Below are 72089 nucleotides of genomic sequence, written 5' to 3' on the forward strand. Positions count from 1 at the left end.
AAGATCCACAGCCCTCCAGGGCCGTATCCTGAGGTATCCGTCCAGGACAGGAAACCAAACTGAAGCGGCGAGAGGACCGCTCCTTTTTAACCTGAAGGTTTCCTGTCCTGGATGGGCGGATCCTCTCTCGTGGTGCAGTCATAGGGTGAGGGAAAAATAGTAATTTTCATTTACTCAGCTCAATGTTATACAATTCCGTGAATTTACTGAGGGTTAAAAATGCTCACTAATCTACTAGACAAATTGAGAGGTGTAGTTTCCAAAATGGTGGCAGTTGGAGAATTTCTGCTGTTTTGGCTTGCCAGGGGCTTTTCTAACCACTGCTGTGCGCCCGAACAGTAGTTTTTCACCATATATGGGGTATCTGTGCACTCAGGAGAAATTGCACAACAAATTGTATGGTTACCCTTGAGAAAATGCAAAATTTGTGAAAAACATTTTTATGGGAAAAATACGATTTTTTTTTACTTTCACGGCTTAATGATATTAAATTTTATGAAGCACCTGATGGATCAAGGTGCTCACCACACAACTAGATAAATTTGTTGAGGAGCCTAGTTTCCGATATGGGGTTACTTGTGGGGGGTTTCCACTGTTTGGGCACATCACTGCCTTTGAAAATGCAACATGGTGTCCGCTATCAATTCCTGCCAATTTTGCACTCCAAAAGTCAAACAGTGCTCCTTCCCTTCCAAGCCTTGTCATGCGTCCAAACAGTAGATTTCCACCACACAATGAGGTATTGGCGTACTCAGGAAAAATTATACAACAAATTGAATGCTGCATTTTTTCCTGTTACTGTTGTGGAAATGCAAAGTTTTGGAGTTAAAGTAACAGTGTTGTGGGGAAAAAGTAAACGTTTTCGGTTTTTAGAATGGTGTCACTTTGGGGTATTTTCTGTCACACAGGCCTCTCAATGTCGTTGCAAATGTGCTCCTTAAAATATGGTTTTGTAAATTTTGTTGGAAAAATGAGAAATTGCTGATAACATTTTTTAACCCTTCTAACTTACTAACAACAAAAAAATGATTAAAAAATGGTGGTGATATCAATGTTATTTATCAACTATTTTGTGTGACATAACTGGTTTAAAAGCATAAAAAATTAAAAGTATTGAAAATTGCAAAGTTTTTCCCAAATTTCGATATTTTCACAAGAATTAAGAATTTGATTACTAAATACACACACACTTTTATTTTAGTCCCCCAACTGTCCGCACCCCCCCCCCAATCAGAAATCAAGAGTCACATTCTCTTTCTGAAAGGTGGGATACTTTATTATGCAGTGTTCTTTTTATTAGTCAGCCGTATACATAGAGTAAAAAGGAAGGTTTCCACTTGGTGGCGAGTCAGTGCACTTAGCCTGGAGGATAATAATAATAATAATAATAGGAATGGAGGGGATATGGGGTGGGCTGTGTCGTAGACAGCGGGGTGGTTTTAGTCCCGGATGGTGGGAACACATCACAATGTATGACAAATAAAAACATTCTACAAATCATTAAAACCTCACGAACCGTCAGTAACAATAAATAGCGTTGTCTTATATATTATATATCATAAGATTTATTGAAATTTCTCATATGCTTAAAAGAGCCTAGAACGTGGGGGAATAGGGGCAACTCGGGCGAGCAAAAGGAAAGATGTGGCGCAAGGGGGGAGCCTGCTGTGAACGCCGGCGAACGTGCAGGGGTGTCGCAATGCAAATAAATTAAGTATGTCTATACCTGAGATCTAGGGAATGGAGTGACTGCTAAGAAGTATAGGTATGCAAAAAGATTTGCAGGGCCGGAGTATAGCGGCTACGTCAGTAGTGCGTGGTTGCTGGTCCAGAGCCCTGCGACCCTCCTCCTGCCGGCTGGCATCCCAAGTGCCTCTTCGATTAATTAGCCCGGAGTGGTGGCTTTCACGAGTCATATCGCATTGAGCTTACTAAGAAGAGTCACCGAGGCGGCCAGGTATTAGGAGGTCTGCAGTGAGCGTTGTGTGAATCTATTCACTTAACTAGTCAATGTCTTCTGGGATACAAATGGCTGTGGCTTTAGTAGGTAGAGGAGTGCCCCCCCCCCCGGTGGTGGTGATGGTACAGCTCATCTACACTAGGTCATCTGTACATGTAAACAGGACACTCGCGGAGTCCAGAAATAATATAAAATCAACTCAAACACATACAAACAAACACATTGGCTGCGGGAGGGCAGGGGGAGATTACAAATCTAGAAGCACCGCATAAAATTCACAAAGACGACAAAAAGTTCTTGTTCTGAAGTAAGGGTGAAAATAAACCCACGCATCTAAAAAAAATTAAATAAGACTTGTCCTTAAAGACACAGCGCTCGCTTTGGAATATGAGGTCAGCAGAGAAAGAGCTTGGTGCCAGGCGAATGCTTATGGAAAGTAACCTACAGTGACCTTGGAGTGCCCCCCTTACCCGCTAAGAACAACCTCCGGACATGTCAGGAAAGTGCACGTCACACATAACTATGGAGGTGATAGCTGGAATGATTACAGAAAAAAAAACAACAGAAATATAAAGGACTGAGAATGAGAGACGGCAACCGGAATGTTAAAGGGAGGAGCTGAAATGACACGGACCAGGATGGGGGAGCGGTGGCCCGGGGGTATGAGGTCAGTGGACGTCGGAAGTGCGGATTGAGCATTCTGACAGTTTTCTGCCTGAGTTTTGTGGATAAAAAGTAAAACGCAGATACTAAATTTGCTACGTTCTGTGCAAGACTTTGGAAAACCCATAGCAAAGCAGGAGAGGTCAGGTGGTCAGTAACCAGAAGGTGTGCCCTGGGGGAGGCCGAGTTACCTGAAATAAGGGTGAATCATAGCAGCAGGAAGCCAGAAGTAGTATAACAATGGATCAGCTCTCCCCCCTGGAGATGAAGGATGATACAGTGTAAAACTGCTGAGCGGTATGGTCCAAAGGAAATACAAATGTAAGTGCTGAATGGTATGGGCCAGTGCGTTTCTACTCAGTGTAGACCCGTATGGGTCCAGTGAAAGGACCAAGTAAGTGCAGAAGGGTATGGTCAAAAAACAAAATACAAAAATAGTGCAGTAAAGTATGGTCCAAAATAAACCCATTGGGTACAAAAGGTATGGTGCAAAGGAAAATCTTCGAGATACAGTATGGCATGTTCCAAGGGAAAACCAAGAGTGCAAAGTAGTGTAGACCAAAGACAAACCATGTAAGTGCAGAATATTATGGTCTATAAGTAAACCATGTGAGTGCATAAAGGTATGGTCCAAAGCAGTATCATGTTTCCAGTAAAAGACAACCAAAGAGGAGGTATAAAATGAAACACTAGCGTCGGGTGATCCTGTGGAGTGCATGTAATCTTTATAAACCTGGATGGGATTGTCTGTTTTTACTGGAAGCATGGAAATTGGAGATGTGATGCAGACGAAGGGTGCAAGGGGCAATGATCATGCACTCCAACATGACATGATGCAATGCTATAGTATGGTCCACTGCGACCATGTATGGTTTGGTCTACAATGACACTACCTGTCTGGAGAATGGTATGGTCCAAAGGATGACAAAACCATGGGAGCATTTGTCAGATGACCCATGCTGGAGTGTTTTTCTTCTGAGGTATGGTTCAGCGACCCGAAAAGAGAGAGAATGATTTTTCTTCCAGCCCCAGGCAGGAGATGGGACGAGCGTTCAGTGCTAAAGTTCATTAGAGGAGACCCGTCACCTGCACAGATAAGAAGCAGCCATATCGGATAAGCCAGTGTTCAGGACAAATAAGCCTAGCGGTTCCCCAGCACCTGGTGATGTCACTGAGGCATGAAGCACCTGATGCCTCATCCCTCAATGAGGTCACGTTCCAAGGGAATCGAGGCGGCTCAGTACTGGTTCGGCTCACTACACGGCTCGCCATAGTGAAACGACAACTAGTCCGTAAAAACAAAAAAAAAAAACATCTTCAGAAAAATAAATTACGAAAAAAGAAGAAATTCTGTTCTCAATAAATAGGTGCTTGCGGCCCCCTGAGGTGGACAGACAGGGGGGCAATGAACAGGAAATCTCGTAGTGCAGAGACAAGACTCCCCCTTCCCCCGATTTCCCAGCAAAACAAGGAATATGGCTCCTGCTCCGGGAACAGGTACAGTGTCTGCGACCGTCTGAGGGGCAACGAGACATCAGTGTATCTCAGTCCGTAGAGTTAAAGGTTGAGGTGCAGGACGGCTTCGGGGGCCCCTCAGTTCTGCTGCAATATCAAGTTTTCCAGTTCATCCGCAGATCGCAACAGGAAGGCAGCCGACTCCCGATACCCAGCAATCAGCTGCCGCACGGCCCCAATCTCGGTAGGGCTGAGCTGGGCGCATGGCATTGCCCGGTTGGTGGCATTTGTGTTGGTGCTACTTGAAGCCAAACCTTTCATGCTGAGGTCAGTGGGACCTGGTAAGAAAGAGCGGTAATTAGAAACAGCAGTTTTCAAGCCTCTTAAAGGGGATGCACTAGGACAACAGCCCCTTAACCCTTTAAAGATCCAGATAATGTTTCCTTCCCTTCATGCAAAAGCCATAACGGTTTTGTTTTTTTTTCTTTAAATTGTTTTTCCATCGCCGTATGAGGGCTGGCTATTTTTTGCGGTGTGAGTCTTAGTTTTGAATTATACCATTCATTTTCCCTTAAAATGTTGATACAAAAAAAGAGGAACAAAAAAAGCTAAGTGGGTAAAATAAAAAAAAACCTCTAATTCCGCCATCGAGTTTTGGGTTTTGCTTTTACAGCACTCATTCTGCCGTAAATATAATTTTCCGAATCATTATGATTACGTCAATACTAAACTTGAAAACTTGGTGTCTGTCACCATTTTCTGAGACCTGTAATGTTTATTTTTCTGACTATGGAGCCTTTTTTTGTGTGATGCTGAGCTGACGTTTTTTATTATATCATTTTTGGATACATATGACATTTTGATCATGTTTATTGATTTTTTTTGCAAAGCATAATTACCAAAAAATGGTACGGTAATTCTGGTATTTTTTATTTTTTTTATTTTTGGCATTTAAATAATTTTATAATTTGATAGATCAAACTTTTTTGTACAAGACATGCCAAATGTTTATTATTAACTTTATTTTTGAAGGGGGGGAAAAAGCTGGGTGGTTTTAAATTGATAAATATGTCAATTTTAACCATGTTTAACATTTCAAAAAAAAAAAAATAAATAAATTATTATTTTTTTAGTCTTCTTAAGGGACTTAAGCCTGCAAATGTTTGATCACAGTATACAGTGAAATTGTGCCTATTTTATGAAGCTTGGCCTATAGCTGAGCTTCACATATGGACTAGGCCCCATTATGCCACGATGACCCATCAGTTTTCCGCGATCACATGACAGGGCAACAAGTACGTAATTTAAATGCCTCAGTCAGTGATCGACAGCAGCACTTAAATGGTTAAAGGGAACCTGTCAGCAGAAATTTCGCCCAAAACCTAAAAGATTCGCCCTCTGCAGCTCCTGTGCTGCATTCTAGGAAGGTTCCTGTTGTTATTGTGCCCCATGTGAGACCAAAATAAAGACTTTATAAAGTCTTACCTTTTTGTATGTCAATCTTTTTTTATAGTCACGGGGGCGGGCTTTCTGGCGTCCGTTATTCTCCCTCCTGGTCCTTTATGCCGTCCCCCATCGCTCCTTTCCATACCCGATGACGCCGCCCAGTGCTCCAGAGGTCCCCGCGCATGCTCAGTGCCAGTCTCACGGGACTGAGCACAGTGTGACCGCTGGTGACGTGCTGCGCAGGCAAGAGATTATGGGCGGCGCTGAGATTGTCATCAGCAAGTACTCGCCCATAATCTCGTGCCTGCGCAACACGTCACCAGCGGTCACACTGTGCTCAGTGCTCAGTCCCGTGAGACTGGCACTGAGCATGTGCGGGGACCTCTGGAGCACTGGGCTGCGTTATCGGGTATGGAAAGGAGCGATGGGGGACGGCATAAAGGACCAGGAAAGAGAATAACGGACGCCAGAAAGCCCGCCCCTGTGACTATAAAAAAAGATTGCCATACAAAAAGGTAAGACTTTATAAAGTATTTATTTAGGTCTCACATGGGGCACAATAACAACAGGAACCTTTCTAGAATGCAGCCCAGGAGCTGCAGAACGGGAATCTTTAGGTTTTGGGCGAAATTTCGGCTGGCAGGTTCCCTTTTAGCAGCAGCACTTAAATGGTTAACAGCAGCGAATGGATTAGACAGCGGTCTGTTAGATGCCAGCTATGTGTAACAGTTGGCATTTGTGTGGAATTTGGTGGGTTCAGCTCCTCAGCCGGCTTCATACAGCCGTCAGCGATTTGTGATGAAAATGTCACAGGTCATTAAGGAGTTAAAGGGCTCCTTTTGTCTTAAGTAAGACAGAAGGCAATGCAATTTACAGACACCCTTTTTTCTTTGATTTCCCATCATTTGGAAGAGCTCTGCTTGCTGCCAGTGAATGAAAGCATTTACTTATACATCCAATAGCGGAAGACCTCTGCAGATCTACCGCGTCTTACTGCTCTTTTGTAATCCCTTCATCAGCAGCAGAAATCTCCCTCCTGTCCTGGCAGTTTGCTTTAATTTAACTTTGCCAATAACATGGATCAGTCTATAGGCCCACCTATTAAGCTCACAGCTGACAGTCCACACTGGATACAACTGCACCAAACCCTCAGCTGTGAGATTGTTAGATCGGTACAGGTTTTTAGCTTCTGGATGTAAACAATGAATATTTTAATTCACTGAGAGTAAGCAGAGGACTTGAGAATGGTAAAAAAGTAACATGGAGACACGTTCCATGAATTATGTCTTCGTCCCCACTCACCATTGGAGTGGTTTCCAGTTTGCAGAGAAGTCGTTGCTGGCAGGCTGCTTCCAATAGACCCGTATCCGCGGTAGGCGTAGTGGACGCTGCCATTCATGTAGACAGGATCCTGGTTGTAGGAGCCTGCTGGCAGTGAGAACGAGGACTGGGTGAGTCCTGAGGGCCTATCCACTGAGGTGTTCTCTTCCTGCCCCCCCCAAAAAAACAAAATAAGCAGTGAATACAGAAGGCCAAACTGGCAACATAAGCTAGCAGTAGTCATCTGCAATCTGACACAGACCTAGTGCAGCATTTATGGGGACCTCCGAGTAGTAGACACATGGTGGCCAAATACATTTCTATGTGGGGCTCATACATACATGTATGCTATATGGGTATGGGTATATGTAAGTGCGCATGTACTGTGTTGTGTACAAATATATGTTTGTATATGTGTGTGTACGCAGTGTGAGTATATCCTGTATAAGTGCATGCATATGTCTGAATATACAGCTCTGGCAAAAAATTAAGAGACCACTGCAAAATTGTCAGTTTTTCTGATTTTTCTCTTTATACGTATTTTTTGAGTGAAATGTAAATTGTTCTTTCATTCTATAAACTACTGACAACATGTCTGAATTTCCAAGCAAAACATTTTATATTTATTTTCAAAAAATGAGAAATGGTCAAAATAACATAAAAAAGAGAATTTTGTTACTTACCGTAAATTCTTTTTCTTATAGTTCCGTATTGGGAGACCCAGACCATGGGTGTTTAGCTTCTGCCTCCGGAGGACACACAAAGTACTACACTTAAAAGTGTAGCTCCTCCCTCTGAGCTTATACACCCCCTGGTAGCCAGTCCTAGCCAGTTTAGTGCAAAAGCTGAAGGAGAATAGCCACCCACAAGTAGAACCGAGTAAGAACCGGAACAACCGGAGACTCTGTCCACGACAACAGCCGGTGATAACACACGGAACAAGAAAATTGCCAACAGGCAACAGGGAGGGAGCTGGGTCTCCCAATACGGAACTATAAGAAAAAGAATTTACGGTAAGTAACAAAATTCTCTTTTTCTTTATCGTTCCTTTGGGAGACCCAGACCATGGGACGTTCCAAAGCTGTCCCCGGGTGGGAATAAACAGAAAAAACTAAGAAGTAGGCGGAGCCTAACTTCACAAGTGGGCAACAGCCGCCTGAAGGATGCGTCTGCCCAAGCTCGCATCTGCCGAAGCATGAGCATGCACTTGGTAGTGCTTCGAAAAGGTATGCAGGCTAGTCCAAGTGGAAGCCTGACAGACTTGTTGAGCCGTAGTCTGGTGCCTAAAAGCCCAAGAGGCACAGACAGCTCTGGTCGAGTGTGCTTTGATCCCCGGCAAGGGAGGCACCTGAGTACTCTGGTAGGCGTCCGAAATGGTCGATCTAATCCAACGGGCCAAGGTCGGCTTAGAAGCAGAGAGACCCTTGCGCCGCCCTGTGGTTAGCACAAAAAGAGAGGTGCACCGCCTAAGCGCAGCGGTGCGAGACACATAGATCCGGAGAGCACGCACCAGATCTAGAGTATGCAGTGCTTTCTCAAAGCGATGAACAAGGGCCGGACAGAAGGAAGGCAAGGAAATATCCTGGTTAAGGTGGAAGGGAGAGACCACCTTAGGAAGAAAGTCCGGGGTCGGACGGAGAACTACCTTGTCTTGGTGAAAAAACAAAAAAGGTGACTCCGAGGAGAGCGCAGCCAAATCAGAGACTCTCCTGAGAGAAGTTATGGCAACTAGAAAGGCCATCTTTTGAGAAAGATGATACAAAGAAACCTCCCTAAGGGGCGATCTTGACGGAGGAAGACTTACGGGCCCGAGTCATAGTGGAGATGACTTCAGGAGAAATACCAGAAGCCGTCAAAATCCAGGACTCAAGAGCCACGCCGTCAATTTGAGTGCTGCAGAATTCGGGCGGAAAAACGGACCTTGCGAGAGCAGGTCTGGACGGTCCGGAAGATGCCACGGCATCTCCACGGACAGTTGGAGCAGGTCCGGATACCAAGCTCGCCTGGGCCAGCCCGGTGCAATGAAGATGACTCGACGGCCCTCCATTCTGATCTTGCGCAGGACTCTGGGCAAGAGAGCTAGAGGGGGAAACACGTAGGACAGACGAAACTGGGACCAGTCTTGAACCAGAGCGTCCGCGGCGAAGGCCTGAGGATCGTGGGAGCGAGCCACGTAAACCGGAACCTTGTTGTTGTGACGGGATGCCATTAGGTCCATGTCCGGAGTGCCCCACTTGCGGCAGATTGACTGAAACACTGCTGGGTGCAGGGACCACTCGCCACCGTCCACGGATTGACGGCTGAGATAATCTGCCTCCCAGTTTTCTACGCCAGGGATGTGGACTGTGGATATGGTGGACTTGGAGTCCTCCGCCCATTGAAGAATGCGTTGGACCTCCAACATTGCCAGGCGGCTGCATGTCCCGCCTTGGTGACTGATGTAGGCAACCGCTGTCGCGTTGTCTGACTGGACTCGAATGTGCCTGCCCGCCAACAGGTGGTGAAAGGCTAGGAGAGCTAGAAGCACAGCTCTGGTTTCCAGCACATTGATTGAAAGGGCTGACTCGGACGGAGTCCAAGTGCCCTGTGCTCTGTGGTGGAGATGTACCGCTCCCCATCCAGATAGGCTGGCATCCGTGGTGAGAATCACCCAGGACGGAGTCAGGAAGGAGCGCCCTTGGGACAGGGAGAGGGGTCGAAGCCACCACTGAAGAGAGCTCCTGGTCCGTGGCGACAGAGCCACTAACCTCTGTAAGGAGGAAGGCCGCTTGTCCCAACAGCGGAGAATGTCCAGCTGCAGAGGACGCAGATGGAACTGGGCAAAGGGAACAGCCTCCATGGAGGCCACCATTTGACCCAGCACCTGCATCAGACGCCTGAGGGTATAACGGCGGGGCCTCAGGAGAGAGCGCACCGCCAACCGGAGTGACAGCTGTTTGTCTAAGGGCAACTTCACAAGTGCCGGCAAAGTCTCGAACTGCATCCCTAGGTACGTGAGACTCTGAGTCAGAGTGGATTTGGGAAGATTGACAATCCACCCGAATTGGGCTAGGGTGGCGAGAGTGAGTGAAACACTCCGCTGACAGTCTGCGCTGGATGTACCCTTGACCAGAAGGTCGTCCAGATAAGGAAGCACTGCTAACCCCTGGAGGTGCAGGACCGCAATCACTGCCGCCATGACCTTGGTGAATACCCGAGGGGCTGTGGCTAACCCGAAGGGGAGAGCCACGAATTGGAAATGATCCTCTCCTATCGCAAAACGTAACCAACGCTGATGTGACACTGCGATTGGCACATGTAGATAGGCATCTCTGATGTCGATGGACGCCAGGAACTTCCCTTGGGTCATAGAGGCAATGACTGATCGCAGAGACTCCATGCGAAAATGCCGCACCCGGACATGCTTGTTGAGAAGCTTGAGATCCAGGATGGGCTGGAAGGTACCGTCCTTTTTTGGAACTAGGAAGAGATTTGAGTAAAAACCTCTGAACCGTTCCTGAGCGGGAACTGGGACAATCACTCCGTTTGCCTGCAAGGACCTGCGAGAAGGCGGCGGCCTTGGAGCAGGGGGGAGTTGAGAGAAAAAAATCTGTTTGGAGGGCTGGAAGAGAATTCTATCCTGTAGCCGTGAGATATGATGTCTCTCACCCACTGATCGGAGACTTGCTTTAACGAAGCGTCGCCAAAGTGGGAGAGCCTGCCACCGACTAAGGACGTGGCTGGAGCGGGCCGAGAGTCATGAGGAAGCTGCCTTAGTGGCAGAACCTCCTGCGGTCTTCTGCGGACGTGCTTTTCGGCGCCAGTTGGATTTCTGATCCTTGGCTGAGTTAGCGGACGAGGCGGAAGGCTTAGAGGATGACCAGTTGGAGGAACGAAAGGAACGAAACCTCGATTGATTCCTACCCTGGGCGGGTTTCCTGGTCTTGGTTTGTGGCATGGAAGTACTCTTCCCGCCAGTAGCTTCTTTAATGATTTCATCCAGCTGTTCACCAAACAGCCGTGAACCAGCAAAAGGGAGCCCAGCAAGAAACTTCTTGGAAGAAGCATCTGCCTTCCACTCTCGAAGCCACAAAATCCTGCGGATAACAAGAGAATTAGCTGAAGCCACCGCAGTGCGGTGAGCAGCCTCTAGCATGGCAGACATGGCATAGGATGAAAAAGCTGAAGCCTGAGCAGTTAAGGTAACCATCTCAGGCATAGATTCCTTGGTGAGGGAATGCATCTCCTCTAGAGCAGCAGAGATGGCTTTGAGAGCCCACACTGCTGCAAAAGTCGGGGAAAACACGGCCCCCGCAGCTTCATACACAGATTTGGCCAGAAGGTCAATCTGACGGTCAGTGGAATCCTTAAGTGAGGTGCCGTCAGCCACCGACACAACGGTCCAGGCTGAGAGCCTAGACACCGGAGGGTCTACCTTTGGGGAGTGAGACCACTCCTTGACCACCTCAGGTGGAAATGGAAACCGGTCATCAGAACCACGCTTTGGAAAGCGTTTGTCAGGGCAGGCCCTGGGTTTGGTCACAGCGGTCTGAAAACTGGAGTGGTTAAAGAACACACTCTTCACTCTCTTAGGCGAGGTAAACTGATGTTTTTCTGCCAAAGAGAGTTGCTCCTCTGACACTGGCGGATTGAGATCCAGCACAGAATTAATAGAAGCAATCAAATCACTAAGATCTGAGTCACCCTCAGAAAAATCGATGGGATACATAGCCTCCGAGCCCCCAGTGAGGGCATCCTCCTCATCTTGAGAGTCAGCTCTTGAGACAGAGCCGTGGGATGGGGAGGGGGAGGAAACCCTGCGCCTTCTCTTAGAAGGACGGGGTCTGGGATCAGATGATGAATCCTCCGTGAGCTCCGATGGACGGAGGTCAGAGGATCGGAGTCCTCTGTCAAGAGTATTAGAGGCACCCTGTGAGGGGGGCTGATGCATATTCATCAAAGTCCTGGACAAAAGCCCCATGGACTCAGCAAATGACTGGGATATGGACCTAGAAAAGGACTCTACCCAGGCCGGGGGTTCAATCACAGGTGCAGCAGCAGCCTGAGAGACCACTGGGGGTGAGACTCCAGGCTGTGGCACCGCCAAGTTAGAGCAGACATCACAATGTGGATAGGTGCTCGGCTCAGGCAGCAGGAGCTTACATGCAGTGCATGCAGAATAAAGCTTTGGAGCCTTGCTCCTTGTGTGAGACATGCTGCTGGAGTGGGGGCTTTGCAGAGAATGAACCCCAGGGAGAATATACAGAGGTCCACAACCGGAGACCGGCTGTGGCTTACCAGACCGCTGAGCGCGGTGTTGTGTGCCCTCCAGATCCCGAAGCCTGGTCCCCCAGTCGCAGCACCTCAGCAGAGATGCAGAATGCAGGATGTCCCAGAGCAGAGTGAACTCTGCCTGAGAAGAGGGCGTTCCTATAAAAGAGCGGGAACTGGAGGGCTATAGAGACCTGCAGGGAAGGAGGGACGCCCCAGCAGTGGGGAGTGTCCCTCCCCTGTGTAGAACGGCCGCCGGGAGGAGCCGAACTTGTCCCTCTGCATGAGTGACATGCGAGGGCAGGAAAATGAAACTAGGCCTCCGGCGAAGCCGGGGCCTAAATTTCAGCGGCGAGGCCGACAAGCAGGCACCATCGGCGCGGTTCTCAGGCAAAAGCTAGAGAACCCGCCGGAAAAGATAAAACAATCACATACAGCATACTCTCCCCTTACAATAAAGAACCGGGAACCCCAACATAAACGTCTCAGGTACTTAGCTGCTGAGACGCAGGGCCATGTCCCTGGGGATGAGTGCTCCGGTCCAACAGAATCCTCAAGGGGCTGTGGATGGAGACCGGACTCCTGCCAGGCATGGAGACCGTGCTGGCTCCCACTTCAAGCCAGAGCCCAGAAGGGATGGTGAAGGAGCGCGGCATGTAAGGCTGCAGCCTTGTAAATCAACCTTAACAACACCGCCGACACAGTGGGGTGAGAAGGGACATGCCGGGAGTCCAGACATGGACCCGCTTTTCTTCAAACTCTTTCCAAAAGTCAAACAAATCAGATGAGAATGCATGTGTGGATGTATGGCCTCCTGACACAAAGCAATAAACTGGCTAGGACTGGCTACCAGGGGGTGTATAAGCTCAGAGGGAGGAGCTACACTTTTAAGTGTAGTACTTTGTGTGTCCTCCGGAGGCAGAAGCTAAACACCCCATGGTCTGGGTCTCCCAAAGGAACGATAAAGAAAAATGCATTGCTTTCAGACCTCAAATAATGCAAAGAAAACAAGTTAATAATCATTTAGAAACAACAATACTAATGTTTTACCTCAGGAAGAGTTCAGAAATCAATGTTTTGTGGTATAACCATGATTTTTAATCACAGCTTTCATGCGTCTTGGCATGCTTTCCACCAGTCTGTCACACTGCTTTTGGGTGACCTCATGCCACTCCTGGCGCACAAATTAAGCAGTTCTTCTTTGTTTGATGGCTTGTGACTATCCATCTTCCTCTTGATTACATTCCAAGCTTTTCAATGGGGTTCAGGTCTGGAGATTGGGCTAATAAAAACAATCCCTAGCATGATTTTACAGGATTTTTGGAGTATGCTTGAAATATAAGCCCTACTCCAAAAATAAGCCTTAATTACAGTCAGGGCTGGTGTTAGAGGGAGTCAAACTGCACAATTTCTCAGGGTCCCCAAAGTTTGTATTCTGAGGTTAATATTGTGTAAGGGACAATAGTCACTTCAGTCATGTGACCAGAGGTCTCTTAATTGCAGAAGTCTAAAAGAACTGAACAATAGACAGGCTGGTATGCAGGACTGGCATTAGGGGGAAGAGAGAGCAAAATGGGTATTCTCCTAGGGGCCTCAGCATTTATATCCTGATAAGACTGTTTAAGGACCTTTGTGACATCACGTCATGTGACTATTGTGTAACAGAGATCTCTTCACTGCAGGAGTCTAAAGATGAAGAAGTGACAGGCAGGTGTGCTTGTGCGCATGTGCAAGTGCGTGCGCATGTGCAAGTGCGTGCGCATGTGCATGTGCGTGCGCATGTGCATGTGCGTGCGCATGTGCATCTGCGGGTCTGTGTGTGTGTGTGTGTGTGTATATATGCTATAATTAAACCGATAGATATGAAATAAATAAGAGATAGATGATAGATAGAGAAGAGATAGATAAGAGATAAATAGATAAGAGAAAAAGGGATATTTGCCTGCTGTATTAGTGCACGATAATCCTCGTTATCTCTCCTCAGTTGAGAGTGACAGCTGCACAGATATACACATACACGCTATCACTCCCAGATCAGGAGTGTCGGTTAATTAAGTTATTGAATATTCATCTTCTTCCCCACCCAGAATCCCGCCCCGCTCGGAGTCCCCTGCGGTACAGCACCAAAACTCTATACCTGCTGTACTGTATCACTATACCAGGATCGCATCACAATCCTCAGTGACTCTCCTGAGCTGAGAGTGACACCTGCATAGACATTCAAGCTGTCACTCTCAGATCAGGAGTACTGCTGATTGCAGTGAGCAAGTGTATGGCTAATTAAGAGAATGAATATTCACCCTCCTCTCCCGTAATACTACCCACCGCTCTGAGTCCTGCACTGCACCCACACTCTGCTTATTGTATTACTGGTCCTGCCAACCCAAATACTGCCTTGCAATCATTGGCGCCTTTAAACAGCTGAGTGTAACAGCTACATAGACATACATGCTGTCAATCTCAGCTGAGGAGAGTCGCCGATTACTGCGATTTGATCCTCGGCCTGGCAGTATCGGTAATTATTATTTACCATTTACAGCCTTTCCCTCCTCTATGGGCCAGCACACTGCTGCGGATCACTGATCGAGATGTATAAGAGTTACCTGAGCTGTCTGGTAAATCTCTAGCCTCATCCTCTTGGCTGCTTTCCGGGTCTCACTTTCACAGGCGGCAGCCAGGATATTCTCTGCCATAGCGGAGGTCAGGTGAGGAGGAGTTGGCCGAGCCTGGAATAAGAGTAGGGGGCATATATAATTTCAGAACTATGATATCTAAACATAATTGTGATAATTCAATAGAGCCCGGGCTATCGGACTCCAGTATATGTATCATCCATAAATATGTATCACCCACGGTACATTATATACTCAGTATATTATTATCACAGACCGATTTAAGCGCTGCACACTGTCCAGTTTATAAGGGTATTCCAGAAACGTTCTGGTGATCAATGGGGGTCTCAGTGGTCTGACACCCGCTGATCCTAAAGTTATCACTGTCCTGTACATAGGTGATAACTTTCTGTTTCTCGAATACCCCTTTAATCCATGCAAGTTCTGCAACTTTCTAAAATACTTTGATACACACCCACTCTCAGTATCTTGGCTTGTTGGCAGTGAACGTAAAATACCTGTATAGATATAGTACAACTCACAGCTGAGGGTTTGCTACAATTTTACCGAAGAAATAGCCTGGACTCCAGAACGATACATGTTACCTGCACTGGTACACTGTAACAAACTATCCAAAAGGAAGAGAGAGAACTGTGCGGATGATGTGAGTAGCTTATCGGATGGGAAACGGAGGTCGTCTGTACAGACTTTCAGCCTCAGGGTGTACAAATTAATGTTTCTGTTCACTGACAACAAGCAGAGATATTGAAAATTAATAGGGAACTGAAATACAAAGTCATCCAATCATTGGGGACAGGTTATTACACGGCTGCGCCTGTCTACTATATTACTGGAATGATACAGTCTTAAGCCTGCTTTACACGTTGCAATTTAGCATACGATATCGTATGCAATCGTACCCGCCCCCATCGTATGTGCAGCACGTTCAGTTTGTTGAACATGCCGCACAAACGATTAACCCCCGTCACACGTACTTACCCGTCCATACGCCCTCGCTGTGGGCGGCGAACGTCCACTTCCTGGAGTGGGAGGGACGTTCGGCGTCACATTGACGTCACGCGGCAGCCGGCCAATAGAAGGGGAGGAGTGGGGCGGAGCTGAGCGGGACGTAAACATTCCGCCCACCTTCTTCCTTCCGCATTACCGGCCGGGAGCCGCAGGATTCAGGTAAGATCTGTTCATCGTTCCCAGGATGTCACACACCGCGATGTGCGCTGCCCCGCGTACGATGAACAATCTGACGTGCAATTCATGAGGAATGAACGATGTGCGTGCGATGAACGTTTTACCGTTCAATCGCAATCGCACGTAGCTGTTACACACTGCAATGTACCTTACAATGCCGGATGTGCGTCACTTACAACGTGACCCCGTCGACACATTGTAAGATACATTGCAGCGTGTAAAGCGGGTTTTAATAAGAAGGAATCTATTAAAGGAACCAAACACTATAATTAAATTGGTACTGCAGTAGAATGACTAGAGGAAGGTGCAAATTTCTCATATTCTCCACCATCCATGCTTGAGGAGCCCATGGTATAACAGACGCCGTCACTACTCCGCCTGCACCGATATATTATGTGTAGGTCCCCTTTAATCAATACTGCCATGTTACATGCCCACACTACACCACACACAGACAAGCTGGTAACTCACATAGCCCCTGCAAGTATCCGGGTCGGATCTCACCATCTCCATGCCGTTCTTCTTCATGCGCCGGCAGGATTTCAGGTAGGTGCGGATGCGCTTTCTCGCACGCTCTTGGAATTCTGGGAACTGACGGCTGCAGGACTCAATGATGGCCTGTATCTTCTCTTTGGGCTGCTTGGAGATGGGGACCATGCGATCGAGGTTTTCATCCACGAAGAGGCGGACGAACATCTGAAATGGTAAGGACATGTCAGACGCGTAGATTATGGGGTGCATATTTACAGCAAAAATATTTTGGATGAAGAACGTCACAGTATATATTGGGAATAATTAAAAGGGTATTCCCATCTCCAAGATCCTATCCCACTATGTAGTTGACGTAATAATAATAATATTAGCAAATACCTCCAATTAGAAATGTAGTATAATTCTCCTGCTTAGCCATGTCTCTTACCTCATGTGCAGGGCATTGCAGATTACATATCCATGATTACGACCACGAGCAACTAAAGCGGGCTTTACACGCTGCGATCTCGCTAGCGAGATCGCAAGCAATTGTACCCGCCCCCGTCGGTTGTGCGACACGGGCAAATCGCTGCCCGTGGAGCACAACCTTGCTTACCCCCGTCACACGGACTTACCTGCCCTGTGACGTCGCTCTGGCCAGCAATCCGCCTCCTTTCTAAGGGGACGGTTCATGCGGCGTCATAGCGACGTCACGGCAGGCGTCCAATAGAAGCGGAGGGGCGGAGATGAGCGGGACGTAACATCCCGCCCACCTCTTTCCTTCCTCATTGCTGGTGGAGGCAGGTAAGGAGATGTTCGTCACTCCTGCGGTGTCACACACAGCGATGTGTGGTGCCGAAGGAACAACATCGCTAATAAGCAGAGAACGATTTTTTGTTTCAGGACGACCTCTCTGTGGCAAACGATTTTGACCGCTTTTGCGATCGTTTAAAGTCGCTCATACTTATCACACGCTGCGATAACGTTAATGACGCCGGATGTGCGTCACAAACACCGGGACCCCGACGATAATTCATTAACGATATCGCAGTGTGTAAAGCCCCCTTTAGTGTCACTATATGAGTGGACATAACCATGGATGCCTAAGCTGCAATGCCCTGCACACGAGGTAAGAGATATGGCTAATCAGGAGAACTATACTACATTTAAAAATGGAGGTATCTACTAATATTATTATGATTTACGCTTACTTCATATTGAAATATGATATTAGAAAAGGGAATACCCCTTTAATTTGGTGCTATTTATAGTCATAGTGGTTGTTAACCCCCTCCCACCCACCACCTTAATTAACCCCGGGCTCACATTAAAAGCTTTCAGACGTTCAGGGTCCAGCCCTTCGGTGTCTGTGATGCGATCGTTGTCTTCATGGTCGTCTTCATCGTCGTCGTCCACTGCCGCGGTCCGGCTTACTGACAGGTCCTCCGCCCCTCCGCTGACTTCGGTCACTTCTGTCTTAATGGAGTCATAACTTCCTGAGCTGTAAGGAGGGGACTGGAAGCAAGTAATAGAAGTTAACAACAAACATTGGCACCTCTCACCCCCCACCTTCATTACCACTACAAAACATTGGCCCTGATCTAATACTTCTCATAGCTGAGGGTTTGTTACAATTGTAACCGGTCTGGAAAATCCACTGTGAGCTTAATATATGAGACATACACGTCTCTCCTGTTCACAGATTTTGTTACAATGTATTAGTGTAGGTAAAATGTATTGGTATGGACCATTTAACGTAAAGAGGATTGCCTAGACGGACACAACTGTACCAAACTCTCAGCTGTGAGAAATATGAGGTGAGGAGAGGTTTTTAACCCTTCTCGATGTGTAAATAGCATTTGCCTCTAAGGCCATGTTCATATGTTGAGTTTTTTACCTCAGTATTTGTAGCCAAAATCAGGAGTAGGACAAACAGAGGAAAATTATAATAGAAACACGGGCGCCACTTCTGTATTTATCACCCACTCCTGGTCTTCGGCTACAAAAACTGAGGTAAAAAAAACTGACTAAAACCACTCAACGTACGTACGTGGCCTTAGATGTGTTTCAAGGTTTTGCCTTTGTAGACCTCATGCACATGCTGAGTGTTTGCTGAGTTTTTTACCTCAGTTTTTGTAAATCGAAACCAGAAATGGAACAATCAGAGGAATAGAAACATGGGCACCACTTCTGCATTTTTCACCCACTCCTGGTCTTCGGTTACAAATACTAAGGTAAAAAAAATCACCAAATACTCAACGTGTGCAAGTTGCCTTTGGCCCTGTACGCACGCTGCGTTTTTTGCAGCGGATTTGCCGCGTTTTTGCCGCAGAAAAGGTGTGGTTTTTTGTTCATAACCTTGCTGCAGTCCTTCTCCAGCAAAATCTATGGGAAATCCAAAATGCTGTATGCACGCTGCGTTTTTTTTTCCTACAAGTTTTGCTGCACAATTTCTGCAGCTTTACTGTAGCAAAAAAGAAGTAGCATGCCACTTCCGCGGCAAAAACGCAACAAACTGCGGCAAAAATTTGGGTGTGGTTTTGGTGCGGTTTTTGCCGCAGGTGTGGAATTCTGCCAGAGGGTGCCGATTTTTCTTAAGAAAAAGTAATTTTCCAGTGCTCACAGGTCCTTAGCTGTGTTTCCAGGTTTTGCCTTTCTACGTCATGTGCACACATTGAGTATTTGGTGAGTTTTTTACCTCAGTATTTGTAACCGTAAACGAGGAGTGTGTAATAATACAGGAGTGGTGACGTGTTTCTATTATACTTCTCCTCTGACTGTTTAATTTCTGGTTTTCACTTACAAAGAAGGGAATTTTGTTTACTTACCGTAAATTCCTTTTCTTCTAGCTCCAATTGGGAGACCCAGACAGTGGGTGTATAGCTACTGCCCTCTGGAGGCCGCACAAAGAACTACACTTAAAAGTGTAAGGCCCCTCCCCTTCTGGCTATACACCCTCCCGTAGGAGTACAGATTCCTCAGTTTTAGTACCAAAGCAAGAAGGAGGAAAGCCAATAACAGTTTCAAAAACAAATTCAATCCGATAACACGATCGGAGAACTTAAGAAACAACATGAACAACATGTGCACCCGAAAAAACGAAACCCTAAGAACAAATAGGGCGGGTGCTGGGTCTCCCAATTGGAGCTAGAAGAAAAGGAATTTACGGTAAGTAAACAAAATTCCCTTCTTCTTTTTCGCTCCTAATTGGGAGACCCAGACAGTGGGACGTCCAAAAGCAGTCCCTGGGTGGGTAAAAAGATACCACATGAACGGGCTGTCAGACAGCCTCTTCCTACAGGTGGGCCACCGCCGCCTGAAGGACCTGTCTACCTAGGCTGGCATCTGCCGAAGCGTAGGTATGCACTTGATAGTGTTTGGTAAACGTGTGCAGACTCGACCAGGTAGCCGCCTGGCACACTTGCTGAGCCGTAGCCTGATGCCGTAATGCCCAGGACGCACCCACGGCTCTGGTAGAATGGGCCTTCAGTCCAGATGGAATCGGAAGCCCAGCAGAACGGTATGTGTGAAGAATTGGTTCCTTGATCCACCGCGCCAGGGTGGATTTGGAAGCTTGCGATCCCTTATGCTGACCAGCGACTAGGACAAAGAGCGCATCCGAACGGCGTAGAGCCGCCGTGCGAGAAATGTAAATCCTGAGTGCTCTCACCAGGTCCAACAGATGTAAACCCTTTTCAAATTGGTGAACTGGATGCGGACACAAAGATGGTAAGGTGATATCCTGATTGAGATGAAAGGAAGAAACCACCTTGGGAGAAAACTCTGGAATTGGACGCAGTACTACCTTGTCTTGGTGAAACACCAGGAAGGGAGATTTGCAAGATAACGCCGCTAGCTCGGACACTCTTCGAAGAGACGTGACCGCCACAAGAAAAACTACCTTTTGTGAAAGCCGAGAAAGGGGAACCTCTTTCAAAGGCTCGAAAGGCGGCTTCTGGAGAGCAATGAGAACCTTGTTCAGATCCCAGGGTTCCAATGGCCGTCTGTAAGGAGGAACGATATGACAAACTCCTTGGAGAAACGTGCGTACTTTAGAAAGCTGTGCCAAGCGCTTCTGAAAGAATACGGATAGCGCGGAGACTTGACCCTTAAGAGAGCTAAGCGACAAACCTTTTTCCAACCCAGACTGCAGGAAGGAAAGAAAAATTGGCAATGCAAATGGCCAGGGAGAAAACCCTTGAGCCAAGCACCACGCTAAGAATATCTTCCACGTTCTGTGATAGATCTTAGCTGAGGATGGTTTTCTAGCCTGTCTCATTGTGGCAACAACCTCCTGAGATAAACCTGAGGCCGCTAGGATCCAGGACTCAATGGCCACACAGTCAGGTTCAGGGCCGCAGAATTCAGATGGAAAAACGGCCCTTGAGACAGCAAATCTGGACGGTCTGGTAGTGTCCACGGTTGGCCTACCGTGAGATGCCACAGATCCGGGTACCACGACCTTCTTGGCCAATCTGGAGCGACGAGTATGGCTCGATGGCAGTCGGACCTGATTTTCCGGAGAACTCTGGGTAACAATGCTAGAGGTGGGAACACATAGGGGAGTCGGAATTGCGACCAATCCTGAACCAAGGCGTCTGCCGCCAGTGCTCGGTGATCGTGAGACCGTGCCATGAAAACTGGGACCTTGTTGTTGTGCCGTGACGCCATCAGATCGACGTCCGGCGTCCCCCAGCGGCAACAGATCTGCTGAAACACGTCCGGGTGAAGGGACCATTCTCCTGCGTCCATGCCCTGGCGACTGAGAAAGTCTGCTTCCCAGTTTTCCACGCCTGGGATGTGAACTGCGGATATGGTGGACGCTCTGCTTTCCACCCACGTCAAAATCCGTTGGACTTCTTGAAAAGCTTGGCGACTGCGTGTTCCCCCTTGGTGGTTGATGTAAGCCACCGCCGTAGAATTGTCCGACTGAATCCGAATCTGCTTGCCTTCCAGCCATTGTTGGAAGGCTCGCAGGGCAAGATAGATTGCTCTGATTTCCAGAACATTGATCTGCAGGGTGGACTCTTCCAGAGTCCACATCCCCTGAGCCCTGTGGTGGAGATACACCGCTCCCCACCCTGATAGGCTCGCATCCGTCGTGACCACTGCCCAGGACGGGGGAAGGAACGACTTTCCCTGTGACAATGAGGTGGGGAGAAGCCACCAACGGAGAGAGTCCTTGGCAGTCTGAGAGAGGGAGACAGTCCTGTCGAGGGACGTCGATTTCCCGTCCCATTGGCGTAGAATGTCCCATTGTAGAGGGCGCAGATGAAACTGCGCAAACGGGACTGCCTCCATTGCTGCTACCATCTTTCCTAGGAAATGCATGAGGCGCCTCAGTGAGTGCGACTGGCTCTGAAGGAGAGATTGCACTCCAGTCCGTAGCGAGCACTGCTTGTCCAGTGGAAGCTTCACTATCGCTGATAGAGTATGAAACTCCATGCCAAGATAAGTCAGAGATTGGGTCGGGGTTAGATGAGACTTTGGAAAGTTGATAATCCACCCGAAACTCTGGAGAGTGTCTAGTGCCACCTTCAGACTGTGTTGGCATGCCTCTTGAGAGGGTGCCTTTATAAGCAGGTCGTCTAGATACGGGATGACCGAGTGACCCTGCGAGTGCAGAACAGCTACTACTGCTGCCATGACCTTGGTGAAGACCCGGGGGGCTGTTGCCAGACCGAAAGGTAACGCTACGAACTGTAGGTGTTCGTCGTGTATGACGAAGCGTAGGAAACGCTGATGCTCTGGTGCGATCGGCACGTGGAGATACGCATCCTTGATATCTATTGATGCTAGAAAATCTCCTTGAGACATTGAGGCTATGACGGAGCGTAGGGATTCCATCCGGAACCTCCTGACTTTTACGTGTCTGTTGAGCAACTTTAGATCCAGGACGGGCCGATACGATCCGTCCTTTTTTGGGACCACAAACAGATTGGAGTAAAAACCGTGACCTTGTTCCTGAAGCGGGACGGAGGTCACCACTCCTTCCGCCTTTAGAGCGGCCACCGCCTGCAACAGAGCATCGGCTCGGTCTGGAGGTGGAGAAGTTCTGAAGAAACGAGTTGGCGGACGAGAACTGAACTCTATCCTGTACCCGTGAGACAGAATATCCCTCACCCAACGGTCTTTGACGTGTGACAGCCAGATGTCGCCAAAGTGGGAAAGCCTCCCACCGACCGCGGGTGTGGGAATCGGAGACCGCAAGTCAGGAGGACGCCGTCTTGGCAACGGTTCCTCCGGCTGTCCTTTTTGGGCGTGACTGAGACCTCCAAGAATCTGAGCGTCTCTGGTCCTTTTGAGTCTTTTTTGACGAGGCGAATTGGGACCTGCCCGGTCCTCGAAAGGACCGATAACCAGACTGACCCTTCCTTTGTTGGGGTTTGTTTTGTCTGTGTTGCGGTAAGGATGAGTCCTTACCCTTGGAGTGTTTGATGATTTCATCCAAACGCTCTCCAAACAATCGGTCACGAGAAAAAGGCAAATTGGTTAAGCACTTCTTGGAATGAGAATCTGCTTTCCAATGTCTCAACCACAGGGCCCTACGCAAAACAACGGAGTTGGCTGACGCCACTGCCGTGCGGCTTGTAGCGTCAAGAACAGCATTAATCGCGTACGACGCGAATGCCGCCATTTGCGAGGTCAATGGTGCTACCTGCGGGGCACATGCACGTGTGACGGAGTCAACTCGCGCAAGCCCGGCTGAGATAGCTTGGAGTGCCCATACGGCCGCAAAAGAAGGCGCTAATGACGCTCCAATCGCTTCATAGATGGATTTCAGCCAGAGCTCCATCTGCCTGTCAGTGGCATCTTTAAGTGCCGCTCCATCTTCAACTGCAACCAAGGATCTAGCTGCAAGCCTGGAAATTGGAGGATCCACTTTTGGACACTGGGTCCAACCCTTGACCACCTCAGGGGGAAAAGGATAGCGTGTATCTTTAAGCCGTTTAGGAAAACGCCTTTCAGGATAAGCGTGGGGTTTCTGGATTGCGTCTCTAAAGTCAGCGTGGTCCAGAAAAGTGCTTAAAGTACGCTTAGGGTATCTGAAATGGATTCTCTCGTGCTGCGAAGCTGACTCCTCCACAAGAGGAGCTGGTGGGGAAATATTTAACATCTTATTGATGTTAAATATAAGATCATTAACTATGGCGTCACCATCTGGTGTATCTAGATTGAGAGCGGTCCCAGGATCAGAATCCTGATCAGTTACGTCCGCCTCATCACCCATAGATTCATCTCGCTGGGATCCTGACCATTGAGATGAATGTGAAGGCCCGTCATAGCGAGCCCGCTTAGGCTGCCCGGGGCCATCGTCCGAGTCAGAGTCTTCACCCTGAGGTGTATATGCCCGTCCCGGAGCTTGGAGCTGAGGGGGACCAGGGGGCAATGATTGCACAGTGTCCGTGGCCTGAAGTACAGGCCTAGCTCGCAATGTGTCAAGAATTTGTGACATAGTGAGAGACATTCTGTCAGCAAAAGCTGCAAACTCAGTTCCTGTCACCTGGACAGCATTCACAGGTGGTACACCCTGGGTCACGTCCAGCAGAGGTCCCGACTGTGCAAGCGCCGCAGGGGCCGAGCACTGCACACAATGGGGGTCCGTGGAGCCTGCCGGTAGAAAAGTCCCACAAGCGGTGCAGGAAGCATATAATGTCTGTGCCTTGGCACCCTTGCGTTTTACGGACGACATGTTGCTGGCTCTCTGCAATGTGAGAGAGTCTATAGCCAAAGGGCGACCAGCGCTATGCAATACAAAGTATTTGTAGAAACAAAATACTAAGAATAATACTGGCACAAGAGGGGGCTTACCGCCCGCTGAATAGCGGGTAAGAGGCTGCAGATTCCCTGTCTGGGTCTCCCCGGCTCCCCTCTGCAGCTCAGCGTGTCAGCAGGAATGGCTGCCGGCGTCTGTGGAGAGGGGCGGTCCGTGGGAGTTCCCAAACAAAAGTGCGGGAACAGTGTCCCCTCTGTGCCGATTGTGAGGGCTGGAGTATGTAAAAACGACTCCAGCCCTCAGCGCTGATGCACTGGCCAGCGTCCCGCCCCTCTCCTGACTGGCAGGTCTGGGGGCGGGAACGAACGGAAGCAGGCCGCAAAAGCCGGGGACTCGAGTTATCAGCGCGGCCGCCGTAAAAGCGCGGGCCGCGCTGAAGTCCCCGGCGCACCACAAGTGTCAGCCGCGCCGCAGTCCCAGCGGCCGGCATGACCGTTCCTAGACGTGGCCAGCGTCCCGCCCCTCTCCTGACTGGCAGGTCCGGGGGCGGGAACGAACGGAAGCAGGCCGCAAAAGCCGGGGACTCGAGTTATCAGCGCGGCCGCCGTAAAAGCGCGGGCCGCGCTGAAGTCCCCGGCGCACCACAAGTGCCAGCCGCGCCGCAGTCCCAGCGGCCGGCGCGACCGTTTCCCACTAGTGTGCCTGCTTCAGCGAAGCTGAATGAGGCCTGGCACAAGCGCCGTAGCGCTGATGTCCCCCGGCGCACTACAACACCCAGCAAGCTGCGGTGTGAGCGCCAAATGCACGGGGACACAGAGTACCTTGAGGAAGCAGGGCCATGTCCCTGATGTACTCCGCTCCATCCAGCATCTTCTCCAGGGGCTGTAGATGGAGCACGGTCTCAGTGCCTGGAGACCGGTAAATCCCACTTCACCCAGAGCCCTGTAAAAAGGGATGGGGAAGGAATCAGCATGTGGGCTCCTGCCGCCGTACCCGCAATGGGTACCTCAACCTTACAAACACCTCCGACATACAGTGGGGTGAGAAGGGAGCATGCTGGGGACACTATATGTGTCCTCTTTTCTTCCATCCGATATAGTCAGCAGCTGCTGCTGACTAAAAACAATGGAGCTATGCGTGCGTGTCTGACCTCCTTGCGCACAAAGCTAAAACTGAGGAATCTGTACTCCTACGGGAGGGTGTATAGCCAGAAGGGGAGGGGCCTTACACTTTTAAGTGTAGTTCTTTGTGCGGCCTCCAGAGGGCAGTAGCTATACACCCACTGTCTGGGTCTCCCAATTAGGAGCGAAAAAGAAAACTGAGGTAAAAAAGAAGGGAATTTTGTTTACTTACCGTAAATTCCTTTTCTTCTAGCTCCAATTGGGAGACCCAGACAATTAGTTTTTTTGGGGTGTATAGCTTCTGCCTCCGGAGGCCACACAAAGTATTACACTTAAAAGTGTAAAGCCCCTCCCCTTCTGCCTATACACCCCCCCGTGCATCACAGGCTCCTCAGTTTTGGTGCAAAAGCAGGAAGGAGGAAACTTATAAATTGGTCTAAAGTAAATTCAATCCGAAGGAAGTTCGGAAAACTGAAAACCATTCAACATGAACAACATGTGTACACAAAGAACAACAGCCCGAAGGGAACAGGGGCGGGTGCTGGGTCTCCCAATTGGAGCTAGAAGAAAAGGAATTTACGGTAAGTAAACAAAATTCCCTTCTTCTTTGTCGCTTCATTGGGAGACCCAGACAATTGGGACGTCTAAAAGCAGTCCCTGGGTGGGTAAAATAATACCTCGTAATAGAGCCGTAAAACGGCCCCTTCCTACAGGTGGGCAACCGCCGCCTGAAGAACTCGCCTACCTAGGCTGGCATCTGCCGAGGCATAGGTATGCACCTGATAGTGTTTCCTGAAAGTGTGCAGGCTCGACCAGGTAGCCGCCTGACACACCTGCTGAGCCGTAGCCTGGTGCCGCAAAGCCCAGGACGCACCCACGGCTCTGGTAGAATGGGCCTTCAGCCCTGAGGGAACCGGAAGCCCAGAAGAACGGTAGGCTTCGAGAATTGGTTCCTTGATCCACCGAGCCAGGGTTGATTTGGAAGCCTGTGACCCTTTACACTGGCCAGCGACAAGGACAAAGAGTGCATCCGAGCGGCGCAGGGACGCCGTACGAGAAATGTAGAGTCTGAGTGCTCTCACCAGATCTAACAAGTGCAAATCCTTTTCACATTGGTGAACTGGATGTGGACAAAAAGAAGGTAAGGAGATATCCTGATTGAGATGAAAAGGGGATACCACCTTAGAGAGAAATTCCGGAACCGGACGCAGAACCACCTTGTCCTGGTGAAACACCAGGAAAGGAGCTTTGCATGACAGCGCTCCCAGCTCAGACACTCTCCGAAGTGATGTGACTGCTACTAGGAAGACCACTTTCTGCGAAAGGCGTGAAAGAGAAATATCCTTCATTGGCTCGAAGGGTGGTTTCTGAAGAGCCATCAGCACCCTGTTCAGATCCCAGGGTTCTAACGGACGCTTGTAAGGAGGGACTATGTGACAAACCCCCTGCAGGAACGTGCGTACCTTTGGAAGTCTGGCTAGGCGCTTCTGAAAAAACACAGAGAGCGCTGAGACTTGTCCCTTAAGGGAGCCGAGCGACAAACCCTTTTCCAATCCGGATTGAAGGAAGGAAAGAAAAGTGGGCAAGGCAAATGGCCAGGGAGTAAAACCCTGATCAGAGCACCAGGATAAGAATATCCTCCACGTCCTGTGGTAGATCTTGGCGGACGCTGGTTTCCTGGCCTGTCTCATAGTGGCAATGACCTCTTGAGATAACCCTGAAGACGCTAGGATCCAGGACTCAATGGCCACACAGTCAGGTTGAGGGCCGCAGAATTCAGATGGAAAAACGGCCCTTGAGACAGCAAGTCTGGTCGGTCTGGTAGTGCCCACGGTTGGCCCACCGTGAGATGCCACAGATCCGGGTACCACGACCTCCTCGGCCAGTCTGGAGCGACGAGGATGGCGCGGCGGCAGTCGGACCTGATCTTGCGTAACACTCTGGGCAACAGTGCCAGAGGAGGAAACACATAAGGCAGTTGAAACTGCGACCAATCCTGAACTAATGCGTCTGCCGCCAGAGCTCTGTGATCTTGAGACCGTGCCATGAATGCTGGGACCTTGTGGTTGTGCCGGGACGCCATTAGGTCGACATCCGGCATTCCCCAGCGGCAACAGATCTCTTGAAACACGTCCGGGTGAAGGGACCATTCCCCTGCGTCCATGCCCTGGCGACTGAGAAAGTCTGCTTCCCAGTTTTCTACGCCCAGGATGTGAACTGCGGATATGGTGGATGCTGTGGCTTCCACCCACAGCAGAATCCGCCGGACTTCCTGGAAGGCTTGCTGACTGCGTGTTCCTCCTTGGTGGTTGATGTATGCCACCGCTGTGGAGTTGTCCGACTGAATTCGGATCTGCTTGCCTTCCAGCCACGGCTGGAACGCCTTTAGGGCAAGATACACTGCCCTTATCTCCAGAACATTGATCTGAAGAGAGGACTCTGGCTGAGTCCAGGTACCCTGGGCCCTGTGGTGGAGAAAGACCGCTCCCCACCCTGACAGACTCGCGTCCGTCGTGACCACCGCCCAGGATGGGGGTAGGAAGGATTTCCCCTTCGACAATGAAGTGGGAAGAAGCCACCACCGAAGGGAGGCTTTGGCTGCCTGAGAAAGGGAGACGTTCCTGTCGAGGGACGTCGACTTCCTGTCCCACTTGCGGAGAATGTCCCATTGAAGTGGACGCAGATGAAACTGCGCAAACGGAACTGCCTCCATTGCTGCCACCATCTTCCCTAGGAAGTGCATGAGGCGCCTCAAGGGGTGTGACTGGCCTTGAAGGAGAGATTGCACCCCTGTCTGTAGTGAACGCTGTTTGTCCAGCGGAAGCTTCACTATCGCTGAGAGAGTATGAAACTCCATCCCGAGATATGTCAGTGATTGGGCCGGTGTCAGATTTGACTTTGGAAAATTGATGATCCACCCGAATCTCTGGAGAGTCTCCAGAGCAATGTCCAGGCTGTGTTGGCATGCCACTCGAGAGGGTGCCTTGACAAGCAGATCGTCTAAGTAAGGGATCACCGAGTGTCCCTGAGAGTGTACGACTGCTACCACTGTTGCCATGACCTTGGTGAAGACCCGTGGTGCTGTCGCCAGGCCGAAAGGCAGTGCCACGAACTGAAGGTGTTCGTCCCCTATGGCGAAACGCAGGAATAGCTGATGCTCTGGTGCAATCGGTACGTGGAGATAAGCATCTTTGATGTCGATTGATGCTAGGAAATCTCCTTGGGACATTGAGGCGATGACGGAGCGGAGCGATTCCATCCGGAACCGCCTGGTTTTTACGTGTTTGTTGAGCAGTTTTAGGTCCAGAACAGGACGGAAAGATCCGTCCTTTTTTGGCACCACAAACAAGTTGGAGTAAAAACCGTGACCTTGTTGCTGAAGAGGAACAGGGATCACCACTCCTTCTGCCTTCAGAGTGCACACCGCCTGAAGAAGAGCATCGGCTCGCTCGGGGGGCGGAGATGTTCTGAAGAATCGAGTCAGAGGACGAGAGCTGAACTCTATCCTGTAACCGTGAGACAGAATGTCTCTCACCCAACGGTCTTGTACCTGTGGCAGCCAGGCGTCGCAAAAGCGGGAGAGCCTGCCACCGACCGAGGATGCGGTGTGAAGAGGCCGAAAGTCATGAGGAGGCCGCTTTGGGAGCGGTTCCTCCGGCGGTCTTTTTAGGACGTGACTTAGACCGCCATGCATCGGAGTTCGTCTGACCCTTCTGTGGCCTGTTGGACGAGGAGAATTGAGACCTGCCCGCGGGCCGAAAGGACCGAAACCTCGATTGTACCTTCCGTTGTTGAGGTCTATTTGGTTTGGACTGGGGTAAGGATGAGTCCTTTCCCTTGGATTGTTTAATGATTTCATCCAATCGCTCACCAAACAGGCGGTCGCCAGAAAATGGCAAACCGGTTAAGAACTTTTTGGAAGCAGAGTCTGCCTTCCATTCACGTAGCCACATGGCCCTGCGGACTGCCACAGAATTGGCGGATGCTACCGCCGTACGGCTCGCAGAGTCCAGGACAGCATTAATGGCGTAGGACGCAAACGCCGACGCCTGAGAGGTTAAGGACACCACCTGCGGAGCAGAGGCACGTGTGACTGCATTAATCTGCGAGTGACAAGCTGAGATAGCTTGGAGTGCCCATACGGCTGCGAATGCCGGAGCAAAGGACGCGCCGATAGCCTCATATATGGATTTCAACCAGAGCTCCATCTGTCTGTCAGTGGCATCTTTGAGTGAAGCCCCATCTTCCACTGCAACTATGGATCTAGCCGCCAGTCTGGAGACTGGAGGATCCACCTTGGGACACTGAGCCCAACCCTTGACAACGTCAGGGGGGAAGGGATAACGTGTGTCCTTAAGGCGCTTAGAAAAGCGCTTATCTGGACAAGCTCGGTGTTTCTGGACTGCCTCTCTGAAGTCGGAGTGATCCAGAAACGTACTCATTGTACGCTTGGGAAACCTAAAACGGAATTTCTCCTGCTGAGAAGCTGACTCCTCAATTGGAGGAGCTGGGGGAGAAAGATCCAACACCTGATTGATGGACGCTATAAGGTCATTCACTATGGCGTCTCCTTCTGGTGTATCTAGGTTGAGAGCGGCTTCAGGATCAGAATCCTGATCTGCCACCTCCGCTTCATCCTCTAGAGAGTCCTCCTGCTGAGACCCTGAACAGTGTGATGAAGTCGAGGGAAGCTCCCAGCGAGCCCGCTTAGGCGGTCTGGGACTGCGGTCCGTGTCAGAGACCTCACCTTGGGACCTATGAGTCAACCCAGGAGCACTTTGCTGCTCCAACCGAGGGGGGCCTGGGGTCAATGATTCAACAGTGCCCGGGGCCTGTGTTACCGGCCTGGACTGCAAGGCTTCTAGTATCTTAGCAGACCATTTATCCATAGTCTCAGAAAGTTTGTCAGCGAATACTGCAAACTCCGTCCCTGTCACCTGGACAGTGGTAGCAGGTGGTTCCACTTGGGCCACCAGTGGCAGAGGCTCCGGCTGAGTAAGTGCCACAGGGGCCGAGCATTGCACACAATGAGGGTAGGTGGAACCTGCCGGTAGTATAGCCGCACATGAGGTACAGGTTGCAAAGTAAGCCTGTGCTTTGGCACCCTTGCTTTTTGCGGACGACATGCTGTTGTCTCCTCTGAGTACAATCCGGGAGGGTATATAGCCAATAACCAACAGTGCGACCGTACAGAGTAACTGTATAGCATATAAGCATATATATATATACACTTCGGCACCCAGGGGGGCCAGCACCTAGAAACAGGTGCGGCTTACCGACCGCCGAAAGCGGTTGTGTGACCACCAGATTCCCTGCCTGGGCCTCCCAGAGCCGTGTTGTCTCTCCTCTCCAGCTTCAGAAGTGCTGACAGGAATGGCTGCCAGCGTTCTGTGAGGAGGAGGGGGCCGTGGGCGTGCCCTAGAAAGTGCGGGAATCTGGTGCCCCACGGTGCTCAGTGAGGGGGGAGGAGGATACAAAGTATGCTCCAGCCCTCAGCTCTGACGTCCAGTGCAGCGTCCCTCCCTTCCCCTGACTGGCAGGCCCGGGGGCGGGAATATGCGGTACTAGGCCGCAGAAGCCTGGGACTAAAGTTATAAGCGCGGCCGGCAAACAAGCGCGGTCAGCGCGGTAGTCCCGGCGCACTAACACACCCAGCAGTGCTGCAGCGTGTATGACACAAGCGCTCCATGCGCCGTCCCCAAGGGGACACAGAGTACCTCACAGTAGCAGGGCCTTGTCCCTGACGATACCCAGCTCCTGTCCAGCAGATTCCCCAGGGGCTGCGGAGGGAGCACGGTCCCAGTGCCTGGAGACCGATTAGGATCCCACTTCACCCAGAGCCCTTAAGGGATGGGGAAGGAAAACGGCATGTGGCTCCTGCCTATGTACCCGCAATGGGTACCTCAACCTTAACAGCACCGCCGACCAGAGTGGGGTGAGAAGGGAGCATGCCGGGGGCCCTGTTATGGGCCCTCTTTTCTTCCATCCGATATAGTCAGCAGCTGCTGCTGACTAAATTGTGGAGCTATGCGTGCATGTGTGCCTCCTTCGCACAAAGCATAAAAACTGAGGAGCCCGTGATGCTAGGGGGCGTGTATAGGCAGAAGGGGAGGGGCTTTACACTTTTAAGTGTAATACTTTGTGTGGCCTCCGGAGGCAGAAGCTATACACCCCAAAAAAACTAATTGTCTGGGTCTCCCAATGGAGCGACAAAGAAATCACTAAATACTCAACATGTGCACGTGGCCTTACATGTGTTTCCAGGCTTTGCCTTTCTGGGCCACGTGCACACATTGAGTATTTGGTGCGATTTTTACCGCAAAACTTGTATCAAAACTAGAAGTGGAACAATCAGAGGAAAAGTATAATAGAAACATGTCACCACTTCTGTATTTATCACTTACTCCTGGTTTTGGCTACAAATACTGAGGTAAAAAACTCACCAAATGCTCAATGTGTGCACGTGGCCTAACAGCAGCGATCAGAGCTAGTTCTGATTAATGATGGTTGAACCCCCCAAAGTTCGGGAGCCTCGCACGAAAGTTTTGTAAAGATCGAGTTCGTGCTCTGAGAGAACGCGAACTTGCATCCGAACAACGAACTTGGACTTTACAGGTATGAGATGGGGCAGGGGCGGGGGGCTGTAAAATAAAGAATATAGTTAATAATAAACATTGTCATTATACTTACAGGTCCCGCAACGAGTCCTGCAGACTTTGTCTCCCAGCCGCTTCTGCTTCCGAGTCCGATCATTGCTGTGCCCCCGGGTTACAAGACCTTCCATGACGTCAAAGCCATGCGACCAGTCTGGTGTGAATGTTGTACAGTCATTGGATTACAACCTGGTCACATGGCTATACCGTCATGGAAGGTCCTGTAACCCACGAGGTAACAACAGTCAAACCAGACTGGTCACATGGCTATGACGTCATGGAAGGTCCTGTAAGTCAGATGTAGCAGTGCTGAAAATGCTTGCCCACCTTTGAACTACGTCATAGGGGTTCTTTTTTAGTAATAAAGATGGAGTCCTAAATGTCTTTTGTTTTATTTCTAATAAAATATTTTTTCTCTATGTTGTTGTTTTATGTTACTGCTAAAATAACAGACAATCACAGACGCTGTCACAGAGTGGGCGTCTGTGATTGGATGCTGTAGTAACCTGAAACCAGTCCATACATTCTAGCATCTAGAATGTATGGGCAGATTCCAGGTTACGGCAACAGCCAATTACAGACACCCATTCTGCGTGACAGCGTCTGTGATTGGCTGTTGGGTCCCTCACACATATAGTAGTGTAAAAATAAATAAATAATAAAAAAAAAATGACAGCGCTCCGCGGTATTTTTTATTCTCAGCGCAGATAAAGCGGACGGCTACAAGCTGTCACCCCAATCTGCCTGGCTTTTCCTTGGCTGGCAATCAAAATACAGGAAGCCCATTAATTTTTTTATAATTATTTAAAAAAATAATTAAAAACAAAATGCGTGCGCTCCCGCCGTATTTTGATCGCCAGTCAGGTAAAGCCAGGTAGCTGGAGGCTGGGATTCTCAGCGTGGTAAGGCGTTCTGAGGGCCCCACGCTAAAAACCGTAGCTTGCAGCCGCCCCTGGAAATGGAGTATTGTTTCTTAGCGCCATTTCCAGGCACTTTACTTGGCTCGTCCAGCGGCCCTGATGGCGGTGGCACGCTGGGTAATAAAGGGGATAATACCAGTTTTGCATTCTCAGCTGGTACTAAGCCCGAAATTCATGGTGTCATGCCAAATTATGGCCACCATGAATTTCTAGTAAACAGTAAAAATAAAACAGAACACATCGAATTTTTTTTTTATTAGAAATAAAACAAAAAAAACATTTAGAGACTCCATCTTTATTATAAAAAAAATCCTTAGTCCGACGTAGTCCACAGGTAGAGCAATGACAGCTCTGCTTCATCACTCTGTACAGACAAGTGTCTCTACAGAGCGAGAAACAGGGAGAGCCATGTCAGTTGTGCTTCATCACTCTGTACAGACAAGCGACTATACAAAGCGAGAAGCAGAGAGAGCCATGTCAGCTCTGCTTCATCACTCTGTAAAGACAAGCATCTCTACAGAGAGAGAAGCAGGAAGAACCATGTCAGCTTTGCTTCATCACTCTGTACAGACATATACAGAGTGAGAAGCAGGGACAGCCATGTGAGCTCTGCTTCATCGCTCTGTACAGAGCAAGAAGCAGGCTGACACTGAGGGTATGATTCCGCTTGCGTATGAATTGTGCATTCTCACATTGAATCACCCATCACGCCATGGACTCGGGTGAACCCTGACGTCACTGCGAACATGGCCAAAAACAGCCGAAGATTGCAGAGTGACGAGCAGTGCAATGAATACCCCCGGAAGTTAATATTACCTTCGATGACATCATAGCCATGTGACCAGTCTGTAAGTCAATGTCTGTACAACATTCACACCAGACTGAACACATGGCTATGACGTCAAGGAAGGTCCTTTAGTCAGTGGTGGTTACACAGGAGCACAGCAATGATCGGACATGGAAGCAGTCGGGAGACAGAGTCTGCAGGATGCGTCGCGGGACCTGTAAGTATAATCAGAATGTTTTTTTAAGTAGCGCGACGTTTCAGGTGCGGAGTGTCAATAGGTTGCAATGGCAGCTGATCTGCTGAAGGCCCCAATCGCTGCCATCTTGCTCTTCCTTTGAGCCTGTGCTTGGGCTCCATTCGGGATCATGATTTTTACTACATACTGTAGAATTGCAGTACTGTATATAGTACAAGCGATCAAACACAATAAAAAAAGTAAAAACAACAAAACATATTTTTTAAAAATAAAATATAGAAAAGTTTAAATCTCCCTCTCTTTTACCAATTTAACAAAAAAAAATACGTTAGGTATCGTTGTGTCTGTAAAAGTCCAATGTAATAAAATATAAAATCATTTTATGATAAATGCCGTAAAGGAGAGAAAAAAATCGGAATGTCAGAGTTGCCATTTTTCAGTTGCCGAATCTCCCTAAAAAAGATGCAAAAAAAAAATCAAAACCTTGCATGTTAACTAAAATGGAGCCAATTAAGACTACAGCTCGCCATGCAAAAAACAAGCCGTCACATAGACAAAACAAACAACAAAAAAATTAAAAAAACTTCAGATCTCAGAAAATGGCAAAGATTTTTTATTACTAGATTCAGAATTGTTTGAAACACTAAATAGATAAAAAAAAAAGTCAAATCTAGTGTCACTGTTATCGTACGGACCTGAACAATCACGCTTCCAGGTCAATTTTACTGCACTACAAAAAAAAAAAAAGAAAAAAAAAACAAACGATGGCGGAATTTCATTTCAAATAGGATTACCAAAATGATTTATATTTGCCAAATGCCAGAATGAGAGAGAGAATGTTTGACGGAATTTTTATTACTTTGTGCAAAGTCAAAAGTTTACAGACATTTCATTAGTATTTGGTACTATTGACCTTAAACTGTAGGACTTGGGTCAAACGTTTTGGATCTCGGTAACTGAGCCATGTTTGTAGGATGCCTTGCTCGCACCTGCCTTTTCAGCTTTGCCCATAAATTTGCAATAGGACTGAGATCATGGCTTTGTGATGGCCACTCCAAAACATTGACTTTGTTATCCTTAAGCCACTTTGTAACCAGTTTGGCAGTATGCTTCAGGACATTGTCCATTTGGGAGATCCGTTTCCGCCCAAGATTTAAATTCCTGGCTGAGGTCTTGAGATGTTGCTTCAGTATTGCCACATAATCTTCTTTCCTTATGATGCCATCTATTTTATGAAGTGCACCATTTCCTCCTGCAGCAAAACAAACCCCACAACAAGATGCTGCCACCCCCTTGTTTCACAGTTGGGATGGTGTTCTTAAGGCCGCTTTACACGCTGCGATATCGGTACAGATATTGCTAGCGTGGGTACCCACCCCCATCTGTTGTGCGACATGGGCAAATCGCTGCCCGTGCCGCACAACATCGCCCAGACCCGTCACACTACTTACCTGCCCGGCGACGTCGCTGTGACCGGCGAACCGCCTCCTTTCTAAGCGTCACAGTGACGTCACAGCTGCGTCACTGAACCGCCGCCCAATAGAAGCGGAGGGGCGTAGATGAGCGGGACGAACATCCCGCCCACCTCCTTCCTTCGCATTGCAGAAGGGAGGCAGGTAAGGAGAGCTTCCTCGTTCCTGCGGCGTCACACGGAGCGATGTGTGCTGCCGCAGGAACGAGGAACAACTTCGTTACTGCTGCAGTAACAATTTTTGAGAATGGACCCTCATGTCACCGATGAGCGATTTTGCACGTTTTTGCAACGATGCAAAATCGCTCATAGGTGTCACACGCAACGGCATCGCTAATGCGGCCGGATGTGCGTCACCAATTCCGTGACCCCAACGAGTTCGCATTAGCGATGTTGTAGCATGTAAAGCCCCCTTTAGACTTCAAAGCTTCTTCTTTTTAATCCAAACATAACGATGGTCATTATGGCCAAATAGTTAAATTTTACTTTTGTCAGACCACAAGACATGTCTCCAAAAATTAATGTCTTTGTTCCTTTTGTTCATTTGCAAACATTAATCTGGCTGTTTTATGTTTCTTTTGGAGTGATGGCTTCTTCCTGGCAGAGTGGCCTTTCAGCTCATGTTGATACTACTCGTTTCACTGTAGATAATGACACAATCTTACCAGCTTCCGCCAGCATCTTCACAAGGTCTTTTTGCTTTTGATCTTGGGTTGATATGCACATGTCTGACCAAAGCAAGTTCATCTCTGGTACACAAAACCCGTCTCCTTCCTGAGCTGTATGATGGCTGGACATTCCCATTTTATTTGTACTTGCGTATAATTGTTTGTACAGATGAATGAGGCACATACAGGTGTCTGGAAATTGCATCCAAGGATGAACCAGATTTGTGCAAGTCCACAATTCTCTTCCTAAGATCTTGGCTGATTTCTTTTGACTTTGCATCTTTGTGTAGCATCATGGGAATGTGTTTCAGGTGTGCACTAAAATACATCCACAGGTATATCTATAATAAACTCAGATGTTGCCAATAAACCTATCAGAAACTTCCAAAGACATGACACCATTATATGGGCTGTCCCATATTGTTTATAGGCATAGTAATCTTAGTGTATGTAAACTTTTGACTTTGCAGAAAGTAATCAAAATGCCTTAAAACATTCTGTCTCGTTCATTATTCTGGGATTTTGTAAATATAAATAATTTTGGTTCCTAGATGACCTAAAACGGGAAAGGTTTATTCTGATTTCATGGCAGATAGTGAGAAAAACATGCAGATGTGTCTTTTTAGGTAGTGTATGTAAACTTCTGGTTTCAACTGTATATACTTGAATGATGTGATTAAAAACCACAACTCGTCCTGCAAAACCCTCCCAACTTGTCGTACAGATATAGTCGATGGAAAAATAAAAGATTGTTATGGCTCTTAGAAAGAGAGGAAAAATAAAGAGGATGAAAGCGCTAAAACAAAAAAACTGCCTGGTCAGGAAGGGGTTAAGCCTCTGGTTGTAAACCACAATACTGTCATTCACTGACAGCATGCAGAGATCCTGAAAATGGTGAGAAATTGAAACAAAGTCTATTGCAAAACCGCAGATACAATGTGTCCCACTCTGGGACCCTCACCTCCGATGTGGCTTTGAGGGTGTATTTTCCGTGGTTACGTATCGCCTCTGTGGTACAAGCTTCCGCAGGATATTGTGAGACCCCCAGCGTCGGGCGTATCTTGTCGCTGAGGTTCATGGGCTGCTCCTCGGAAGGGGCGCTAAGTTCCTGGGCGGAGCTGGTGCTGTTCCCATTCATGTCCGGGAGAGAGCGGCTCAGGGCAGTGCTGGTGGGCGCAGCGCTCGGATTCAGCGCAGGAAAGGCGTTCCCATTACAGCTCTCAGAGGAGGAGTCATCTGCAAGAGAGAAGATTGTCAGCTCTGTGGCCTCTCATCATAGTGACCAGAGGGGACCCTGTGGTCAGATCCACAACTGTGCAAAATCACGTGTTCGTTGTGCCTTAAAGGGGTTGTCAAGTTAGGATAATCGAACCACAGGATAGGTGATAACTTATTGATTGGTGGGGGTCCGACTGCTGGGACCCTCTCCGATGCTTTTATCCCCCCTTTAAAAGGAGCAGCGGTGCTGATACTCGACCTGCGCTCCATTCCTTCCTTATGTGGCCCATTGAGAATGAATGAAGAGGGGTTGCAGGTCGGAGGTTTGCCAATCGGTGCCGGTCCTAGAAGTCAGAGACCCCCCTGACTGATAAGTAATCATCTACCCTATGGATGAGAAGGTAATTGATCCTCTCTTGAAAAACCCACTTAAGATTTAGGTAGATTTCCAAGAATCTGTACTCTTCCCTCAAACTGTGCACTAATCCATGATATCTGATAGCCCTCCAGTACCCTAGTGGTAGTGAATGCTCATACCGGGGGCACCCCACAACATGGCTGTTGTTCCTCAGACCCTTATGCGTTCCCATTTTCCTTCTTCCAATGCATTAACATCAAGAGCTGTCACTTACTGCCCAGTATCCCCCGGCCCCTGACCCATACCCAGTATATCAGGGTATGCAGACATGGCTCCTGCTGTGGGATATTAGCCCCGCAGGCAGAGGTGCACTGCATTTATGCAGCATCACACGAGACGATCTATCGTGCGATATGTCATCTGGGTCACGGTTTTCGTGACGCACATCCGGCATCGTTTGCGACGTCGTTTCGTGTGACATCTCCGAGCGACTCTGAACGTTCGCAAATTGGTAACAAATCGTGCATCGTTGACACGTCACTCATTTTTAAAAAATCGTTTATTTTTCTTTGTGCTGGTTGTTCATCGTACCTGGGGCAGCACACATCGCTCCGTGTGACACCCCGGGAATGATGAACACAGCTTACCTGCGTCCCGCGGATCCCGCCGGCTATGCGGAAGGAAGGAGGTGGGCAGGATGTTTCCGTCCTGCTCATCTCCGCCTCTCTGCTTCTATTGGCCGGCGGCTTTGTGACATCGCTGTGACGCCGAACGTCCCACCCCCTTCAGGAAGTGGATGTTCGCCGCCCACAGCGAGGTCGCTCAGCAGGTAAGTACGTGTGACGGCGGTTTAACAACTTTGTGTGCTACGGGCAACTAATTGCCCGCGACGCACAAACGACGGGGGTGGGTACGATCGCTCGTGCGATCGCACGATAGATCGTATCGTGTGATGAGCGCATTAGGCTGCCATGTTGTGACGTCCAATGTTGTGGCCCTAACACTAAACCAATTCACCAACACCTACACCTTTTATCCTGAGGCGGATATAGACAACATCCCAGGGTGGTCACAAAGTGAGCCCCGTGGTAATTTTTGGTTAATCTGTAATTTTTTTGGCACTTTTGTGGCATTTCACTGGGTCTTTTACAGAAATAGATAACTGCTGCTTACTGATGATCCTCAGGTGTTTTGCTCCCGCTGACGGTAACCCCAACTGTCACCACATTAAACATGGCGGCTCAGTGAGGGATGCAGTTAGTACGGAAGCTGAGAGCAACCATCCCACCAATTAAAGGGAACTCAGTCCCCCAATCCCTACAATGTTCACCTCCATTACAACATCTGTATCCTGGAAAAGCTGAGTGACGGTGATGCTTGTCACTCTGCTTTCTCAGCCATGATGGTAGATATGCACTGAGGGGAGAGGGTGATGGACTGCATTAGCAGGGGTCTGGGAAAGCTGGGTCCCTCACCTTCTGTAGAAGCATCCATGACAGTGTACACATTAAGGAGCATTCAACCTTTCCAGAAATAGATGAACAGGAAAAGTGTTAGGTTGCAAGTACACTGATGGGTGCGGGACCCCCATCAACCCCCCCCCCCCCCCCAGCAGACGAAGAATGGAGAGCACAGATCAGATTATTGCTGCAGTCTCCTCAGATCTTTGGTTCTGCTCCAAGGGGATTTAGCTAATTCTGGAATAGATGAAGGAGCGGGGATTATTTCCTGGACATGTGCGAGAGTCAAGGAAGGAGATGACGGGGGATGGGAAATCCTGGATAGTGTGGCCTGTACTTGTCACATCCTCCTACAAGTCCTCCTGGCAATTAGAGAGCCAAATAACATCCCAATGACAGGATGACGACACTGATACTTGGGGTACAGAACAATGACACTAATACTTGGGGTACAGGACAATTACATCCAAGGGTGGACACATTATTTGTGCAGCCGCACAGGGGCCCAAGAGGTAAGGGGGCTCATTACTGCACCAAAGCAGGTGGAATTGTGTATTTTGATGAGCTCTTTGGCTGCAAAGGGCCCATATATCGTTCTTGCACAGAAGCCCTTTTCTGTTTGTGTCCACCAGTAATGACACCTATTCTTTGGGTACAGTACCATGACAATTGAGATACAGGACAATGACACTTACACTTGGGGTACAGCATAAGGACACTGATACCTGGGGGTACAGAATAATGACGCTGACACTTGGGGTACAGGACAATCACACCGATAGTTGGGGTACAGGATAATGACACTGACACTTGGGGTACAGTACAATGACACGGATACTTGGGGTACAGTACAATGACACAGATACTTGGGGTACAGGACAATGACACAGATACTTGGAATACAGGACAATGACACACTTGGGGTACAGTACAATGATACTTACACTTGGTGTACAGGACAATGACACTGACACTTAGGGTACAGGACAATGACACACTTGGGGAACAGAACAATGACACTGACAGGGTACAGGACAATGACACTTACACTTGGGGTACAGTACAATGACCCTGACACTTGGAGTACACAATAATGACACTTAGGGTACAGGACAATGAAACTGACACTTAGGGTACAGGACAATGACACAGATACTTGGGGTACAGGACAATGACACTGACACTTGGGGTACAGGACAATGACACTTGGGGTACAGGGCAATGACACTTGGGGTACAGGGCAATGACACTTGGCATACAGGATGATAACACTGACTCTTTGGGTACAGGAAGATGATGCATTGCCACTCAGGGCCTCCCTAGAAAAGCCTTGCCCTGTCAGTGGCAGCCTGGCATGCTGTCACTGTATATTTCCAGCCGTCACATCGCACACTCATCTATAGTGTACAGCACTCAGTATGACGGTACAGTGTGGTGTGTGCTGTGGGGGGAGCGGCGTCTGGAGCTTCTCCCATCCCCCACATCCTTCCTTCACAGAACCTCACTTCATCTTACAGGGATTAGGCAGTATTATCCCTCCCAGTCACCCACCCCCCAACCACCAGCCCCCCACACTGCTAGATGACCTAAAACTAACAGGTCCGCCCCACACGGGTCCAAACACTGCTGACAGTCTGATGTCACAATACACCATGAAAGAGAACATAGAGAATACTGCACATTTATCTGTCCTGCACATCACTGCTCCCATCCTCCACCCCAACTATCCTGTAGACAGACATGTAATCATCCTCTCCTGACACACCAGCAGCGCTCTCTATCACTCGGCACACCAGCACTCTCTGTCTGACTGTCACAAGCAGTGTTCTCTTTCTTTCTAGGTTCTAAAGCTGCGCACCCTTCCTCTCATAAAAAAACAGAAGCAGCACACTCCTTTCTATTGCTGGTAAATAAGCAGCGCTCCCTTCCTATCTCTGCACACAAGCAGCATTCCCCTCCTTTCTCATAGCACACAAGCAGCGCTCTCTCTCTCCTGACACAAAAGCAGCGCTCGCTTCTTCTCTTGGCGCACTAGCATCGTTGCCTTTCTCTTCTGACACACAAGTAGCGCTCTCTTTCACTCTCAGCACACAGAGCTCCCTTCCTCTAAAAAGACACACAAGCAGCAATATCTTCCTCTTCTGGGACACCAGCAGCACTCCTTTTCTCTTTTGACATACAAGAAGCAATTTCTTCCTCTCTCGATAGACCAGCATCACTCCCTTTCTTTCTTTTTCAGCACACTAGCAGCGCTCACTTCCTCTCTCGGCACACCAGCAGCGCTCACTTCCTCTCTCGGCACACCAGCAGCGCTCACTTCCTCTCTCGGCACACCAGCAGCGCTCACTTCCTCTCTTGGCACACCAGCAGCGCTCCCTTCCTCTCTCGGCACACCGGCAGCGCTCTTTTCCTTTCTCGGCACACTATCAGTGCAACCTTCCATTCTTGGCACACCAGCAGCGCTCTCTTCCTCTCTCGGCACACCAGCAGCATTCCCTTCCTTTCTCGGTAAACCAGCAGTGCAACCTTCCTTTGTTGGCATACTAGCAGTGCACCCTTCCTTTCTTCATACACCAGCAGTGCTCCCTTCCTCTCTCGGCACACCAGCAGCACTCCCTTCCTCTCTCGGCACACCAGCAGCACTTCCTTCCTCTCTCGGCATACCAGCAGTGCTCCCTTCCTCTCTCGGCACACCAGCAGCGCTCCCTTCCTCTCTCGGCACACCAGCAGCGCTCCCTTCCTCTCTCGGCACACCAGCAGCGCTCCCTTCCTCTCTCGGCACACCAGCAGCACTCCCTTCCTCTCTCGGCACACCAGCAGCACTCCCTCCCTCTCTCAGCACATCTCCAATACATCCTTCCTTTCTCGGGACACTAGCAGTCCACCCTTCTTCTCTCGGCACACCAGCAGCGCTCCTTTCCTCTCTCAGCACACCAGCAGCGCTCCCTTCCTTTCTTGACACAGTACCAGCACTCCCTTCCTTTCTTGAAACACCAGGAGCGCTCCCTTCCTCTCTCACAGACAGCTCTCCTTTCCTTTCTCAGCACACCAGCAGCGCTCCCTTCCTCTCTCACACTGACAGCTCTCCTTTCCTTTCTCAGCATATCAGCAGCGCTCCCTTCCTCTCTCACACTGACAGCTCTCCTTTCCTTTCTCAGCACACCAGCAGCGCTCCCTTCCTCTCTCACACTGACAGCTCTCCTTTCCTTTCTCAGCACACCAGCAGTGCTCCCTTCCTCTCTCACACTGACAGCTCTCCTTTCCTTTCTCAGCACACCAGCAGCGCTCCCTTCCTCTCTCACACTGACAGCTCTCCTTTCCTTTCTCAGCACACCAGCAGCGCTCCCTTCCTCTCTCACACTGACAGCTCTCCTTTCCTTTCTCAGCACACCAGCAGCGCTCCCTTCCTCTCTCACACTGACAGCTCTCCTTTCCTTTCTCAGCACACCAGCAGCGCTCCCTTCCTCTCTCACACTGACAGCTCTCCTTTCCTTTCTCAGCACATCAGCAGCGCTCCCTTCCTCTCTCAGCACACTGACAGCATTCTCTTTTTTTGGCATACCAGCAGCTTCCTTTCTCAGCACACTGGCAGCGCTCCCCTCCTTTCTCAGCACATGAAGAGGGCTTGCTTCCCCTATAAGTTTGCAGGCTGTGGTTTTTCACCTCATGTCATCTACTGACGCCATATTGACTCCTATATAACTGCAGCCTGCCTCAAACCTGCCCAAACTCCATAGAAACGATCTTTGACCTAATCTGGAATATATCTATTTACCTTTTACAATCCAGCTCATCCAGATGTGACACACCTCTCTGTAACCCTGACCTCCTTCCGCCTTATTATAGACGCTCTGTAACCCTTACCTCCCCAAAATCATACACATTCTGCAGCTTATTTTCAGGGCCTACAAAACATGGGGTACACTACGAGCCTCATCATCCCTTGTACTGCCCTATTCCATGACATGTCATGTTGTCCCTGCAATGTGTCCCCATGTATGTGCTTTACTCACCATCCTCGGGACCTGGCACATTCTGAGGGCTCCGCATCTTCTCCTCCTCTCCGGGGCTCCCCTCCTTATCTGCCCATGTGGGATCATTCATATCCGGCTTTTCCTCGGTCACCGAGATTTCATCCTGAAAGACCAGAGAGTTCATCAGACATGATCAACCTGCATCTCTATCATGTCAGAGGACCCATAGTGTGCAGTCACCCCCCAAGCTCGCTGACAAAGGTGCCGTACTATGGCGCAGGAGAGACACACCGGGGATGCAGGAGCCGCCTGTGCTCAGTGATATTGCTCAGACTTTGTACACCTCAGTAAGGTGCAATAAAATTAAATTCCGGAAGTTTGGTGCTGGTTAGAGACATCCCAAAGAGCCCTCTGCCCCGGGAACACAAGCAACTCCTCATTCCAGACTCCCTATAAAGAAGCTCTATGGCCGCTCCATTAGCAGACCATAAACTCTGCAATGTGAGGGCTACAACGAAAGGATCTCATGCCTACCCTCTTTACCGTCCTGTCATTCCCAAATTCTCTTCTGAAACACTCTGTGCTGCTGGGGTCCCTGCTCCTTTCATCTCCCTCATATCAGCACACTGACACCATTACCTTTCTCTCCTGAAATACTCTGTGCTAATAAATCTGCTCCTTCTACTTTAAAAATCTCAGTCTATCACCTCCCTCCTCTCCTGAAATACTCTGTGCTGCAGGGAGTCTGAATCCTTCCATTATGAACTATACAGTCTGTGATCTCCCACTATCCTGAAATACTCTGTGTTGCTGAGGTCCCTGCTCCTTCCACCATCCTTGGGTTATGATAATGCTCCAGTCATAATCCTCTCCTGAAATACTCTGCGGAAGATGAATCAAATCTGCTATTTCTATTATGAAACTCTCAGACTATAATCTTACACAAACTTGGTGAAATACTCTGTGCTGCATGTCACATTTCTCACCTGAAATACTCTGTGCTGCTTGTCATATTCTTCACCTGAAATACTCTGTGCTGAATGGTACATTCCTCTCCTGAAATACTCTGTGCTGCTAGTCACCTTCCTCACCTGAAATACTTTGTGCTGCATGTCACATTCTTCACCTGAAATACTCTGTGCTGAATGGCACATTCCTCACCTGAAATACTCTGGGCTGCATGTCACATTCCTCACCTGAAATACTCTGCGCTGCATGTCACATTCCTCACCTGAAATACTCTGCACTGCATGTCACATTTCTCTTCTTAAATACTTTGTGCTGCATATCATATTCCTCTCCTGAAATACCCTGTGCTGCATGTCACATTTCTCTTCTTAAATACTTTGTGCTGCATATCATATTCCTCTCCTGAAATACTCTGGGCTGCATGTCACATTTCTCACCTGAAATACTCTGCGCTGCATGTCACATTCCTCACCTGAAATACTCTGCACTGCATGTCACATTTCTCTTCTTAAATACTTTGTGCTGCATGTCACATTCCTCTCCTGAAATACCCTGTGCTGCATGTCACATTCTTCACCTGAAATACTCTGTGCTGCATATCATATTCCTCTCCTGAAGTACTCTGCGCTGCATGTCACATTCCTCTCCTGAAATACTCTGCGCTGCATGTCACATTCCTCTCCTGAAATACTCTGTCCTGCATGTCACATTCCTCTCCTGAAATACTCTGCGCTGCATGTCACATTCTTCTCCTGAAATACTCTGTCCTGCATGTCACATTCCTCTCCTGAAATACTCTGCACTGCATGTCACATTCCTCTCCTGAAATACTCTGGGCTGCATGTCACATTCCTCTCCTGAAATACTCTGTGCTGCATGTCACATTTCTCTCCTGAAATACTCTGCACTGCATGTCACATTTCTCTCCTGAAATACTCTGCGCTGCATGTCACATTCCTCTCCTGAAATACTCTGGGCTGCATGTCACATTCCTCACCTGAAATACTCTGCGCTGCATGTCACATTCCTCTCCTGAAATACTCTGGGCTGCATGTCACATTCCTCACCTGAAATACTCTGCGCTGCATGTCACATTCCTCTCCTGAAATACTCTGTGCGGATGAGGAAGCTGCTCTTTCTACAGTGAAACGCTCATTTCCGCCTCTCCAGAAATGCTCAGTGATGCAAAGGTCCTAACCTTTTCCTTATGTGCCCTACAGTCTGCAATCCTCTTGCTAGAGACACTCTGTGCTGCTGGGGACAGTGCATCTTCCACCTTCCATTCATTAGGACACCACCGCTGTCACATTTTATACCTGAAATACTCTGTACTGAAAGGAAAGCTGCTCTTACTATTAGTCTAAGGCCGGGGTCATGCGAGCGTACAGCATCAGGTGCGATATGCTACTGGTCTAAATCTCTGCTGTGTCATTCACTGTGCTCAGATTCCCTCACATACGAGATTCGGATCACAGGTGAGAAGATGGAGAGGTTAATGTCTCCATCTCCTCCACTGCCTGTCTCTGTATATATCGGACTGTACCCGGATGTCATCAGTGCAGTCCGATGTGTCACTCGCACTCACAGACTTGTATGGGAGCGTGTGAGCAGAGACTCGCTGACAATCGCAGCATGCTGGTTTTCTCCTCAGTCCAATGAGAGTTGAGGAACCACTCACAGATCTGCTCTGTATCATTGACCAACACTTGTCCAATGAGTAGATTTTCTCACATTATGCTCGTCCGGTTCATACGGTGGCGTTATCACCAGACTCCTCACCTGAAATACTCTGTGCTGCTAAGAGTCCTGATCCTTTCAGTATGTAACGCTCAGTCTGCGATCACACAAAAGATCAGGTCACTCCTCTTCTGAAATGCTCTGTGCTCCTGAAGACCCTGCTCCTTCTATCTAACGCGCCAGAACATTGTACCAGTCACATTTCTCTCCTGAAATACTCTGTGCTGTGGATAAAGATCCTTCTACTATAAAACTACAAGATCAGCAAACCTTTTGTCTTAAAATACTCTGTTCTGCTGTGGACTCGGCTCCTTCTTCCCCTCATTACATTTTCTCTGTTAAATTATTCTCCTGAAATACTCTGTGCTGATCTGGAAGCTGCTCCTTCTATGATGAAACTCCCAGTCTATGACCTCCAATGAGATCGGCACACTCCTGACCTGAAATACTCTGTGCTGCTGTGGACTCGGCGCCTTCTTCCCCTCATTACATTTTCTAATTCTTCTCCTGAAATACTCTGTGCTGATCTGGAAGCTGCTCCTTCTATGATGAAACTCCCAGTCTATGACCTCCAATGAGATCGGCACACTCCTGACCTGAAATACTCTGTGCTGCTGTGGACTCGGCTCCTTCTTCCCCTCATTACATTTTCTCTGTTAAATTATTCTCCTGAAATACTCTGTGCTGATCTGGAAGCTGCTCCTTCTATGATGAAACTCCCAGTCTATGACCTCCAATGAGATCAGCACACTCCTGACCTGAAATACTCTGTGCTGCTGTGGACTCGGCGCCTTCTTCCCCTCATTACATTTTCTAATTCTTCTCCTGAAATACTCTGTGCTGATCTGGAAGCTGCTCCTTCTATGATGAAACTCCCAGTCTATGACCTCCAATGAGATCGGCACACTCCTGACCTGAAATACTCTGTGCTGCTGTGGACTCGGCTCCTTCTTCCCCTCATTACATTTTCTAACTCTTCTCCTGAAATACTCTGTGCTGATCTGAAAGCTGCTCCTTCTATGATGAAACTCCCAGTCTATGACCTCCAATGAGATCGGCACACTCCTCACCTGAAATACTCTGTGCTGCTGAGGGTCCTGATCCTTCCATTACGAAACTCATAGTCTGAGATCTCACCAAACAAATCAAGAGTCTCCTCTCCTAAAATTCTTTGTGCTGCTGGGGACCCTGCCCCTTCTACCTTCCTCACCTCATGACACTGCCCCTGTCACATTCCTCTCCTGAAATACTCTGTGCTGCGGAGAGTCCTGATCACATTTAGTTATGAGTTAACTACTTCAGTCAACTTCTCTAACAATATATTCAGCTGATTCCTGGTTAATTCTCTATCTGGCAAAGCCGGGTGACGGCTAAACATTGCCGTATAGTGGGCATTCAGGCTATATCGGAAAGCTGGGTGACCGGGTGGGTGTGGCGGTAACACGAGAAGCCGCGCTCGGAGATCAGAGGATGGTTTGATGTTATACAGAGGCCTACGCTTATATGTAATCATAGTAGTTATAATAGAGTGTGGGGCCAGAAAAGGTGGGGTCCGGGACACAAACCACTCCGTAGGTTGTAGTGCAGAGTCACATCACAAGTCGTGGTCATCTGACCCAAAACGGGTATACAAACATAGTGTGTGTGTGTAGTGTAATATAATATATATATATATATATATATATATATATAAAATCAGTAAGTACAGCCGCACCCTCCTCTCTCCTCCCTCATTGATAATTCTGTTTATTAACAAACTTTCCAAACTTTCTGTTGTTTGTAATAAAAAAATGAAATATGATCAACAGAAATAGCTGAACACAACTCATATAACAGGTAATGCCTCTAAATTCGGCACAAAATGACCCTTTTCCTGAGCGCTGCCGCCCCCTGGCTCTATGACCTGCTGCAGACACGATGCATAGCCAGACCCCATCTTCTGGCAGCGTTCCTGAAGGATCTCAGCGCCTTCCCCCAGGTCACTGGTAATCCTGGGTTTGCTGCTGCAACCTCCTTCAAAACCAACCAAAGGTTTCTATGCAGTTTAAGTCTCCGGGATCTTCCGGTTCTGAGCGTGGCTGCGTTCTGCTGGAAGGTTCAATGACGCCCTATCTTCAGATGCCTCGACATGATATTTTCTCCTAGGATTCCCAGATACTTCATTCAATCCATCTTGCTATTTACACAATGTAGGTTTCCAGTGCCAGGGGAAGGAAAGCAGCCCCAGATCATCACTAACCACCAACATGAGCCATTATTGGAATCACTGAGTCACTTGCATGGTCCACTATAGAAATGACTATTGCATCGCCATGCTCCACTGTATGAATCACTGAGCCCCCGCCATGCTCCACTTTAGGAATCGCTGAGCCATTGCCATGCTCCCCTGTCGGAATCACAGACACCACCATGCTTCACCTAGAGGTATCACTGAGCCACCACCATGCTTCACTGTAGGTATCAGAGCCCCCCGCCATGCTCCACTGTAGAAATCACTAAGCCACAGCCATGCTTCACCCGTTGGTATCACTGAGCCACCGCCATGCTCCACCATAGACTTCACTGAGCCCCAGACATGCTTCACTGTAGGAATCACTGAGCCACCGCCTTGCTCCACTGTAGGAATCACTGAGCCACTGCCATACTCGACTGGAGGAATTACTGAGCCACTGCCATGCTCCACTATAGGAATCACTGAGCCATTGTCATGCTCCACTGTAGGAATCACAGAGGCACCATGATGCTCCACTATAGAAATCACTGAGCCACCGCCATGCTCGACTGTAGGAATCACTGAGCCACCGCCATGATCCACTGTAGGAATCACTGAGCCACTGCCATGCTCAACTGTAGGAATCACTGAGCCACCGCAATGCTTCACAGTAGAAATCACTGAGCCACTGCCATGCACCACTATAGTAATTACTGAGCCACCACCATGCTCCACTGTAGGAATCACTGAACCATTGCCATGCTCCACTGTAAGAATCACTGAGATACCACCATGCTTAACCTGTAGGTATCACTGAGCAACCACCATGTTTGACTGTAGGAATCACTGAGCCACTGCAATGCTCCACTGTAGGAATCACTGAGACACCACAATGCTTCACCTGTAGGTATCACTGAGCCCCCGCCATGCTCCACTGTACGAATCACTGAACCACTGCCATGCTCCACTGTAGGAATCATTGAGACACTGCCATGGTCCACTGTATGCATCACTGAGCCACCGTCATACAGGTTTCCAGGGTCAAAAAAGCAAAGTAGCCCCAGAGCATCAGCGAACTACAGTAATGTTTCATTGTAGGCATTGCTGAGCCCCCACCATGCTCCACTGTAGGAATCACTATGCACAGCCATGCTTCACTGTAGGCAGGGTGTTTTTTTCCGCATATAGTTCATTCTTCCTCCTCCAGTAATATTACTGATCCATAGGCCTACAACATCCCAGTTTTGTTTCATGGTTTCACAGAACAGAATCTATGGTTTTGAGCATATAGGAGCTGACTTTTCTTGTACATGTAGGTCAGCAGAGGGACGTCTTGGAGTCCGTCATGGAGACCTTCAGCGTTTAGTAAGCGCTTTACTGTATATACCAATTGTATAAACTTCAGTGCCGGCCGACACCAGATCTCGCTTCAGCTTCTCAAGGTTTTTAAGCACCTGCCTCCTCAGGAATCTGGTGGCAGCCGGTGACAGCTTCCTCTCTTTCACGTCCTCTAGGATCATTCAATGCCTTTGTATCTTTTTGTATCCTTTTCCTTATTTGTACAGGCGATGATCTTTATGTTATGGACACTCACTTCCAATATTTCAACCATACAATCAAACAGCCCCGCAGCCAGTGCTGGTATTTGATGTGTTCTGTCTCCAGCACATCTGATGTAACTATTTAAGCCCTTGATTATTTTGTTGTTTGTGTATTTGTTCTTATGAGACTCTATTCTGGGGTGAATAATTCTGAGTCTGCCGCAGACAGTAAGAAGACAGTGAATCAGGAGAAACCACGTGTTATATTAGTCGCACTCAGTGTTTATATTGTTCTTGTTTCACTGAAAGTAGCAGAAAGTTTGTAAAAATGGTTTACTAAAATACAGCAGGCTAGATATGGGGTCAGGCTAGATATGGGGTCAGGCTAGATATGGGGTCAGGCTAGATATGGGGTCAGGCTAGATATGGGGTCAGGCTAGATATGGGGTCAGGCTAGATATGGGGTCAGGCTAGATATGGGCTCAGGATACACGGGTACGGTATTTATTTTACTTACTTATATAATGCCTTTAATTCCACAGTGCTTTAAAGACATCAGTGGGATATATCTGGGGTCAGTACAGTAGTGGGATATCTTTATATGGGGTTGGTACAGTAGGAAGATATACATGGGGTCAGTACAGTACTAGGATATACATGGGGTAGGTACAGTAGGAGGATATACATGGGGTAGGTACAGTAAGAGAATATATATGGGATCAGTACAGTAGGAAGATATATATGGGGTCTGACAGCAGTGAGGTATATATAGATTCAGTACTCTAGGAGGATATATATTGGGTCGGTACATACCGATGCAGTATTAGGATATATATAGGGTTGGTATATACAGGTACAGTAGGAGGATATTTATATAGTATATACAGATGGATATTATATGGGGTCAATACAGTAGGAGGATATATATGGGGTCGGTATATACAAAGATAGGAGGAGGAAATATACATGGTCGGTATATAAAGGTAAAGGAGGAGGAGAATATATATGGGTTTGGTGTATTCAGGTACAGTAGGAGGAGGAAATATACGGTGTCGGTATATACAGGTACAGCAGTGTGATATATATGGGGTTGGTAAACACAGGTACAGTAGGAGGCTATATAGTGTATATATGGGATCAGTATATACAGGTACAGCATATATAAGTGTATATATGGGGTCACTACAGTAGTGTGATTATTTTATATATATATATATATATATATATATATATATATATATAGTCAGTATATACAGGTACAGCAGTGGGGTAGGTAAGCACAGGTACAGTAGGAGGAAATATAGGAGTGTATATATGGGATCAGTACAGCTGTGTGATATATATGGGGTCAGTATATACAGGTACAGCAGTAGGGTATATATGGGATCAGTACAGCTGTGTGATATATATGGGGTCAGTATATACAGGTACAACAGTAGGGTATATATGGGATCAGTACAGCTGTGTGATATATATGAGGTCAATATATACAGGTACAGCAGTGGGGTATATATGGGGTCAGTACAGCGGTGTGATATATATGGGGTCTGTATATACAGGTACAGCAGTGGGGTATATATGGGGTCAGTACAGCGGTGTGATATATATGGGGTCAGTATATACAGGTACAGCAGTGGGGTATATATGGGATCAGTACAGCGGTGTGCTATATATGGGGTCAGTATATACAGGTACAGCAGTGGGGTATATATGGGGTCAGTACAGCGGTGTGATATATACAGGGTCAGTATATACAGGTACAGCAGTGGGGTATATGTGGGGTCAGTACAGCGGTGTGATATATACAGGGTCAGTATATACAGGTACAGCAGTGGGGTATATATGGGGTCAGTACAGCGGTGTGAGATATACAGGGTCAGTATATACAGGTACAGCAGTGGGGTATATATGGGGTGAGTACAGCGGTGTGATATATACAGGGTCAGTATATACAGGTACAGCAGTGGGGTATATATGGGGTGAGTACAGCGGTGTGATATATACAGGGTCAGTATATACAGGTACAGCAGTGGGGTATATATGGGGTCAGTACAGCGGTGTGATATATACAGGGTCAGTATATACAGGTACAGCAGTGGGGTATATATGGGGTCAGTACAGCGGTGTGATATATACAAGGTCAGTATATACAGGTACAGCAGTGGGGTATATATGGGGTCAGTACAGCGGTGTGATATATACAGGGTCAGTATATACAGGTACAGCAGTGGGGTATATATGGGGTCAGTACAACAGTGTGATATATACAGGGTCAGTATATACAGGTACAGCAGTGGGGTATATATGGGGTCAGTACAGCGGTGTGATATATACAGGGTCAGTATATACAGGTACAGCAGTGGGGTATATATGGGGTCAGTACAGCGGTGTGAGATATACAGGGTCAGTATATACAGGTACAGCAGTGGGGTATATATGGGGTCAGTACAGCGGTGTGAGATATACAGGGTCAGTATATACAGGTACAGCAGTGGGGTATATATGGGGTCAGTACAGCGGTGTGAGATATACAGGGTCAGTATATACAGGTACAGCAGTGGGGTATATATGGGGTCAGTACAGCGGTGTGAGATATACAGGGTCAGTATATACAGGTACAGCAGTGGGGTATATATGGGGTCAGTACAGCGGTGTGATATATACAGGGTCAGTATATACAGGTACAGCAGTGGGGTATATATGGGGTCAGTACAGCGGTGTGATATATACAGGGTCAGTATATACAGGTACAGCAGTGGGGTATATATGGGGTCAGTACAGCGGTGTGATATATACAGGGTCAGTATATACAGGTACAGCAGTGGGGTATATATGGGGTCAGTACAGCGGTGTGATATATACAGGGTCAGTATATACAGGTACAGCAGTGGGGTATATATGGGGTCAGTACAGCGGTGTGATATATACAGGGTCAGTATATACAGGTACAGCAGTGGGGTATATATGGGGTCAGTACAGCGGTGTGATATATACAGGGTCAGTATATACAGGTACAGCAGTGGGGTATATATGGGGTCAGTACAGCGGTGTGAGATATACAGGGTCAGTATATACAGGTACAGCAGTGGGGTATATATGGGGTCAGTACAGCGGTGTGAGATATACAGGGTCAGTATATACAGGTACAGCAGTGGGGTATATATGGGGTCAGTACAGCGGTGTGAGATATACAGGGTCAGTATATACAGGTACAGCAGTGGGGTATATATGGGGTCAGTACAGCGGTGTGAGATATACAGGGTCAGTATATACAGGTACAGCAGTGGGGTATATATGGGGTCAGTACAGCGGTGTGAGATATACAGGGTCAGTATATACAGGTACAGCAGTGGGGTATATATGGGGTCAGTACAGCGGTGTGATATATACAGGGTCAGTATATACAGGTACAGCAGTGGGGTATATATGGGGTCAGTACAGCGGTGTGATATATACAGGGTCAGTATATACAGGTACAGCAGTGGGGTATATATGGGGTCAGTACAGCGGTGTGATATATACAGGGTCAGTATATACAGGTACAGCAGTGGGGTATATATGGGGTCAGTACAGCGGTGTGATATATACAGGGTCAGTATATACAGGTACAGCAGTGGGGTATATATGGGGTCAGTACAGCGGTGTGATATATACAGGGTCAGTATATACAGGTACAGCAGTGGGGTATATATGGGGTCAGTACAGCGGTGTGATATATACAGGGTCAGTATATACAGGTACAGCAGTGGGGTATATATGGGGTCAGTACAGCGGTGTGAGATATACAGGGTCAGTATATACAGGTACAGCAGTGGGGTATATATGGGGTCAGTACAGCGGTGTGAGATATACAGGGTCAGTATATACAGGTACAGCAGTGGGGTATATATGGGGTCAGTACAGCGGTGTGATATATACAGGGTCAGTATATACAGGTACAGCAGTGGGGTATATATGGGGTCAGTACAGCGGTGTGATATATACAGGGTCAGTATATACAGGTACAGCAGTGGGGTATATATGGGGTCAGTACAGCGGTGTGAGATATACAGGGTCAGTATATACAGGTACAGCAGTGGGGTATATATGGGGTCAGTACAGCGGTGTGATATATACAAGGTCAGTATATACAGGTACAGCAGTGGGGTATATATGGGGTCAGTACAGCGGTGTGATATATACAGGGTCAGTATATACAGGTACAGCAGTGGGGTATATATGGGGTCAGTACAGCGGTGTGAGATATACAGGGTCAGTACACACAGGAGATGGCAGTGCACAGTGCTGAGATCCGGGGAGGGGGCCGGCAGCTATTGTACCCAGGCCCGTGTGCTGTGCAGGGGATGCCCGGCATGTGCCCCGTCCTCCTCCCAGTCCGCCCCCCTCTCTATCCCTGCACCCCACTCCCTCCAGTCCCTGGGTCGCACCTCAGGCCGGATCCGGGTGTTCGGGCACCGTGTGACAGCTGCAGCTGGGCAGGGACTCTGACGTCGGGAGCAGGCCGGACCCACCCGGCCACCGTACACTGTGGGGCGGGGCTACGGCAACCATGTGTAAACACCCAGCCCATATACAAAGTACACCTTGCCCACTACACCCTTATACACTACCCTACAGTCACCCAACCCACGTGCAGTACACTACACCCTTATACACTAGGTTGCGTCTAGATCAGAGTTGATTTTTTGTGGTCCTCAAAAAATCAACTCTGATCTAGCTGCTTCAGCAGTGAGCCGGCTATATCAGAGTTGATTTTTTGAGGCCTCATTTTTTCCACTCTGATCTAGCCGGCTCACTGCTGAAGTGTCTAGATTTATCTCTACTGGCTAACACGGTACAAAGATATATTTTACTTGTATTAGATCAGAGTGGGTTTTTTGTGGTCCTCATTTTTTCCACTCTGATCTAGCCGGTTCAGTGCTGAAGTGACTAGATCAGAGTTGATTTCTTGAGGCCTCGCTGCAGTCACATGTTTTTGGTCACCTCATTTTATCCACTCCATTCTAGCTGCTTCACCAGTGAGGTGGCTAGATCAGAGTTGATTTTTTGATGATCTCTGTGATCTTTTCTCCATACAGCACAGTTCAGTTTCTCCAGCAGGGGCTGGAATCAGATTTATAATTGGAATGATTTCATGTTTTTATTTATTAGATGCTCACACTGTTATATTTATTATTTTTTTCCAAAGGGCACATTTTTATTTTCATTATTATTATAACTTACATTTTATTATTATTTTTTACAATATAAATAATTCCACACAGCGCTGATTGTTCAGTTTTGCTGGAATTTTAATTTTACCGTATTTCCACAAGTCGTGGCCGCAGGACTGACATTAAAAGAGTGGGCGGAGCCTCACAAGGAAAAACAGAACCGCGCAGCTGACAATCTTCATAACTTACCATATTGGATCAGAGTGGATTTTTTGAGGCTCTCCCTGTAGCCTTCATTATGTACATTTGGTACTGAAGTGACTGAAATTCAGTTTTTTGAAGAGTGGGAGGAGCCTCACGGCGAAAAACGTAACAGAGCGCAACCGAAAAAGTGCTTATAATTTCACACATTGTGTCGTAGTGGATTTTTTGAGGACCTCATTTTAGCCACTACATTATGTACATTTGGTACTGAGGTGACTGCAATGGATTTTTTCGAAGAGTGGGAGGAGCCTCAAAGCAAAAAGCGTAACAGTGCGCAGCTGAAAGTCCTCATAATATCCACATTGTGTCGTAGTGGATTTTTTGAGGACCTCAAAAAGCCACTCCGTTCTAGCTGCTTCAGTAGTGAGCCGTCTATATCAGAGTGGATTTTTTGAGGACCTCATTTTAGCCACTACATTATGTACATTTGGTACTGAGGTGACTGCAATGGATTTTTTCGAAGAGTGGGAGGAGCCTCAAAGCAAAAAGCGTAACAGTGCGCAGCTGAAAGTCCTCATAATATCCACATTGTGTCGTAGTGGATTTTTTGAGGACCTCAAAAAAGCCACTCCGTTCTAGCTGCTTCAGTAGTGAGCCGTCTATATCAGAGTGGATTTTTTGAGGACCTCATTTTAGCCACTACATTATGTACATTTGGTACTGAGTTGACTGCAATGGATTTTTTCGAAGAGTGGGAGGAGCCTCAAAGCAAAAAGCGTAACAGTGCGCAGCTGAAAGTCCTCATAATATCCACATTGTGTCGTAGTGGATTTTTTGAGGACCTCAAAAAGCCACTCCGTTCTAGCTGCTTCAGTAGTGAGCCGTCTATATCAGAGTGGATTTTTTGAGGACCTCATTTTAGCCACTACATTATGTACATTTGGTACTGAGGTGACTGCAATGGATTTTTTCGAAGAGTGGGAGGAGCCTCAAAGCAAAAAGCGTAACAGAGCGCAGCTGAAAGTCCTCATAATATCCACCTTGTGTCGTAGTGGATTTTTTGAGGACCTCAAAAAAGCCACTCCGTTCTAGCTGCTTCAGTAGTGAGCCGTCTATATCAGAGTGGATTTTTTGAGGACCTCATTTTAGCCACTACATTATGTACATTTGGTACTGAGGTGACTGCAATGGATTTTTTCGAAGAGTGGGAGGAGCCTCAAAGCAAAAAGCGTAACAGAGCGCAGCTGAAAGTCCTCATAATATCCACATTGTGTCGTAGTGGATTTTTTGAGGACCTCAAAAAAGCCACTCCGTTCTAGCTGCTTCAGTAGTGAGCCGTCTATATCAGAGTGGATTTTTTGAGGACCTCATTTTAGCCACTACATTAGGTACATTTGGTACTGAGGTGACTGCAATGGATTTTTTCGAAGAGTGGGAGGAGCCTCAAAGCAAAAACCGTAACAGAGCGCAGCTGAAAGTCCTCATAATATCCACATTGTGTCGTAGTGGATTTTTTGAGGACCTCAAAAAAGCCACTCCGTTCTAGCTGCTTCAGTAGTGAGCCGTCTATATCAGAGTGGATTTTTTGAGGACCTCATTTTAGCCACTACATTATGTACATTTGGTACTGAGGTGACTGCAATGGATTTTTTCGAAGAGTGGGAGGAGCCTCAAAGCAAAAAGCGTAACAGAGCGCAGCTGAAAGTCCTCATAATATCCACATTGTGTCGTAGTGGATTTTTTGAGGACCTCAAAAAAGCCACTCCGTTCTAGCTGCTTCAGTAGTGAGCCGTCTATATCAGAGTGGATTTTTTGAGGACCTCATTTTAGCCACTACATTATGTACATTTGGTACTGAGGTGACTGCAATGGATTTTTTCGAAGAGTGGGAGGAGCCTCAAAGCAAAAAGCGTAACAGTGCGCAGCTGAAAGTCCTCATAATATCCACATTGTGTCGTAGTGGATTTTTTGAGGACCTCAAAAAAGCCACTCCGTTCTAGCTGCTTCAGTAGTGAGCCGTCTATATCAGAGTGGATTTTTTGAGGACCTCATTTTAGCCACTCTGTTTTAGGTGATTCAGCAGTGAGCCGTCTAGATCAGAGTGGATATTTTGAGCACCTCATTTTTGCCACTCTATTCTAGATGATTCACTAGTGAGCTGTCTAGATTGGGCCCGTGAGTCACTGTGGCCCCGTGGACCTCCTGACGACGATCGTACTTTCATTTATATCGGCATCACCATCACAGATGCCAATACAATTGAAAGGAACAATGCGAGGAGGAGCAGAACACTCTATTTCTAATCATTCTACTACTATGTGTCTGTGAGACACTGATGTTTCAGCATGGAGGACTGCGGTTACTAGAGATGAGCGAGCCTCTGAAGGCTCCGTTCGAGGTGCCGTTCGACGAACCGTTTGACGAACCTCTCGAACCCCATTGAAAACAATGGGAGGCAAACACCTAAAAACACATAGAAAACACCTTCAAAGGTGTCCAAAAGGTGACAAACAACTCACAACATACCACAAACACATGGGAAAGTGACAAGGACATATACTCATGCGAAAACGAAACAGCTGGACGAGGAAAAAGAGGAGGAGACACAGATATAGGCATGGCACGCCCTTCTAAAATCATGTAAAACACAGCAAAGGGACTCTAAGCAGAGTCTCCCTTTTTTCCAAAAATTGGGCCACACACACCCCTTCAGTGGCATCACTTGTGCCCCAGTTGCAAACTTGACCTGTTGATTTGCATCAAGCACATTCAAAAATACGCCAGCCTTAACTGTCTTCAGGATGACACCTGGGTAGGTAGCAAAGTCCTTGCTGAACTATGACTTGTTCATCTTGGATCATTTTTAAAAACACAGCAAGGGGACTCCAAGCGGAGTCTCCCTTTTTTCCAAAAATTGGGCCCCACACACACCACTTCAGTGGCATCACTTGTGCCCTAGTTGTAAACTTCACATGTTGACTTGCATCAAGCACAATCCAAATCCACAAGCCTTTACTCTCCCCAGGATGACACCGGGGTAGCAAAGTCCTTGCTGATCCATGACTTGTTCATCTTGATGAACGTTAGTCTGTCCACATTGTCACTGGACAGACGCGTGCGCTTATCTGTCAGCACACACCCAGCAGCACTGAAGACACATTCAGAGACAACGCTGGCCGCGGGACATGACAAGATCTCCAAGGCGTAAGTGGATAGCTCTGGCCATTTTTCAAGATTTGAAGCCCAAAATGAGCAAGGCTCCATTTGCAAAGTCATGGCATCGATGTTCATTTGGAGATACTCCTGTATCATCCTCTCCAGCCGTTGACTATGTGTCAGACTTCTTGTCTCTGGTGGCCTTGCAAAGGAGGGTCTAAAAAATTATGAAACGATTCAATAAAACTGCTGTTACCACCAGATACGGTGCTGCTGGTACGGTTTGACTGTTGATGACGAGACAGTCCCCTGTTTGTCAAGTTACAACTGGGAGATTCACTCCCTGCACCTGCACGGTTGTTTGGTGGAAAAGCCGAGCTAAGATCGAGTAACAGCTTCTGCTGATACTCCTGCATACGTGCGTCCCTTTCTATGGCTGGAATTATTTTGCAAAACTTGGACTTGTACCGGGGATCTAAGAGTGTGGCAAGCCAGTAGTCATCATTACTTCTAATTCTGACAATCCGAGGGTCATGTTGAAGGTAGTGCAGCAAGAAGGCACTCATGTGTCTTGCGCATCCCTGCGGACCAAGTCCTTGCTGTGTTGGTGGCGGCGAGGTGATAACCATGCTGCCTTCCTCTGACATATCCTCCCAACCTCGAACAACCGAAATTTGACCAAGGTCTCCCTCATCAGCTGAGTCTTCCATGCCCATCGACAGTTCGTCCTCCATTTCTTCATGGGCTCCTGCCCCTTCCTAAACAGTTTGGCTGCTACCATGCGCCCTTGTTAATCCCTCTCCCCCACTGTCCCATGCCTGCCGCCTTGGTGATGATGAACGTCTGGTCCTTGTAGATCTTGTTAACCCTTCCGTTGTCATGCTAATAATGGCATTGTCAGCGCTAAACATATTTGTCGCCATGTCGAAGCTGTGCAGAAGGGTGCATAGGTCCTTGATCTGAGACCACTCCATCAGCGTGATCTGCCCCACCTCTGCATCTCGTTGGCCCAGGCTATACGTCATAACGTATTGCACCAGGGCTCGGCGGTGCTGCCACAGTCGCTGTAACATGTGGAGAGTCGAATTCCAGCGTGTCGTCACATCGCATTTCAGGCGATGAACCAGCAGGCCGAAAGACCTCTGCAGCGATGCAAGTCGGTCAGCTGCGGCGGTTGAACGGCGGAAGTGAGCAGAGAGTGACCGTGCCCTGTGCAGAAGCCCATCTAGGTCGGGATAGTGGGTGAAAAATTGCTGGACAACAAGGTTCAAAATGTGAGCCATACAAGGCACGTGTGTCACCTTGCCCCGGCGAGGGGCCGCACCCAGGTTTGCAGCATTGTCGCACACGGCCTTACCTGGCTGCAGGTTGAGTGGAGACAACCATTTACGAAACTCTGAGTGCAGAGCTGACCACAACTCCTCAGCTGTGTGACTCTTATTTCCCAGACATTTCAACGTAAAGACCGCCTGATGCCGTTGAGCTCTACTGCCAGCATAGTAAGGAGGTGTGTGGGATTCCTTGTGCACAGTTACAACGCGGGTGGCCTGACCACACAGGCTTTGGGCGGAGGTGGAGGACCCAGATGAGGTTGAGGAGGCAGAAGCAGTGGAGGAACTTCGACATACAGAGGATTGACGCACAAGTCGTGGGGACGGCAAGACTTGTTCAGCAGACCCCTCACCATCTCTCACCATAGTTACCCAGTGCCCAGTCAGCGACATGTAACGCCCATGTCCATGCTTACTGGTCCAAGTATCGGTGGGGAAATGCACCCTGTCACACACAGAGTTTCTCAAGGAAGCGGCGATGTTGTGTGCGACATGCTGGTGTAGCGCAGGCATACCTTTCTTGGAGAAGTAGTGGCGACTGGGCATCTGGCACTGTGGCACTGCGACTGATATAAGGTCTTGAAAATCCTCTGTGTCCACCAGGTGGAAAGGCAGCATTTCGGTAGCCAAGAGCTTACAGAGGGTGAAAGTCAACCTCTTAGCTTTGTCATGGCTCGGAGGAAATGGCCTTTTATTTGTCCACATCTGAGGGACCGAGATCTGGCTGCTGTGTGGAGACGGTGGTGAGTAGGGTGTCCCTGGAAAACTGCAGATCTGTGAGGAAAGTGCAGGCGGAGACATGATGTTGCCTTCATCCAAAGTTGATGCTCTCGATGTCTGAGAGAGCTCTACACCAGCACTTGTTTCCCCTTCCAAACCAACTGACAACCTGCCAAGCAAACTGGCTGTTGCGGTTAAAGAGGTGGAAGATCTGCGTGGAAAAACATGTGTGACAGCTGTCCCCACAGTCATAGAAGATGAAGGGCGCGCGGAGGAATTTGAAGGGGCAGGCGGTGGTTGGCTCGCTCCGCTAGGCCGCATTGCAGCACGGTGAGCTTCCCACTGGGACTTATGCTTGTTATTCATGTGACGATTCATGGAAGAAGTTGTCAAACTGGTGAGGTTTTGGCCTTTACTTATAGATTGGTGACAAATTTTACAGATCACATGATTTGGGAGATCCTTTGCAAGGTCAAAAAAGGACCCGGCTAGGCAAGGCTTAGAGGCCATGCGACCTGCAGAGCCACCCCGACTTGTGCTCAGAGGCAGAGTTGTGGCTGAGGATGCAGTTGTTGACGTGCTTCCAGTTCTCCGACTCTGTCCAGGAAGGCGCAAGGTAACTTCGTCATCAGTTGCATCCTCCTCCACCGCCTCTGGTGTCCTCCTCGAGTGCCTGACTGTGGGTTGACAGTAAGTGGGATCTAGAACTTCATTATCAAGTTAAGTTGTCATCCCAATCTGGTATCTGCGTCTCATCGTCATCAGTATGTTCCTCATTGTCTCTACCAACAGGTGTTACAGTTTGGGAATGAGGGTCTACATTATGCTCAGAAACTTGGTCATCAAGGCCTGAATCAGACTCACAAAGCTTCTGGGCATCACTGCAGACCATTTCCTGGTCTGTACTCACTGTAGCTTGGCAACAGACCTCTGATTCCCAGAGGCTATAGTGTGACTGAACAGCTCTGCAGACTCAGCCATCTCTGTTACACCATACTCTTCAGGGCGGGTGGAGACTTGAGAGCTGGGAGAAAGCAAGTGCGATTGGGATGACAACTCAGAGGACTGTTGTTTTTTGGATGTTGAAGTTGAGGTGGAGGAGAGGCCACTTGTTGGAGCACTTGAGATCCATTCAAGCTTGTTTTTTTTTGTGCATCATCTACCTTTGTTACAGTTGTTCGGTTCCGTAAAAAAGGAAGCACATCGGATTGTCCACGGAAAGTAGTAGACATCTTACTTTTGCTGGAAGATGGCATTTCTTCAGCAGATGTTAATATAGCTTTCCCACCTACCCCACGGACACAAACTTTTTTTCCTTTTCCAACACGCCTGTTCCCCTTTCCACCAGCATCTGTCCTTTTGCCACTCATTTTGTTAGCGAAAAGATTGGACACTTAAAATGTGGTAGCAAAAATGGAGAGGTGCTGTAGATTGCAGCGGTGGTCTAGCTTTATTGACAGCTGAAGAACCAACACTGACTATCCCAGACAATTTTAATATGCCCCTAACAGTGGCAGCACAGTTTGCAAATAGAATTGTGTGGGAAAAATGGGCAGTTGGGTAGAATGCCCGGGTGCTGTGGGTAGCAGGACAGCAAAGGGACACTAACGTAGTATTCCAGACACTTTTAGGATGGCACAAAAAGTGTCAGCTCTTTGGTCAAATAAAATAGCATGGCAAAAATGGGCAGGTGGGTATAATGCACGGGTGCTGTGGGTAGCAGGACAGCAAAGGAACACTAAGGCGGGCTTTGCACGTTGCGACATCGCAAGCCGATGCTGCGATGTCGCACGCGATAGTCCCCGCCCCCGTCGCAGGTACGATATCGTGTGATAGCTGGCGTAGCAAAAATTATCGCTACGCCAGCTTCACGCGCACTCACCTGCCCTGCGACCGTCGCTCTGGCCGGCGACCCGCCTCCTTCCTAAGGGGGCGGGTCGTGCGGCGTCATAGCGACGTCACACGGCAGGCGGCCAATAGCGGCGGAGGGGCGGAGATGAGCAGGATGTGAACATCCTGCCCACCTCCTTCCTTCCGCATATCCTACGGAAGCCGCGGTGACACCGGTAGGAGATGTTCCTCGCTCCTGCGGCTTCACACAGTGATGTGTGCTGCCGCAGGAACGAGGAACAACATCGGACCGTCGCGTCAGTGTAATTATGGATTACGCCGACGCTGCACCGATGATACGATTACGACGATTTTGCGCTCGTTAATCGTATCATCTAGGCTTTACACACTACGATGTCGCATGCGATGCCGGATGTGCGTCACTTTCAATTTGACCCCACCGACATCGCACCTGCGATGTCGTAGTGTGCAAAGCCGCCCTAAGGTACTATCTCAGACACTTTTAGGATGTCACAAAAAGTGTCAGCTCTTAGGGCAAATAAAATAGCATGGCAAAAATGGGCAGGTGGGTATAATGCACGGGTGCTGTAGGTAGCAAGACAGCAAAGGAACACTAAGGTAGTATTCCAGACACTTTTAGGATGGCACAAAAAGTGTCAGCTCCTTGGGCAAATAAAATAGCGTGGCAAAAATGTGCATGTGGGTAGAATGCACGGGTGCTCTGGGGAGCAGGACAGCAAAGGAAGCCTCACTTTCTATCCCTGCTAATGAAAAAATGCAGTAAGGAATTGCCTGAGCTGAGGTAGCCAGACGCTGTTATCTAAATCCCTACACCGCATTTGCACGGACATGCTTAGCAGCTATGGCTATGAATGCCTGTAAATCAGCCCTGAAAAGGGCTGAAATAACCAGCAGTCCCTAATCCCTAAAGCGCTGTGTAGATTGCACTGTATCTCTATAGCGCACACAGCAGCAGCAGCAGCAGCGTGAGCGGTGACTGTCACCCACACGCAGAAGACAGATAATAGCGGCGAAGGGGAAAATGGCCGTATCTTATAGGTTAAGGACATGTGACATGCACAGCCTATGACACATGCCCTTGCTTGTCTGGCAAAAATCAACTTAGCTGTGTTTGTGTCTGTGATTTGCTGACAGCTTGGAACGCTCCACTGCACGCGCGGTTAGGGGAAAAAAAAATTAATAAATAGTGATCGGCATTCTCTCAGCACTTTGCAGTAGCACAGATCTAAACCCCGTCCCCCCCGCACACTATAAGCTGAAATTTGATAATAGTGTGAATCACAGAGTGACTCACACTATTACAGTGAAAAGCCAGCTAGTAACTAGCTAGGCTTTTTGGTGATCGAACTGTTCTCGAACGTAACTCGAACTGTCGAGCTTTTAGCAAAAATCACTCGAACATGAAATTGGCGAACCTCGAACATCGCTCATCTCTAGCAGTGACGTCACTACTGCGCACTGATGTGCTAAAATGTCAGAGTGGCATAACAGTGGACACACGCTGAGGAGACTGGGGCAGTGGCTGAATGAGGAGAAGTGAGTATATTTGTGTATTTAATCAGGAATTCCAGAGGACTATGGGGAAGCATTTATTGGGGTTGCAAAATAGTATATGGGGCTGCATATTGTTAGGACCAGGATGACGGGTAGGCCCAGGAGGTGTATCCACTGGACTGAGCACCCAACCGAGGGCAAGGTGCCCGGTAGCCGAAGCACTACGGGTAGCAGGACAGTCCGTTCAGAGGAGTGGGTGTAGAAGTCCCTGGGATCACGGAGTCTCTGAAGGTAGTCCGGGTGACGGAGCGCAGGTTCGGAGGCCGAGATGATGTCAGGCAGGGTCCACAACCAGCGGAACGGGGAGATCGGTCACCGCACAGATCCAGGAATCGGAGACGGTAGGGACTGAGAAGATGGCGGACAGTCCGTTCGGGGTTCTGGAACCGTCAGGACCGGTTGGCGGGACAGGAGCGGCTCTACAAGAGAGATAGGTGAGTACGAGACAATGGCACAGGGAGACCTGACTCCTAGCTTAGCAAACACGAAGAACAGGCCCCGCCCACTTGGAAAGGAACCCCCTATATACCCTGTACCTGCATCTTCAATATCCTGTTGGAGGACGCTGGCCCTTTAAGAAAAGGTCAATGACCGCGCGCACGCCCTAATGCGCATGCGCGAGGCCCGGGTGCCAGAAGCCAGAGCAGGATGCGGTGTACAGGAGGCAGGAGTGCCGGGCCGGCTCAGGACAGCAGACGGGCGCCGGGACCGGGGACCGGGTTGCCTGGAGGACGCAGGTGAGGGAGCATGGAGGCTGAGGAGCAGGGGACCGGGGAGCGTGGCACGGGAGTGGGGAAGCGAGGTCCGGGAGCGGGGGAGCGTGGCAGAGGAGCCGGGGAGCGTGGCAGAGGAGCCGGGGAGCGTGGCAGGGGAGCCGGGGAGCGTGGCAGGGGAACCGGGGAGCGTGGCACGGGCACCGGGGAGCATGGCACGGGCACCGGGGAGCGTGACACATATAACTATATGTTGGCGCACAATATTATATTGGGGCACACAATATGGTGGTGCACTATATGGGGGCTGCATACTAGTATATGGCAGAATATAAGGGGTGCATACTACTATATGGAGGAATATAAGGCGTGTACTAAACTATATGAAGGAATATAAGGGGAGCATAATACTATATGGAGGAATATAAGGGGTGCATAATACTATATGAAGGATCCCTTTTACATGGAATATAGGGGTGCATTATACATGGAGGACTATGGAGCTGCATAATCCAATATGAAGAACTATGGGGTGCATTTTAATACATATAGGACTTAGGGGGTTGCATTATAAGGAGGACTAATGGGTTACCTTATACATGGACTTTAGGGGTGCATTATACAGTGCCTACAAGTAGTATTCAACCCCCTGCAGATTTAGCAGGTTTGATAAGATGCAAATAAGTTAGAGCCTGCAAACCTCAAACAAGAGCAGGATTTATTAACAGATGCATAAATCCTACAAACCAACAAGTTATGTTGCTCAGTTAAATTTTAATAAATTTTCAACATAAAAGTGTGGGTCAATTATTATTCAACCCCTAGGTTTAATATTTTGTGGAATAACCCTTGTTTGCAATTACAGCTAATAATCGTCTTTTATAAGACCTGATCAGGCCAGCACAGGTCTCTGGAGTTATCTTGGCCCACTCCTCCATGCAGATCTTCTCCAAGTTATCTAGGTTCTTTGGGTGTCTCATGTGGACTTTAATCTTGAGCTCCTTCCACAAGTTTTCAATTGGGTTAAGGTCAGGAGACTGACTAGGCCACTGCAACACCTTGATTTTTCCCTCTTGAACCAGGCCTTGGTTTTCATGGCTGTGAGCTTTGGGTCATTGTCTTGTTGGAAGATGAAATGACGACCCATCTTAAGATCCTTGATGGAGGAGCGGAGGTTCTTGGCCAAAATCTCCAGGTAGGCCGTGCTATCCATCTTCCCATGGATGCGGACCAGATGGCCAGGCCCCTTGGCTGAGAAACAGCCCCACAGCATGATGCTGCCATCACCATGCTTGACTGTAGGGATGGTATTCTTGGGGTCGTATGCAGTGCCATCCAGTCTCCAAACGTCACGTATGTGGTTGGCACCAAAGATCTCGATCTTGGTCTCATCAGACCAGAGAACCTTGAACCAGTCTGTCTCAGAGTCCTCCAAGTGATCATGAGCAAACTGTAGACGAGCCTTGACATGACGCTTTGAAAGTAAAGGTACCTTACGGGCTCGTCTGGAATGGAGACCATTGCGGTGGAGTACGTTACTTATGGTATTGACTGAAACCAATGTCCCCACTGCCATGAGATCTTCCCGGAGCTCCTTCCTTGTTGTCCTTGGGTTAGCCTTGACTCTTCGGACAAGCCTGGCCTCGGCACGGGTGGAAACTTTCAAAGGCTGTCCAGGCCGTGGAAGGCTAACAGTAGTTCCATAAGCCTTCCACTTCCGGATGATGCTCCCAACAGTGGAGACAGGTAGGCCCAACTCCTTGGAAAGGGTTTAGTACCCCTTGCCAGCCTTGTGACCCTCCACGATCTTGTCTCTGATGGCCTTGGAATGCTCCTTTGTCTTTCCCATGTTGACTATGTATGAGTGCTGTTCACAAGTTTGGGGAGGGTCTTAATTAGTCAGAAAAGGCTGGAAAAAGAGATAATTAATCCAAACATGTGAAGCTCATTGTTCTTTGTGCCTGAAATACTTCTTAATACTTTAGGGGAACCAAACAGTTCTGGTGGTTTGAGGGGTTGAATAATAAATGACCCTCTGAATAAACTTTTCACAATTTAAAAAAAAAATAAAAAAAGAAATAACATTCTTTTTTGCTGCAGTGCATTTCACACTTCCAGGCTGATCTACAGTCCAAATGTCACAATGCCAAGTTAATTCCGAATGTGTAAACCTGCTAAATCTGCAGGGGGTTGAATACTACTTGTAGGCACTGTATATGGAGGATTATAGGGCTGCATAATACAATATGAAGGACTATGGGGATGCGTTATAATACATATAGGATTATGGGGGCTGCATTATATGAGGACTAATGGCGTTACCTTATACATGGACAATAGGGCTGCATTAGAATACATTAAGGACTATGGGGTGAATAATACAATACACTGTGTGCAGAATTATTAGGCAAATTAGTATTTTGATCACATGATACTTTTTCTACATGTTGTCCTACTCCAAGCTGTATAGTGAAAGCCAACTGCCAATTAAGTAAATCAGGTGATGTGCATCTCTGTAATGAGGAGGGGTGCGGTGTAATGACATCAACACCCTATATAAGGTGTGCTTAATTATTAGGCAACTTCCTTTCCTTTGACAAAATGGGTCAGAAGAGAGATTTGACGGGCTCTGAAAAGTCTAAAATTGTGAGATGTCTTGCAGAGGGATGCAGCAGTCTTGAAATTGCCAAACCTTTGAAGCGTGATCACCTAACAATCAAGCGTTTCATGTCAAATAGCCAACAGGGTCGCAAGAAGCGTTCCGGGACAAAAATGCACAAAATAACTGCCCATGAATTGAGGAAAATCAAGATGCCATTTGCCACCAGTTTGGCCATATTTCACAGCTGCAACGTTACTGGAGTATCAAAAAGCACAAGGTGTGCCATACTCAGGGACATGGCCAAGGTAAGGAAGGCTGATAAACCACCACCTCTGACCAAGAAACATAAGATAAAACGTCAAGGCTGGGCCAAGAAATATCTTAAGACTGATTTTTCAAAGGTTTTATGGACTGATGAAATGAGAGTGACTCTTGATGGGCAGATGGATGGGCCAGAGGCTGGATCAGTAAAGGGCAGAGAGCTCCGCTCCGACTCAGACACCAGCAAGGTGGAGGTGGGTACTGGTATGGGCTGGGATCATCAAAGATCAACTTGTGTGACCTTTTCGGGTTGAGAATGGAGTGAAGCTCAACTCCCAGACCTACTGCCAGTTTCTGGAAGACAACTTCTTCAAGCAGTGGTACAGGAAGAAATCAGTATCGTTCAAGAAAAACATGATTTTCATGCAGGACAATGCTCCATCACATGCATCCAACTACTCCACAGCGTGGGTGGCCAGTAAAGGTCTAAAAGATGAAAAAATAATGACATGGCCCCCTTGTTCACCTGATCTGAACCCCATAGAGAATCTGTGGTCCCTCATAAAATGTGAGATCTACAGGGAAAGAAAACAGTCCACCTCTGGGAGCAGTGTCTGGAGGCTGTGGTGGCTGGAGGCTGTGGTGACTGGAGGCTGTGGTGTCTGGAGGCTGTGGTGTCTGGAGGCTGTGGCGGCTGCTGCACGCAATGCTGAGTGTAAACAGATCAAGCAATGACAGAATCTATGGATAGTCGGCTGTTAAGTGTCATCATAAAGAAAGGGGGCTATATTGGTCACTAATTTTTTGTGGTTTTTTTTGCATGTCAGAAATGTTTATTTCTAAATTTTGTGCAGTTATATTGGTTTACCTGGTGAAAATAAACAAGTGAGATGGGAATAGATTTGGTTTTTATTAAGTTGCCTAATAATTCTGCACAGTAATAGTTACCCGCACAGACAGATATCCTCCTAAGGCTATGTGTCCACGAGAGAATGTAGCTGCGGATTTTTCTGCATCAAAATCCGCAGCTTTCCCGCAAAATCCGCACCTTTTCAAAGGTGCGGATTTGCCGTGGATTTACCGCGTAATTGCCGCGGATTTGATGCGGATTTTTTTTTCCCAATTTTAAAGCCAAAATCCGGATGAAAATCCGCAACAATAATTGACATGTTGCAGATTTTTCCGGACCAAAATCCGCACGAAATCCGCTGCGGAAAAATCCACAGCATGGACACAGCATTTCCAAAATGCCATAGAAATGGCTGGGAAGTGACGGTGCTGCAGATTTTCGTGAAATCCGCGGCTTTTCTGCGAGAAATCCGCGGCAAAATCCGTGCATTTTCCGCTGCGTGGACCTAAGATAGCCAAATCTAGCCTAAGATAGCCAAATCTAAAAAACCCCACTCCAACTGCCAAAAATATTAAGCTTTGATATTTATGAGTCTTTTGGGTGATTGAGAACATAGTTGTTGATCAATAATAGAAAAAAATCCTCTGAAATACAACTTGCCTAATAATTCTGCACACAGTGTATGAAGGACTATGGTGACTGCATTATAATACATATAGGACTATGGGGGTGCATTATAATATATGGAAAACTATGGGGTGCAGTATAATATACGCAGGACTGTGGGGTGCAGTATAATATACAGTTAGGTCCAGAAATATTTGGACAGTGACACAAGTTTTGTTATTTTAGCTGTTTACAAAAACATGTTCAGAAATACAATTATATATATAATATGGGCTGAAAGTGCACACTCCCAGCTGCAATATGAGAGTTTTCACATCCAAATCGGAGAAAGGGTTTAGGAATCATAGCTCTGTAATGCATAGCCTCCTCTTTTTCAAGGGACCAAAAGTAATTGGACAAGGGACTCTAAGGGCTGCAATTAACTCTGGAGGCGTCTCCCTCGTTAACCTGTAATCAGTGAAGTAGTTAAAAGGTCTGGGGTTGATTACAGGTGTGTGGTTTTGCATTTGGAAGCTGTTGCTGTGACCAGACAACATGCGGTCTAAGGAACTCTCAATTGAGGTGAAGCAGAACATCCTGAGGCTGAAAAAAAAAGAAAAAATCCATCAGAGAGATAGCAGACATGCTTGGAGTAGCAAAATCAACAGTCGGGTACATTCTGAGAAAAAAGGAATTGACTGGTAAGCTTGGGAACTCAAAAAGGCCTGGGCGTCCACGGATGACAACAGTGGTGGATGATCGCCGCATACTTTCTTTGGTGAAAAAGAACCCGTTCACAACATCAACTGAAGTCCAGAACACTCTCAGTGAAGTAGGTGTATCTGTCTCTAAGTCAACAGTAAAGAGAAGACTCCATGAAAGTAAATACAAAGGGTTCACATCTAGATGGAAACCATTCATCAATTCCAAAAATAGACAGGCCAGAGTTAAATTTGCTGAAAAACACCTCATGAAGCCAGCTCAGTTCTGGAAAAGTATTCTATGGACAGATGAGACAAAGATCAACCTGTACCAGAATGATGGGAAGAAAAAAGTTTGGAGAAGAAAGGGAACGGCACATGATCCAAGGCACACCACATCCTCTGTAAAACATGGTGGAGGCAACGTGATCACGTGGTCACTTGTGTTTATTGATGACATAACAGCAGACAAGAGTAGCCGGATGAATTCTGAAGTGTACCAGGATATACTTTCAGCCCAGATTCAGCCAAATGCCGCAAAGTTGATCGGACGGCGCTTCATAGTACAGATGGACAATGACCCCAAACATACAGCCAAAGCTACCCAGGAGTTCATGAGTGCAAAAAAGTGGAACATTCTGCAATGGCCAAGTCAATCACCAGATCTTAACCCAATTGAGCATGCATTTCACTTGCTCAAATCCAGACTTAAGACGGAAAGACCCACAAACAAGCAAGACCTGAAGGCTGCGGCTGTAAAGGCCTGGCAAAGCATTAAGAAGCAGGAAACCCAGCGTTTGGTGATGTCCATGGGTTCCAGACTTAAGGCAGTGATTGCCTCCAAAGGATTGGCAACAAAATATTGAAATTAAAAATATTTTGTTTGGGTTTGGTTTATTTGTCCAATTACTTTTGACCTCCTAAAATGTGGAGTGTTTGTAAAGAAATGTGTACAATTCCTACAATTTCTATCAGATATTTTTGTTCAAACCTTCAAATTAAACGTTACAATCTGCACTTGAATTCTGTTGTAGAGGTTTCATTTCAAATCCAATGTGGTGGCATGCAGAGCCCAACTCGCCAAAATTGTGTCACTGGCCAAAGATTTCTGGACCTAACTGTATGTAGTACTTTGGGGTGCAGTATAATACATGGAGAACTATGTGGTGCAGTATAATATATGGAGTACTATGGGGTGAATTTTACATAGATGGCTATGGGGTGCAGTATATGTAGGACAATGGGGTTCAGTATAATATACAGAGGACTTTGAGGGCTGCATTATAATACATGAATGACTATGGGGAGTGCATTATACAGTAATACATGGAGTACTATGTGAGCTGTATTAATAATATTAATAATAATAATAATAATCTTTATTTCTATAGCGCCAACATATTCCGCAGCGCTTTACAATTCAGGAGGATCATATACAAAAAAGTAACAGTAATAACAGTAATAGAAAATCCAATATTTAGAGGGGAAAAAAAAGACAACCCTGCTCGTGAGAGCTTACAATCTACAATGAGATATGGGTGGGGTGGGGGGGGCAAGGTACAAGTGCTTATTTACAATGACAATCCAGCAATTTCAAGGAAATGGGGGATAGATAATGGCTTCCTGGACCAGTGGGCCTGAATCTTGAGATGCATTTGGGTGGCATGGAGTTTGACGTGAGGTTATGTTGTGAGAAGTTGTAGAGGCACTGTGTGAATTGGATTAGATTAGGGAGTGTGGTAGGCCGCCCTAAAAAGATGCGTTTTTAGGGAGCGTCTGAAGCAGAGTAAGTTATGATTCATTATAACTTCTTGGGGTAGATGTCACGCTCTCCGGCTCCCCTGCTCTGCTCCCCGGCTCACCTGCCACGCTCCCCGGCTTCCCTGCTTCTCTCCCCGGTCCCCAGCCTCCATTGCCTGCGGTCTCCAGGCGGTCCGGTCCCCGCTCCCGGCGCCCGTCGGCTGCTCAGCCCCAGCCCGGCTCTCCTGCTTCCTGCTCACCGCTCCCTGCCCTGGCTTCTGGCACCCGGGCCTCGCGCATGCGCATTAGGGCGCGCGCGCGGTCATTGACCCTTTCTTAAAGGGCCAGCGTCCACTGACAGGAAATTGAGCACACAGGTACAGGGTATAAAGGGGTTTAGTGTCCAAGTGGGCGGGGCCTGTTCTTCGTGTTTCCCAAGCTAGGAGTCAGGTCTCCTTGTGTCTCTGTGCCATACTTACCTATCTCTCTTCTAGAGCCGCTCCTGCCTCGCCATCCGGTCCTGCCGATTCCCGAACCCAGAACGCTGACTATCTGCCATCCTGTCAGTCCGTACCATCTCTGATCCCTGAGGTGACCCGTCCTCTCGCTCCATCGGTTCCGGACTCCGCCTGACAACATCTCGGCCTCCGAACCTGAGCTCCGTCACCCGGACTACCATCAGTGACTCCGTGGTCCCAGGGACTTCTCTATTCTACTCTTGTATACGGACTGTCCTGCTACCCGTAGTGCTCCGGCTACCGGACCCCTTGCCTTCATCAAGGAGTTCGGCCCAGTGGATCCGCCTCCTGGGTCTGCCCGTCCACCTGGCCCTAACAGTAGAGCGTTCCAGAGGATTGGTGCAGCTCGGAAGAAGTCTTGGATCTGGGAGTGGGAGGTTCGGATTAGTGTTGATGTTAGTCGAAAGTCGTTTTCAGAGCGTAGAGACCGGGTGGGGTGAGACAGAGACAGACAGAGAGGAGGGTGGAGATGTAGGGGGTGCTGTACTGTGGAGAGCTTTGTGGGTGAGAACAAGCAGTTTGAATTGGATCCTGTGATATATGGGCAGCCAGTGCAATGACTGGCACAGAGCAGAGGCATCCGAGTAGCGATTAGCCAGATAGATGACCCTAGCTGCTGCATTAAGGATGGACTGTAGAGGAGAGTCTAGTTAGGGGGAGACCAATTAATAGAGAGTTACAGTAGTCAAGGCGAGAGTTGATCAGGGCCACGGTGAGTGTTTT

The 72089-nt window shown here is 48.1% G+C and overlaps 1 protein-coding gene across 3 annotated transcripts; it reads right to left on the minus strand.

Moving 5' to 3' along the window:
• Positions 1-1249: 1249 nt before the first annotated feature.
• NOL4L (nucleolar protein 4 like) lies at positions 1250-53895 on the minus strand. 3 transcript variants are annotated; one of them, XM_075350559.1, is made up of 8 exons: positions 53813-53895; positions 42966-43089; positions 36878-37152; positions 17710-17898; positions 16417-16608; positions 14698-14820; positions 6827-7013; positions 1250-4416 (listed from the first exon to the last, which is right to left on the minus strand). In XM_075350559.1, the coding sequence occupies exons 2-8, from the start codon at positions 43054-43056 to the stop codon at positions 4217-4219; spliced, it is 1257 nt and encodes a 418-aa protein (XP_075206674.1). In that variant the 5' UTR covers positions 43057-43089; positions 53813-53895; the 3' UTR covers positions 1250-4216. The 3 variants fall into 3 exon arrangements, with proteins under 3 accessions (XP_075206674.1, XP_075206673.1, XP_075206672.1); XM_075350558.1 differs by having other exon boundaries at positions 16384-16608; XM_075350557.1 differs by lacking the exon at positions 53813-53895 and having other exon boundaries at positions 16384-16608; positions 42966-43110.
• Between the last annotated feature and the right edge of the window lie 18194 nt (positions 53896-72089).

This window comes from Anomaloglossus baeobatrachus, chromosome 5 (assembly GCF_048569485.1).
Source record: "Anomaloglossus baeobatrachus isolate aAnoBae1 chromosome 5, aAnoBae1.hap1, whole genome shotgun sequence".
Classification (NCBI taxonomy): Eukaryota; Metazoa; Chordata; class Amphibia; order Anura; family Aromobatidae; genus Anomaloglossus; species Anomaloglossus baeobatrachus.

What these genes read in the sequence shown, in the direction of transcription:
- NOL4L (XM_075350557.1), bottom strand. Translation starts at nt 43,110, where the DNA reads ATGAACTCTCTGGTCTTTCAGGATGAAATCTCGGTGACCGAGGAAAAG. An exon ending in TGTGCCAGGTCCCGAGGATG is followed by an intron (nt 37,153 to 42,965) that starts GTGAGTAAAGCA and finishes TCTCTCTTGCAG; the next exon opens with ATGACTCCTCCTCTGAGAGC. An exon ending in CGGATACTTGCAGGGGCTAT is followed by an intron (nt 14,821 to 16,383) that starts GTGAGTTACCAG and finishes CTCTTATTCCAG; the next exon opens with GCTCGGCCAACTCCTCCTCA.